The 57,262-nt window shown below is 40.9% G+C and overlaps 1 protein-coding gene across 3 annotated transcripts; it reads left to right on the top strand.

Annotated features, from left to right (window-relative positions):
- Positions 1-17,500: 17,500 nt before the first annotated feature.
- Positions 17,501-56,616, top strand: LOC114661828 (L-amino-acid oxidase-like). Of its 3 annotated transcripts, none has more exons than XM_051934555.1 (8): positions 17,501-17,625; positions 25,884-25,951; positions 38,444-38,658; positions 41,153-41,265; positions 44,855-45,056; positions 49,166-49,240; positions 54,444-54,580; positions 55,675-56,616. In XM_051934555.1, the coding sequence occupies exons 2-8, from the start codon at positions 25,927-25,929 to the stop codon at positions 56,432-56,434; spliced, it is 1,527 nt and encodes a 508-aa protein (XP_051790515.1). In that variant the 5' UTR covers positions 17,501-17,625; positions 25,884-25,926; the 3' UTR covers positions 56,435-56,616. The 3 variants fall into 3 exon arrangements, with proteins under 3 accessions (XP_051790515.1, XP_051790514.1, XP_028670867.2); XM_051934554.1 differs by lacking the exon at positions 17,501-17,625 and adding an exon at positions 19,307-19,499; XM_028815034.2 differs by lacking the exon at positions 17,501-17,625 and adding an exon at positions 22,954-23,096.
- The last annotated feature ends 646 nt before the right edge of the window (positions 56,617-57,262 follow it).

Here is a 57,262-nt window from a genome sequence, read left to right as displayed (position 1 = left end):
TCTCCCTCTTCTTTCAAAAAAAATAACAGACACCATTGTATGAAATGTTCAGTTTTTTTGGCTTATCTGTCACAAGGAATACTGGCATTCTTTAAGAAAAGAAAAACAATAGAGTGTGTGAACCACCCAGGCTGGCACTGCCAGCTTAGCCCGACACAGAGGGCGTGGGACACAAGTACAAGGCACACACTGATGTTTTATTTTCTTTTTTTACCTTGTGGGCAACGCCTTCCACGTTCCCAGAAGCTCAACACAGTCCAGCACAAGCACAACACACAAACAGTTCTCTTCCTTCTCTTTATCTCCTTTCTCCTCCTTTCCTCTGGTCAAGCTTTGACTACCTCCTCCCGACTCTGGCTCCCCGAGTAGTGGCTGCTGGCTGCTATAAGGCACCCAGAAGTGCTCCAGGTGCTTGATGACTTCCGGGTGTGGCGGAAAAACTGCCCATATGAGCTCAGCAGCTCCTGCTGCAGCACCCTCTGGCAGCTCCTGCGGATTCCAACAGGGCTGCACCAAACTCCAACTCCCATGAAGCCCTGTGGGAGTCCGAGGCACCACTGCAACCAAGGGGGGTTGCCATCTAGTGTCCTGGGGGAGGTAACATTCTGGCCACACTTGCTCCCCCAGTCCTCCCCTTTGTGGAGGTGTCTAGGCCGCACGCTAAAAGTGACATGTTTTTTTGAGAATGCTGTTTAATTTTGGCCATTTTTGAACCTCGGCCTGAACTTTAGGAATGCCAGTACATTCCAACCCAAGTCAACAGAACAGGTTTCAGCTATTGCTAATGCAATTGCAAAGGTTTCTCTAATAACCGATTAGCATTTAAACATGACTATATGATGTTGATTATTAGGAAGGAGTGACTACTGAAAATGGGGCTTTGCAGACACATCTTCTGACAGAGGAAGATGTGGAGGACATGAAGATATGGAAAAAGATGTTCCGCTGTGGTGACCCCTAACAGGAGCAGCCAAGAAGATTAAGAAGGTTTGACTACTGAAAATGGAGCTTTGCAGACAATTGTGAATTAAAAAGTAAAAATCAGTCATTTCAAGCAGTAATAGACATAAGTAACACTAGAAATGTCTCAACTATATTTTTAACCAATTTAATGGTATGTTGATAAAAAAGGTCTTAAATTCTATGAAAAATACGATCATTTCTGGGTGTGTCCAGACGTTTCACTGGTACTGTAATCCAGCTCAGTGTTGATGTTGATGGTATCCCGAGCTTATCCTGACCACACTAAGCACAAGCGAGGAACGTGCATTGGTCAGGGCACTAGTCCATCGCATGGCTCACTCTCATACAAACACTGGGACCGTCTAGAATTGCACCAATTACCTAACATATGTGTCATTGGAAAGTGAGAGAGGGCGGCATGGTGGCGCAGTGGGTAGCGCTGCTGCCTCGCAGTTGGGAGACCTGGGGACCTGGGTTCGCTTCCCGGGTCCTCCCTCCGTGGAGTTTGCATGTTCTCCCCGTGCCTGCGTGGGTTTCCTCCGGGCGCTCCGGTTTCCTCCCACACTCCAAAGACATGCTGGTTAGGTGGATTGGCGATTCTAAATTGGCCCTAGTGTGTGCTTGGTGTTTGTGTGTGTCCTGCGGTGGGTTGGCACCCTGCCCAGGATTGGTTCGTGCCCTGTGTTGGCTGGGATTGGCTCCAGCAGTCCCCCGTGACCCTGTGTTCGGATTCAGCGGGTTGGGAAATGGATGGATGAATGATGGAAGTGAGAGAACAACTCATACAGACAAGGGGAGTGAATGCAAAGTACACACAAAATCAAGCCCAGGACATTGAACCTGAGAGGCACTGCTCTGCACCTTTGTGCCATCCCATCATCAAAGATAATGTCTCATGTTATTAATACTTGTTTAATCTTTTTAAGTTTTTTTTTTTTTTTTTAAATGTTTGTTTTATCTTTATTTACAATTTTATCTCCATCTAGTGGACAACTTTGCTACTGCTCTTAATTCTCCAATCTTCATTTCTGAATAGTACTTTATTTCTTCACTTTCTGATTTTCCTGTAACTTAAAGCAACTTATTTCTTTTATTTCTTGAAGATGTAAAATTTCATCTGATTCTTGTAAACACTACTGATACTTAGTGTTACGCACCAACAAACAAGATCAGGAATGGCATACTTTGGTGTCATGGCTTTGAAACAAAAATTCTCTGTTGATCATGATTATCTGGACTTTTTATGATTCATCAGCAATACGCTGAGGGAGAAAATAGTCTTTGAATTGAACCGCAATGCTGAACAGTATTGGAAAAGTCACAGTAAACCGTTTACTTGTCGCAGACAGTCACTGGCTGTCACTACAGACGATAATGTGGGTGTTTTTTGGTCTCCTGATACTGTAAGACACGGGTGTCCAACTCCAGTCTTGGTGGGCTGCAGTGGCTGCAGGTTTTCATTCTAACCATCTTCTTCATTAGTGAACAGTTTTTGCTGCTAATTAACTTCTTTTGCCAAAAGTTTTAATTAACTTGACTCAGGCCCCTCAGTTGTTTCTTTTTCTTTAATTAACAGCCAAACAATAATGAGACACTAAACAAGCTGCCGCATAATCAGTTCATCTGGGCCCATCATACAATATCTGAAAATAAAAGTGAAGGTCTCAGTAAGGTTAATCTCTCAGGTCAGAAAAAACAAACAAAAAAAATCAACAGTTTTGGAAATGTCTGCTGTGGCAGAATGAGAGCAGCAACAAGCCGTGCAATTAAATAACGGGTTTAATTAACAGCAAGAATTGGGCTTCTCCTTAAAAGAGACTGGTTGGAGTGAAATTGGTTGGAGTTTGAAATTTCAGTTTAGCTGGTCATCTGTTGGCTCGTTTCACGTCTCATTTCTGTTTGGCTGTTATTTCATGAAGAAAGGAATACATTCAAAGGACTGAATCCTTAAAAACAGGGCTATTAAAGTGTCAGGAAAAGAAGTTAATTAGCAGTGAAAACTGATTAGGAGAAGGGTTAGAATGAAAACCTGCACCCACTGCGGCCCTCCAGGTCTGGAGTTCGACACCCCTGCTGTAAGGCATAGTGAGTATACCAATCCAGAGATAGTATGGATCAACAAACTGGTGTTTGCAGACATCCATTTTTGGCAAAGTTATGAGTGAATGTCATTTTTCACTCATTATGAAATACCTACATTTCCCTAATAATGAAGACTATGATGAAGCCAGTCACCCAGCACCACAACTGTACAGACTGAGGGATGTGTATCTGGCGATCATCAAAAATACACAGAAGATGTACATTCCTGATCATGACACAAGTATTGGCAAAATTCTCATGGGTTTCAAGGGAAGGCTTGATCCAAAATGGGACAATTCAGTATCAAGTTCTACATGCTGCGCGAAGCAAGCTCTGGGTACATCTACAATATTGCATCTTTTGATATCTGCTCAAACAGTGCCTAGACTCTTCAAAATGCTGGTTCTTTAATGCCATTTTATGGTTCTTTACTGGGTTGTGTGGTTACTCGTAGAACTACTGCTTGTGAAAGCACAATTCCATTCTGGGAATGTTCTCCACTTATGAAGCTGGCTCTTAGTGCTTTGAAAAACCTCCTAATATGTTGAAAAACAAACTGAAATCTTTACTGACTAAAGTAAACTTTAGTCTACTAAATGGTAGACTATCTAACCGATTAAGAAAACCTGAACTTGGCCTGCATGATTGTATGCAGGATAAACCCTTTTAAATTCATGACTAGTTGGTATTTCACAGGTCTGTTATCATCTATTCATAGTTGTTCACTGTATGGAGCCTGTTATGGATCTAAATAAATAAAGGTTCTTTCTGGAACCTTCATTTGGATGGGTCTTTTGGGAACCAAGAATGGCTCCTCTATGGTACTGCTGTAAATAACCAGTCTGGCACCTTGATTTTTAAGAGTGTATATGCGTTGCCGATTGTTTCAGAACATATCACATGATGGATGTGCACTAAATGTGCATCAGTACAACACTGGAAACTAGACAAACCTTTCTACTGTGACTACAACGATGTTTCGGTATTTACATGTTTTTGTTACGCTTAATTGCATTTTTTATTGTAGAAAAAAATTCAGCACTTTCGGCTGGTTTTCCGGGGGGGTAAACATAAGGCAATTGAGGCTACGGTTACAAGACAGTACACATTAGGAAAATGTGTAATCCCTGTTATATTCCTTCCGGTATTTATAAAGAAATGCAAAATTTGGAGTTTTAATTTGCAAATTTAGTTTGTCAGTCCCTAGCAGATATTGCCCCACAATCCCAGTGAAAGAGGTTAGTTTTAAAATCTTACACAAACATTTCCCTGGAAGATGACAATTTCCAGATAGAAACACACAAAGGGCAATTGATATGTGTAAACTTGGTTCCATTTGATAATGTTTGGGACAAAGACACATTTTCCCTTGATTTGCCTTGAGCACCACAATTTTAAATTTGTAATCAAACAACTCATATGTGCTTATAAAGTGCATATTCTCAGATTTTTAAATGACAGAAAATCAAAAACACAGTACCACACATTCGCAATACGCAGCACTCTGCCATCAAATGTGAATTGCGAATTTCCCATTGGGATTAAAAAAGTATCTATCTATCTATCTATCTATCTATCTATCTATCTATCTATCTATCTATCTATCTATCTATCTATCTATCTATCAGTCAAGTTAAAGCCAAGGTTAAATGAACATGGACGCTCTGCTGCGGGGCTGCACCATCGTTGAATAATGCACCATAGTGAGATTTCTTTGGGCAGAAGGAGTGAAACCTTCTGAAATTCTCTGAAGGGTGTTGGTTGTGCGGATCAGTAAGCTTTTTAGGTCCCCATATTGAACAGACTTTACAGTGCCACAAGTCATCATGCACTAAGCCATCTGCAGATCCATAGCTGATATCCAAATGAGCAGCAACAGCAGACAACATAATCTGCTGGAGTCCTCCCTGATGAAGGCATTCACCATGTCAATATGGGCTTGTGTGTGCTAAGTTGACAGTCGGCCAGCTCGAGCTTCGTCGGTTACACTTGCTGTTTTGCTTTACACCTCTCTACCCATTCATAAACGTTTTGAGGAGTCATGCTGTTTTCACTTCCATACTGAGCCAACATCCTTTAGGATTCATGGATTTTGATCATTTTTTTATTTTGGCTGACATTTTTTAGTGTTTTATTCTCGTTTTTCAGCCTCATAATGGCTTCTTTGATGTTCATTGTTACATATCTGGTCCTCATGTTGAAAACTGGCAGCAACAGACTCTAAAGGTCACATTCACGATGGCGTATAGGTACTTTGAAAGTGCAATATGCAGTACTCTGCCATCAGTCTAGCTGAAGCCAAGGTTAAATTAACATGGACGCTCTGCTGCGGGGCTGCACCATTGTTGAATAATTCACCATAGTGAGATTTCTTTGGGCAGAAGGAGTGATACCTGCTGAAATTCACTGAAGTGTGTTGGTTGTGCAGATCAGTAAGCTTTTTGGGTACCCATATTGAACAAACTTTACAGTACCACAAGTCATCGTGCATTATGCCATCTGTAGATCCATAGCTGATATCCAAATGAGCAGCAACAGCAGACAACATAATCTGTTGGGGTCCTCCCTGATGAAGACATTCACCATGTCAATATGGGCTTATGTGTGCTAAGCTGACGGTCGGCCAGCTCGAGCTTAGTTGGTTACACTTGCTGTTTCCGTTTTAAACCTCTCTACCCATTCATAAATGTTTCCATGAGTCATGCTGTTTTCACTTCCTGAGCCAACATCCTTTAGGATTTGGCTGACGTTTCTTAGTGTTTTATTCTCGTTTTTCAGCCTCATAATGGCTTCTTTTTGACGTTCATTGTTACAGCTCTGGTCCTCGTGTTGAAAATTGGTAACAACAGAGTCCAAAGGTGATCAAAATTTCAGAAGCAACAGTAAATGGCGAAAGATCTTTCACGCCTGCACTAATAAAGCAATTAAACAAACATATGAGTATTAAACAACATCTATTAAGTGAAATGTCCTAAAAATATTCATAGTCTCCTAAAAGGAAGGTAGGCCGTGTATAAAAAGTGCTGTTGTCACAAGCCCACTGCTAAAGCAGATGGCCTGCTTGTAGTTTGGGACTGACCAGGACTCAGGGGGTAATAAGAGAGCCAGATGTTCAAAAAAAAGTTAATTTTATTATTCCGCGATAGAGAAGAGAAAAAAAAACAGTTGCTGATGTAAAAGGATGCACAACAAAATCTTCGTATATAATACGCTACCGTGGCTGTCCGTTTGTCTGTCCAGGATTTTAAATCACATGTAGCTCGCAAACCGTTTCACCTATTGATCTGAAATTTGGTACACATATACTACGTGCCCTCTACTGTCCGCTTTCGGGGTGATGATTTTTATCACTCTTTTTATTTTTATTTTATTGTAGAATCAACTTTCGGCAGCAGGGCGGCCGTGCGGCGCATGCGTACGGCTAAATCATTGTTGAGGCAGATTGAAGACTTAAGTGCCAGCTTAAGAGAAAAATTAAGAAAAACGTACTAAGTAATTGTAACATAAAAACTGACGTAATCAGTTTTAACGCCAAAAGATGCCGACGGAAGAAGATAAGAAGTGGGCTGCTCACGAAGCAGCAAGCGCATCATCCTCTGAGCAAATGAATGCTAAACGTACAGAGAAAGAGGATGAAAACTAAGAATGCTCAAGTCAAGTGTATTCACTGCACGATCCGCCGTTACTGCCAGGGGCGGCTCCAGGCTCGTGGCGGCCCTGGGCAGAGAAAGAATCGGTGGCCCCTTCGCCCGCCAATGTCAATATGGCATCTTATGCATGGCGGATGGCCACGTCCGTTGCTGACACTGCATAGCCGCCTCGTGCTCATGACACAAGTGTTTAACTTTTGCCGAATTTTTTTCATTGGTCTGCTCATGGATATCATCACTTTTTTGTTCTTGATTATGGTCATCAACGCCTGTTTCACTTTGCGTATCAGCAGTACTCTGGCCGGAGGACTCTCCATCTTTAAGTTTCCCTAGGGTGATAAAGTTCAGGATTGCTCCTTCCTGTGACGCAATGAAAGCCTCCTGAGCCGCCTTTCTCTTTCTTTTCGAATCACCAGATTCGTGTACTCGAAATCTCTTCATTTTCCTTAGAATGGGTATGCGAATGTCTTGTGTCCCATATCCGACCAGATATTCACTATGACTATTGCGCTAACACTAATACTTTATTAAAACTAGGTGAAACGTTAACTTGTAAGACGACTCGCCCACTTGCACTAGCTTCGCTGCTATGTGCGCGTGTCCGTAACTTGAAAACCAAGTGGCGGCCCATGATATTCTCATTACGGCAGAACGTTATAATACTACATATAGCTTACTGCTCCGACTCTAGCGACATTAGTAAATACAGCGTACTAATTAACAAGAAACACAATGTTTTTCGGCCACATTGCCGTCAGCTGTGTCGTTATTTTTTCTGTTTTATATTCAACATATATTGGCGCTGCGACCCCTGGGATTTGGCGGCCCTGTGCAGGTGCACAGTTTGCACATGCCTAATGTTACTTCCATAACACAGTTCATTTACCTGCATGAGATTAACAACGTCACTTATACACAGAAAAAATATCGACAAATATTTTAATCATTTCATGTACAAGAAACGCAACTCCACGTGTTGTCAAGTTGAGATGGAAACGTTGCTTTTCTGATAGAGTGTACTACATTTCACTGCTATATGAAAAATAAACTCCGCATAAATCAACATCCATAACCACAAAAAACATTCGGCATACACGGAAAATCTATTTTGCTAGCCATCATTAAATTTTAGTTTCTCGCCGTGTGTAAATATGGGAGTTATAAGGAAGAATGTGCAGCGTGCGTTGCTATAAGGGGGCGTTCCCGTATGCAAACTTACTAATTTTATGCAAATATAGAATTTGGTGCCATTATGAGTTTAGAGCAATGCAACAGTCACGTCAGTCATTTTCTAACCTGCTTACTCCCGAACAGGGTCGAGGGGGGCGCCTATCCCTGCTAGTGTATAAATAATCCTGTGACAAAACAAATCTAATTATGAAAAAAGGCAAGACGAAAAATAGAAATTGTAAACTACCCTAATACAGTAATATATATACATACAGTTACTTCTACTCCATGTAAGGGCAGCAGCAGCCTTAAAATAAAACAAAACTGTACTCGGTTTCAGTCCAGGTCAAAAAATACAACTCCTAAAAAAACAGGACCTCAGGAGCCTAACCCACTCCTGTACATCAACCAGCAGCTCAGCCACCAGGCACCTCTTAGTCTGGCGTGCCTCGCACTACGTAACCCTTCTTCTCAAATCTCTCCGAACGATCGTTCTCCCTCTTGCGGCCACAACTGTACTTATAAAGACTTCTCCATTCTCAGAGTCGGCTTGCCTAAACATAGGGAGATACCATTTCGGGCCTGCCGGGGAAATCATACACCAAGTGAAAATCTAAATATCCGACAATAAAATACACATAATAAAACACTAAACAACAAAACATTTCTACCTAACCTCGAGGTTACTAAGATACAAACGGAAACATTACGGTACACGTACACTACTAATCCAACCTGGACTCCTCCTGTAGCTTATCTTTCGACCTTCCCAGGCACCTGTTACCGTTTAGCTTCGGCGCTACCTTTAAAACACCGGTCGGTAAAAATGAAATGTTACCAGCGAGGCTTGCACCCGAAACAAACGGCGAAGCATCCGAAAAGAAAAAAATTAACGAAACCAACAACCTGATGGTAATCCAAAAACATTGTTAAAGTAAATTTTTATTAATTTTTTTTCCCATTGTAAACTCGCTGGCATATTGCTCATTGCGGTTCATACCTAACGTGACCGCCGCTGCCACCCCTGCCACATGAAGACAGCCTGACTGCCAGCCTGCTGCCACCCGTGAGCAGCTCAAGCCAAAACAGACAGCGAACTGGCGGCCACAGCACAAAGCAACAGATGTTTTGATGTCGATTTTCTGTGTGAAACCATTGCGTTGTGTGCTTTTCAAAAAACTGCATGTTTGGGGAAAAATATTCCACCCTCAAAGAGTTAATTAGCAGCCAAACAATAATGAGACACAAAACGAGCTACCACATGACCAGCTAACCCGTGCCCATCACACGATATTTGGAAATAAATAAGGGTGGAGGTCTCAGTAAGGTTGATCTCCGAGGTCACCAAAACATTTTGATGGTGTTCTTAGAAAAAACAGAAAAGCAACAGTTTTGGAAATGTCTGCTGTAGCAGAATGATAGCAGCAACAAGCCGTGGAATTAAATAACAGGTTTAATTAACAGCGAGAATCAGCTTCTTATTAAGAACATGGTTGGAGTCTGAAGCCCCAATTTAGCTGGTCATCTGTCAGCTAATTTCATGTCTCATTTCTGTTTGGCTACCATTTAATGGAGAAAAGAATCGATTCAGACAACTGAATCCTTAAAAACAGGGTTATTAATCTAAAGGGAATTAGCAGTGAAACCTGGTCACGGAGCAGGAAAAGGGTTAGAATGAAAACCTGCTGTCACTGTGGCCCTTCAAGTCTGGAATTTGACATCTGTGCCCTAGGTTGTTCATTTTAAGCAGGTCCCTCACTTATGTTCCTGGAGGTTGGCAGTGGCTGCAGGTTTTTCTTCCAACCAATTTAGTAATTAGAAGCCAGGCCTAGAAAATAGTAAAACCTGGAATTTAGATAGATAGATAGATACTTTATTAATCCCAAGGGGAAATTCACATTCTCCATAATTGATAGGAGCCTGCTCAGCGCGCGTCACTCTGCCACAGATGTCAAACTGTCCAGCTCCATGCCTACAATAGAGCCTGCTTTCCTCACCAGTTTGTCAAGGCGTGAGGCATCTTTCTTCTTAATGCTGCCTCCCCAGCACACCACCGCGTAGAAGAGGGCGCTCGCCAAAACCGTCTGATAGAACATCTGCAGCATCTTATTGCAAATGTTGAAGGACGCCAGCCTTCTAAGGAAGTATAGTCGGCTCTGTCCTTTCTTACACAGAGCATCAGTATTGGCAGTCCAGTCTAATTTATCATCCAGCTGCACTCCCAGGTATTTATAGGTCTGTACCCTCTGCACACAGTCACCTTTGATGATCACTGGGTCTATGAGGGGTCTGGGCCTCCTAAAATCCACCACCAGCTCCTTGGTTTTGCTGGTGTTCAGTTGTAGGTGGTTTAAGTCGCACCATTTAACAAAGTCCTTGATTAGGTTCCTATACTCCTCCTCCTGCCCACTCCTGATGCATCCCACGATAGCAGTGTCATCAGCGAACTTTTGCACATGGCAGGACTCCGAGTTGTATTGGAAGTCTGATGTATATAGGCTGAACAGGACCGGATATAACATATTATATTATATTATAGCCATAATTATATGGCTTTTTAGTGCTTTCATTCATCCAAGAAACAAACATGCTTTTTTCTTTTCGGAGAACTTCATCCCTATGTATTGTAGTCCTTCCCTTCTCTCTCATTTATTTCAAAACATTTTACCAACACAGAAACGTCATGTTTCAAGTTGAATTCCAGCAGGTTTCAATCCCACTGCTGAAAGAAATCTCACTATGGCGTGTTGTTCAACAGTGGTGCAATGCCAGAGCGGGGCGTCCATATTCATTTGACCTCCGATTCAGCTAGAACAGGGGTCTCCAACACATCGCTCGCGAGCTACTGGTAGCTTGCAACCCCTTTCCAAGTAGCTCGCCAAAGGGTTAATGAATTGTACATAAATTTGAAAACTTCATTGGTCAAATTAGGGGTGGGTGATCTTTCCAAAAAATCATATCACGATCCTTTTAAGACAAAATCACGACCTACAATCTGAACTTCAATGTGGCATACACTTAAGAGAATATCTGGACTCAAACTCATCAGGTAACACTTTATTTTAAATATCAAACAAAATTGAATTCAATTGTTCTCTCGTTTGCTAGCTAAGCGGAGTTAAGGAACATGCCCTGAAGTTGGCGAGTGAGTGAGGAGGGCCCCGCCCGCTGCGTCTCACTTGGATTTGTGCAAATAAATCAGTACCGCAAGCGAACTCTGATACATAGCGAAATGAGAGAAGTCGCAAATTTAACCGGAATGTTCAAGCAAGTTATAGAAAAAAACCCGAACTAAATCCGTGAAGTAGTTCTCTCATGAAAAGCAGACAGACATACAGTCAGAGAAACATTGGATTTTATATATTACTAGGGTGCTCCGCCCCCTGCTCGCTTCGCTCGCCAACCCCCGTGTTTGGTTTACCGGATATACAATACAACACAATACAATTTATTTTTTGTATAACCCAAAATCACACAAGAAGTGCTGCAATGGGCTTTAACAGGCCCTACCTCTTGACAGCCCCCCAGCCTTGACCCTCTAAGAAGACCAGAAAAAACTCCCAAAAAAAACCTTTGTACGGAAAAAATGGAAGAAATCTTGGGAAAGGCAGTTCAAAGAGAGACCCCTTTCCAGGTAGGTTGGGCATGCAGTGGGTGTCAAAAAGAAGGGGGGTCAATACAATACAATACAATACATAGAACAGAATAAATCCTCAATACAGTATAAAAATAAAAATTCTAGAAGTACGGAGTAGAATTTCACATTAGATGATATCACATAATATGATTTGGATTTGTTTTAAGTCCTGGAGACCTCATTCATCAAGCTGCCTCCCCCATTTTGCCATTCCACATCTGAAATAGCACTAATCCGATGAAAGGACCCCTCATTCCCACGTCCCCATTCATCAGGGATGACTTTACCTTAGGCAGGCAATCTACAATTTAAAGAGATTGTTATTTTCTTGGGAATTGTTACATATGCATTATTTTCACTTTTACTTTAAAAACTTTTGTAAAAACAATACTTGTTTCTTTATTTCCTGCCCTGCGTGTGTTTACATCTCTTTCTTGCCAGACGTATAATGCTGCTCGTGTTGTGAAGGGTGTTGCGGCTGAACGTACGCTAAGGATATGCCTTTGGATCATTTGCTGTCTTTTTGGTGCTTGCTAGCTGCCTCTTCTGACTGTCGCATGTCGTTGTTTTAAGAGCTCGGAGCACATGATGCTTGCCTGCCAAAAGCAATCCAACACCTGCTAGCTTAGAGGTCTGTTGACTTGTTTTAAATGATGGCTCACTGCCTGGTCTCGCATGACGTTGTAAAAGCAATACCTGTCTTTTATTTCTGGCCCCGGGTGTGGTTGAATTCTTTCTTGCAGGATGTATAACGCTGCTCGCGTTCGGTTGGGGTAGCTGCTGTTGCGCTGCCCTTCGATCTTTTTAAACCCTGTACAGCCGCTGTCCTTTTTGCTACGGCCCTGGGACAATCTCTTGGCACCAAGTCTCATGTTTACGGTCCCCGCGAGACGCACCGTGGCAAGTCTCCTTGGTCTCATGGGTCTTTAAAATGTCTTCCGAGATGATCACGTATCGTAGCCTTGCATTTGCTTTCCAGGACAGGATTTCTTTTTATAATAGAGAGATTTATTACTAAACCTTCAAACAGCATTCTCAGCATTTCTGGAGCTTAGTAGAGCCTGATAATTATAAGACTCTTCACCAAGCAGCTCTGAAAATGTCTGCTTTGTTTGGGTCTCCATACCTCTGTGAGTCTGACATGAATGTCATGAAGTCAAAGTTCAGAACAAGACTGACAGACGAACATTTAAATGACTTCATCAGAGTGAACCTGAGTGGCTCCACTCCACCATACACCTCAGTGCCCGTCATCTGACTAACTAAACAACACATCACACATGCGACTGGACCTGTGAATAAAGTGACACAGTGACATGGGACAAAATGACAAATGAAGAAGTCAGATCTGTGGATTTGGAATTGCATTGCTTTACTTTGACAGCATTCATGTTTTAATTCAATAGCGTGAGATTACCTCGAAAATGCATACAGACACACAAAATGCACTTGCAGGTGAACTAAATATTTTTTTGTGATGTTTCAATTCAAAATGTGAGTTGTAGACACCAACATTTTGTAAATGTTCAGGCAAAATAAGCTTATTTAGTTTGTTTGGGTTGAAATAAGCTATGAGAATAAACATTAGAAAACATGAATAGCTCTTGGCCATTTTCATTTTGTAAAAGTAGCTCTCGGGGGGGAAAAATGGTTGGAGACCCCTGAACTAGACTAACAGCAGAGTGTTTGTTTAAACTACCCATAAGCCACTGCAAACGTGTGATATTGCATCATCTTTCCAGTTACTGTGTAATTTTTGAATTGCCTTTGCTTTTTGATTTTACCCTTGTAAAAACCACAGAAAAAAAATAAAATAAATAAATATGAAGAGCAAAGCAAAACTTTTTAAAATTTTTATTAAAGTTAAGAATCCAATCAAGGATACTGGGAGCTGTGCTGTGCCGGTATTTAACGTGTCACGCTAATGATGTCAGATATCACATGGTGTAAAACCACACCCTCTGTAAACAGGAAGTGTGTCCTAATGATGGACTTACAAAATGGCTGTGCAATAAATAAACGGCAATAATAACAATAATAAAAATAAACATTTCCCAGGAAACACACAAAAAACGTTAAAATTATACAAGGTTATTGTCTGTCTGTTATACCTGCATTGTTATCACTCTTTAATTTAATATTGTTCTTTATCAGTATGCTGCTGCTGGAGTATGTGTATTTCCCCTTGGGATTAATAAAGTATCTATCTATCTATCTATCTATCTATCTATCTATCTATCTATCTATCTATCTATCTATCTATCTATCTATCTATCTATCTATCTATCTATCTATCTATCTATCTAAAATAGAGAAAAAGTTAATATTGCAAAGTAAAGAAAAGTCCTTCTTTAAAGAAAATTCAGTTTGTGGCTTTTGTCTTGTTTAAGTTTGCTCATACAGTCGAACCATTTCTAAATGGTCAGAAACCTGTATGCCATTTAAAACTGAAAAATGGGTCTATCGGTTCATGCTAGCAATGAGACCAATTCCAAACTGACTTAATTAACACACTGTATTACAGATATAGCCAAGAAGGTTCTACTGAATTTCACGTTAACTACAGAGGGTAAAGGCTATACCATAATCTATAGCTGTGAAAGAAAATTACATTCTATTCAAATTAAGCAAACACTAATGTAGCCCTAGGCTCATATAAAATTCCCTGTAATAGTGTTTACTGGTTCGTTGGAAAAGAATTATTATTATTATTTATTTATGTCAGCTGCGGTGGTCTGGTGCTCTGCCTGGGGTTTGTTTCCTGCCTTGCGCCCTGTGTTAGCTGGAATTGGCTCCAGCAGACCCCCATGACCCTGTGGTTAGGATATAGCGGGTTGGAAAATGGATGGATAGTTATGTCAGTGTTTCTGTAATGTGATTAAGTGGGTGAGATGACAGGCGGGGCTCGTACTAAGATAAGAGAAGAGAAAGACTACATGGAGACTTTGAGGAAAAAAACAAAAAGTTTGAGTTTTACGTTTTTGCGGAGGCTTTTGAGCTCCGGGTGGTGTACAAGCGAGAACCTGTTGGAAGCGAGGAGAAGAAGAAGCAGTGGAGTTGAGGTTAGCATCACAGGTGAACTAGCTTAGTTAGCCTGTGAAGAAGCATGGTATATTTTGGATAGCACTCCAGGTGACCAAGGGAAAGCCTGGCAGCTCCTCTGGCAATGAGGAAAAAAATGGCAAGTTTCACCCCATCTGGACGGACTAGCTCCTTTCTGCTTGCAACGTTTTGCCGTGAGCCTGTATGCAGGACGATTCTAGCGTGGAAGTGCTGTGTTTGGACAATGGACACTGATGTTCACTCCGCTTATTTGTGACTACTGTGACCTACGATGTTGGCTCATTAGAGTTAACGGGCCTTAACATTTTTGGCCCGAGTGTCAACCAGGCCTGCAATGAGGGGAGTTTGTGTTTAATATTATTTTTATTTTGGTGGCAGCTGGCTTGTGTATGTGTGTGTGGGCCCCTAAAGTTGTTACGTTAAAGTGAGGTTTTAGTAATTAAGTTTGCTCATATATTATAGATTTGGTTGTTGTGATTTCTTTAACAGTGGGATGTTTTAAGTGCTGGTAAAAGCAAAGGCATTTGTAAGGTTTAAGTGCACTGCCTGAACCTTAAGGTATTTGTTGTGAAGGGAAAATATACCCTTTATACCCCACCTTTGATGACTCAGGCGCCGCCGAGAGTGGCAGCCTTTTCAGCAGCTCCATGTACGACTTTATTTTTCTACTTATTATTTTTTCTACTTTTATTTTTCTCTTTTTTTATTGATCACTTGATATTGTGAATTTCCCCTTGGGATTAATAAAGTATCTATCTATCTATCTATCTATCTATCTATCTATCTATCTATCTATCTATCTATCTATCTATCTATCTATCTACTGCATTTGTGTTCGTTTTCTAATTTCTGCAATCTATAATATGTGGGAATTTTGATTGGACTTAACTATATATATATATTTTAGATATTTTTCCAATTAAGTCAATACATTTTGCTATATTTTGGGAACATATTTGTATTGTGAATTGTGTTACTAATTGTGAAACAGCTGGCAGCTTATTACTGGGGAGTAGGTATTAGTTAAGGGATTCTAATTTATCCTCTAAAAACACGCATTTAAAATTAAAGGAGGTTTTCATAAATCAGCTCAGGGAAATAGAGTTTACGAACTTAGGGTGCTATCCTATGGCTAAAGGGTAAAGAAAGTGCTACACTAACAAGAGTTTAACTTAAAGCACTAACTTTCTAAGATGGGCTCTTACAAGATATCCAAGGCGACTTACAACATTTATAATACAATTGGTTGCATTTCTTGGTTTTCCAATTGGAGCCCAGACAGATCAAGTGACATGCTCAGGGTCACACAGTGTCAGTTTGCAGGAATTTGAACCCGCAACTTCAGGGTTTGAAATCTTTTTGTGGACCCTGAGTCAGCTGCCCCATTTGCAGTTTTGCATCACGTGGTCCATGGTAAATCCGACAATGGAAAATGTCTCTGGTGCCCCCCTTCCCTTGATGCCCTAAATGTGTGCTTATTATGCTTAATGGTTAATCCTGCCCCGTCCAGGTAGCTCCTCTACCAGGCGCTATACAGTATATCCCTCGTATTTAGGAGCAATACAATGAAACGCCTTACCTTCTGAATGTTGAACTTGGCATTGGTCACACATGTAATCTGAACCTGTGATTACAACTCGCACAATCTGCTTTTAGTAAAGACAGAACAATGCCAGCGCAGGTGCTGAAGAGAAAGAAAAAGTTTATTTTGACAATTTCCTTGAGTTTTGTCAAATATTTAAATTGGTGTCTATTGCACTTGTGTGTGTTGTAAAGCAATGTTAAAGGTGCTATATAGAAGTTACTTCTTTATTTTTATGAATTAAATGTCATCATGAGTGCAGCTCACTGTGAAGAATTCAGCTTAGTGAAATGATTCAGCTCTTTTGTACAAAACTTCTCAGAAGTTCTTTCATCATTAGGTCATGGTGCTAAACAAATGATATACAAACAATTTTCCATGCTTTGATTGAATTCTCTTTAGCGCTTTTGATGGCAGGGTGGCGCAGTGGTAGTGCTGCTGCCTCACAGTAAATGAGCCAACGTCTTCAGTTGCAGTTTATGCCCGGTCTTTGCCTGTGTGGAATTTTCACATTCTCTTGGTGTATTTGTAGGGTTTCTTCTAGTTACTTTTCCTTCCATATCCTTAACGATGTGCGTGTTAGCTCATTGGACAACCGAGAGTGGGCTCTGTAAGGGAGGGGTGCCCTGTTCAGATGCTGTTGGCCCCCTTCCACGACCATGAATTGATTAAACGGTTTTTGAGATGTTTTTCTATTACTTTTTTAATGTCCGAAAACTTTTCAAACCCGCTTGGCAGGGTTGTGGAGGGTGCGGGAGCCTATCCCAGCTAGCATAGGGCGCAAACCCTGGATAGGGCACCAGTCCATTGCAGGGCAAACACACACCCACCACAATTTAGCATTGCTAATCTACCTAACCTGCATGTCTATGGACTGCGGGAGGAGGCCTGATTTCCTATAGGAAACCCACATAAACACAGGGAGACTATGCAAACTCCATGCAGGGAGGCCCCAGTCTCCATTAAGTGGAAGTGCCAGGCACTACGGAATACCACCGCCACCACAAATAATGATAATAATAATAAGTCTGTCAAATTCATGTGACCAACGTCTCATATGGGAGCAAGATCCAGTGTAAGGACTCAAAACTTATTCTCCTTTTTCGAATGAACTCTGGCATCCTTGACCAATTTTGGTCCGTAAACTATTTGTACAGCATTTATAAGTCATATAACAAGTTGTTTTGTTCTTTATGCTTGGAAAAAAAAATTAGTTTTGGAAACGGATCACGGAAAAAGGACAAATACGCAGCGCCAGAAAACCATAGCGAGCCGGGTGCTCATTGGCTGACACGCCTGCTGCTGTTCTCCTCCATTGGAGGCGGGCTGTTTAGAGGAGGACTAGACGGGCGTTTTTATTACGTCCGATCGCGATGAAGAAGAGAGTGAATCGGCGACAACGACTGCGCGACCTCACCACTCAGTGTCACTTGATGAGCGCCAGCTTTCGTTACCTGGACAAGGGGAGCCGATATACGGTAAACGAACTAGCTTTTTTGTACGTATTCGTGTAACTAAAGAACTGAAAATAAAGGTCTTATTGCAGACGTTTATTATATTTTACGGCAAGTGAAGCTGCAGCTTTTGGGGTGCCAATCCCTAATACGCTCGATCGGTAACTTCGGTACTCCGCCAGAGCACAGTCTTATGCAATCGCCTGGAGCAGATGGATGTTATCCGTCTTGAAGGCGGTCTGTGTACTAGCCGTCCGTTGTTTTTTTTTAATTCTCTTAATAATTGCAATTGTTAGAAGCCCTCCCGGAAGTGTGGGCACAAAGAATAGTAAACCCATTGGTGTAAATCTATCACTGGGCAACAACAGGGCATCAAACCAACCAGAATGTGGGCAGTGGAGCTTGTAATTTACTTCAGTAGTTTGTCATCCGGTCGGGTTCTTTTGACGGTGATTTTAGGAATCCGTGGAGTCAGCTCTTTATATGCCAAGGAGATGAGACATTATTTCTGCGGTACATAAAGCTCATATCATAGATTCATTTTGAACTCGAGTTATTTTCTGAAAAGGCAGTCTAAATACCAGAGAGAAATCAAACATCTGTGTTTTTAACGTCTTTCTTCATATCCACCCCTTGGCATAGGTGACTTAGTCAATCGTAAAGAGACCGGCGCATCTCACAGGGTTCAAGTTTTTTTTTTTTTTATGTCGTGCGCCTCCATCCTGAGGTTCGGCAGCATTTCCAAGTTTGCAACACACAAATGGGTGGAACAATCAGTGTTTGCAGTGCCGTTCGAAGTCCATTTGGAACCCTACGTGAGTTGACGGACCGCACCCCCCCCCCCCTTTTTCCACACGTTTAGTCGGTATTATTAGACTTCGACGAATTAAAAATTAAGGTTCCAGTGTAGGTCATCAGAGCCATAGAAGAACCATTTTTAGTTCCCAAAATCCATCCATCCATTTTCCAACCCGCTGAATCCAAACACAGAGTCACGGGGGGTCTGCTGGAGCCAATCCCAGCCAACATCGGGCACAAGGCAGGAACCAATCCCGGGCAAGGTGTCAACCCACCGCAGGTCACACACAAACACACCCACACACCAAGCACACACTAATTTGGCCAATTTAGAATCGCCAATCCACCTAACCTGCATGTCTTTGGACTGTGGGAGGAAACCGGAGCGCCCGGAGGAAACCCACGCAGACACGGGGAGAACATGCAAATTCCAAGCAGGGAGGACCCGGGAAGCGAACCCAGGGTCTCCTAGCTGCTAGGCAGCAGCGCTACCACTGCGCCACCGTGCCGCCCAGTTCCCAAAATACCATCCACTAACAGCTGGATTAACCATTAAGCAGAACAAGCACGTGCTTAGGGCGGGAAGGGAAGGGGGGCACCCCAGCCATTTTCCATTTCCGCATTTACCATGGACCATATGGTGCAAAACTGCAAATGGTGTTGCTGAACCAGGTTCCTTAAAAAAAGGCGCCCCCACATTAAATGAAAAAAAGGACACACTGTATCATACTATATCACATATCTATGATCTGCTTCTCACACGTGAGAGGACTTGACGGATGTTTGCCGACTGGCCGATGTTACCTGTGGGTGGTCACCTAGTAATAAGATTGCGACACAAACTAAAAAAAAAACAACATGTAATACTCCGATCTTCAACCTGCCAAATAATGAACCAGCAGCCGTGGCGTAGGTTCGATCGCCGTAAGGGGATGCAAAAGGCCGTACACCTGACGACCTCCAATAAGGGCGAAACACGTGTCGTGTAGTCTTTGTATTATCTGGCAGATACTCAACCACATATCTGTGATCCACATCTCGCAACTGAGAGGACGTGGCGAATGTCTGCCGACTGGCCGACCACCCACAGGTGTTACCTGGTAGGTGATAATCAGATAGCGATTCAGACTTAAAAAAGGTATATAAATAAAATAATAGCATATAAATTAAATACAAATAATAATATATAAATGAAATAATAGAGGTTAATGATGTATGTTAATCTTGGGAATACATCATCAGAATCTGTGGGGCACCAATCATTTAAGTGCTTACGACTTGTAAAGGTCTTAACCCCGCCCTGCCTCCACGTGAAGGTTCCAGAAAGAATCTTTATTTATTTAGATCTGCAACAGGCTCCATACAGTAAATAATCATGAAAAGATTTGTGAAATATTTTTGTCTCACGACTTTGAAAGGACTCTGTCTGCGTATAATGACACTCCGCGCGTCAGGATTGTGGGGTCTGCAGTTGGCGTATTCCGTTATTTTGTTATATTATCCGCATGAGGGATTTCTCTACCCATCAGAATTGCCCACGCGAAACGCACGAGACAGAACCGATCTGCAAATTATTTAGCTAAATAGTCAATCGGAAATCTCCATGAGGGAAGACTAGTCAAGCACTTTGAGCTATATGAAAATGTGCTATATAAATAAATGTTGTTGTTGTTGTGTGAGAACCAAACAGGGCTGGGACTGCTTGTTCTTATTTCTATGAAGTCTTTTGCATTTTCCCAAGCAGCTGGCTGTTGAAGGCGAGGGAATTTTTAAGATGCTTCAATTTCTTTGCCACACCCCCTTTTTTACAATTAGGCATCTTCACTTTCTATATTTTAAATAGTTCATTAGTGCAATGATGAGATCTTTTTCATTGGTGGTCTTGTGTGTATACGTTTAAGTGTTTTATGTAATTTTTTTAAATGTGTATCTTTGCTGTCCTTTTTTTGTGAAATAAACAGCACACAGCATGTACAATTCCATATTTATTGAATCCTGTTGGCGGTTTATTTTTAAATCTTGATAAAAATTATGCTCAGTTAAGAGTCTGAGAGTGTTCAATGTTTTATAAGATTGGGTGGTTGGGTTAGGGGTATTTGAAATGTGTTATTCACCGCCCCACAATGATGAGGTCCAGCGGTGTCTGTATTAATGGTCTTCGATCTTAGAATTTCCATTTTACCCAAATGAGTGCCACATATTTCATAACAGCATGAAGGCATCCATGCATCCATTTCAATAATATCCACTTGCAGCGCCACAGCACCATACGTCACCTGCTACTCATGCATTTTCGGAACCCTCTTTTCCCATGGTACATTGCAAAAAAAAAATAATAATAATGCACCGCTTACAAACAACATTAACTATACACCTGAGGAGCGGAGTTAACAATTAGGCAAGTGCCTATAGGCCCCAAAGTAGCAAAGGGCTCCATGATTAAAATGTATTTATTAACCTTTTTTCCATCCATACATCCATTATCCAACCCGCTGTATCCTAAGGGGTCACGGGGGTCTGCTGGAGCCAATCCCAGCCAGCACAGGGCGCAAGGCAGGAAACAAACTCCAGTCCACCGCAGATTAACCCTTTTTTATTTTTAATTTAAAACATATTAAATTTGCGGTTATAACTCTTATTTTCAATGAACTTCTGACAACGCGGGGCTCCCCCGTTCAGTCCAGACTACAATGGACTGTTCCATGTCTAACTGCCACACTACTGCGCAGTCTGAAGTGAAGCCTAAAAGAGTTAACATACATGGCTAAGAAAAGAAGCTTGTAGTGTAGCAGGGTCAGTGCGTACTGATATGTACAATAAAAACACAAGTTATTGACTAGTAAATGAAACAAAGTTACTTAAAAAGTGGTGGAGAAAAACGAAAACGAGGACGATAACAACAAAAAAAAGTTGCAAAGCTCCCGAAAGTAATTTCTTTTTTCTTGATATAACCCGCAACCTGTTACTAGATATTTTTAAGAGCCTTTTTTAAATGTTGCAACAAATCCTGTTGCCAAAGAGGAAAGAAAGCAACTGGATAATGCACTGCCACTGTCCGCTGACGGTAAAATGAAAGCACCGCCTCGTACAATCGGTGGTGGGCAAGCAAGACCCGTGGCACAAGTGCAAAACGCCCGCGGGTTGCTGCTAGAAGTTTAATATTCTGTAACCAGGGAAGCTTATTCTGGCCGGGAATCCCAAGTCTAACACAGGCCACACAATTTTTCTTGTACAGGCACAAACACCTTTTTGTCTTGGAATATTTTTTATAAAAAATTTTATTTTTATTATTATTACTTATTATTTAGACCGTAGATTAATATTTAAGAGTGAAATGTACGTGTAAAAACTTAGTATCAATACAACCTCTGGTAACATTTATGAAGTGTTCCACACTTTAACACCATGTAGTTCTGTAATATTTATATCAAAACAAATGTTCAAAAATAAACTGAACCACAAAAAGTAGTTTTGGAGTCAGTGGAATCCCAGTGCAGAGATTATGTTTGCAGTTTCAACGGTGAGTCTGCAATCTCCACAGCCGAGCCGCTGTCAGTGTCTGGATGGTGATGCTGAAGACTCTTGCACAAATTTTGAAGTGTTGGTCAAAAAAGACCACTTTGAATTTATTCAATGGACAAAAGACTCAAAAAAAAATGAGTCGGTGCCATAGAATTCTATCAAACATTTTTTAAAGAATGCACTTAGTAAACAAAAAACTAAAACATTACATGTCCCTCTCTCATCAGCGCTAAGGTTTAACTGTCAGAGCGCGACAGACGCACTTAAAAATATTAAAATAAAAATCAAGACACGTTCATTAACAAATTCATCATGAAATAAAGAACAGGTACATTTAAAAACTCAAATCATTCAACTCACATACGTGTTTCATTAATAAAAAAAAATAAAACATTTCGTGTAGCCTATTCAGTCACTTTGAGTGAAAAGGGAAGAAAAAAAAAACGTTAAAAATGTGACCATACGCTACACTTCATTAAAATTTGAAACAAAAATAAAGCAAAATAAACACACAGTAATAAATACCAAAATCCATACAACATCCAAATATATTTTAAAAGTATAGTATAAACTTTTAAACAATCTTCATATATAACTTTAATCACAAAAACTCCAGACGTACGCACTTCTCATCATTGCGCACCTGTTTAACTGTGAGAGCGAGAGACGCACGCGAAGTCAAAACTTGACTTGAACAAAAACAAGAAACCAGAAAAGAAATCCTTAAACCGAAAGGATGTGTGCCCACTACAGACCAATAACGCCAGCTCGTTTTCCAATATAATAACATTACATAATTTCACCGTTAGTTTATTTCACTGGTTGCTCTGAATGTCAGGCCATGCAGGCCAGGCAGCAGGTCACCGGATTGTAAACGTTAGTCCGGCTCTGTCGGTACCTCATGAGGTGCTCGTAACAAATAAGCGTAGTAAATTGCCAAGCGATGCTATCCAAAGAACAGGGTCAGCCTGCAGAAATATAAAGTCGATGTGTTTTACTGGTTAATGGAGAAGGAAGCGGGTGCAGTAGAGCGACAGCGCGAACGAGAGCAGGCTCGAGAGTTTAATGCAGCTGATTGGAGAACCCCGAGTCAGGTGCTTGGCCAGCACCCGAAAGCCGACGGTAGTGGTCGCTCCGGCTGAGCGCTTGTTTGGAGCAGGAGTGACCTGGAGAAGGTTGGTTCGCCGCCGCCGCAGTGAAGGAAGCGGAGTCGAGGAGGCTTTGGGCGTGTTGAGCCCCGGGGAAAGCTCCCGCTGATTGTAAACGTCAGTCCGGCTCTGTCGGTACCTCATTAGGTGCTCGTAACAAATAAGCGTAGTAAATAGCCAAGCGGTGCCATCCAAAGAACAGGGTCAGTCTGCAGAAATGTAAAGTCGATGTGTTTTACTGCTTGCTCATCGTTGTCTTGCATGTTCAGTTTTTGAAGAATATGAGTTTGCGGAGGGCGATTTTTATCAACGATCGATTCCGTCGGTAGAAGGGGAATGTCGGGTGTCACTAGGGCTCTGTGCGTAAAGCAGCAAAAAGAGCGCCGTTTTATAAGTATAAAAGTGTGCAGGTTAAAAGAAGATCAATAGGGGAGGATTATTCCTGTACTTGCCAGACATGCAGCTCAGACATAGTCGTGAATTTGAATTTTGATTTCAGTACTTTGAGACACATTTTTCAGTTTTTTCGAGCTCCTTTTGTTGTTAATATGGACAACTGCGACTCGTGATAACAGGGTAGATTCACAATAAGCTTACTAAAGTTTCTTTTAACGATTTATACAGACTGCACATTGCTAATCCCCCACCCGGCTTTGCAAACATATTCGCAAGGGATCATTACAAGGCATCCGTTTCAATTGTGCTCAGGCGTTTAATAAAAAAAAAAAAAAAATTAGTATAAAACTATGCTAACACATACCCATACATTTTTGCTGCATCCAGCATTTCATTTAATAGTAACCACTTGTGCAGAAGCAAGCAGATTCGTGGTCATGACCAGAACAGTGGCATAAAATTACTGTTAATGATTAGTGTTTGAGCATTGCCTTTAATAGCTTTTAATAAAAAGTTTTATAATTCAAACCGTTTTTTAGATCATTTTTGAGATTAACAACATACTGGGTTCATTACACACACACACAGATTTTATTGAGACTGCTGCATGAGTCATTATTAATAATTTATCCCACTTCCAGAAAAGTCTGCGGTCAACCCTTCTTTAACAGTTATACGTACAGAAAAGTGTGATCAATGGAATGTATGAGAGCAGTCTTTCTTATTTTTGCCTTGGGCCCCCAAATAATTAAATCTGCCTCTGGTATACTTTCTGTGTATTACAATATGCAGTTCAAACAATGATTTTAAAAAGAAAAAATGCACATACGTTTACATGTAAGCAGTGTTTTAGCTGTCTGCCTTGCTGGTTTAGGCTTCAGTTCCCCTGTGACCCTGGACAGGGTTACGTAGGCTTAGAAAATGGTATGCTAGTATCATTTAATTATTTCAATGTGCAAGTCTGTTTTATGAATCATTGCTGTGTTGCAGTTAATTCACAATCACACAGAGTTCTAGACTTTCATAAAGTAAGTATTTTTGCTTAAGGAACATCTCCTTTGCAGCAACGCTGCCAATTGTTCCTGATGATCTCCACACCTTTGCTTTGTAGGAAATAACAAACGGATAGCAGACTAATTGTTCTGTGTGTGCTGGATTTTTTTTATTTTTTGTGGTTATGGAAGCTGATTTATGGTGGGTTGTTTCTGATAAACCTGCAAACCTGTAGCACACCCTACATCATGAAAGCAACATGTAGAGTTTCTGTTAAACGGCTAAGAAAAAGTGTAACAGCTATTGTCTGACAAGCAAAAGCAGTCATTTCCATCCATCCATCCATTTTCCAACCCGCTGAATCCAAACATAGGGTCACGGGGGTCTGCTGGAGCCAATCTCAGCCAACACAGGGCACAAGGCAGGAAACAATCCTGGGCAGGGTGCCAACCCACCGCAGGACACACACAAACACACCCACACACCAAGCACACACTAGGGCCAATTTAGAATCGCCAATCCACCTAACCTGCATGTCTTTGGACTGTGGGAGGAAACCGGAGCCCCCGGAGGAAACCCACGCAGACACGGGGAGAACATGCAAACTCCACGCAGGGAGGACCCGGGAATCGAACCCAGGTCCCGAGATCTCCCAACTGCGAGGCAGCAGCGCTACCCACTGCGCCACCGTGCCACCAAAAGCAGTCATTTCTTTGATTAATTTTGTTAATTTCATAAAGGTGTATGAATTGTGTTTTATAAACTAAAATATACATCACCAAATTTATTAGTATGAGTTGTAATGATCTAAGATAATTATAATATGCCCATTAAGTAGTAAAGCATGTAATGATTGAATGTTAATTGCATTAATTTTACTGATACAAACCGCTCACTGGTCTTCTATTCAGACAGTTTTTTGACCATTAAATGATTGGAAGCTCAGGTGTTGTTCCCGCTTTGCTCCCAGTGATTGCTGGGATAGACTCCAGCTTTCCTACGACTCTGCCCTGGATAAGGGGGCAAAGAAAATGGACGATTTGATCTTGGCATTTGTATAGTAATGTTCTTAGTTGAAGTGTATTATAGGATCATTTTATTATAATGCTATTTTTGTACAAGTAGTACCATTTCTCATTCTTGTATTTGGTGTAATCATCTTAATCTTAACATTAAAAACTCTGCTAGGCTTTTAAAGAGCCCTACAATAGTAAAAATATTCTAATTCTATCACTCACTCAGTATTATTCCCTACTTTCTTTGTTCATCCCCTTTACTATGTCCTACTTTTGAACAGGTTAATCTTTGTAACCCTCTGAGGTTATCTGCTAAGAGAAAGTATATAATAATGAAGTAGATTAAAACATAGAATATATATTAGAAAAAACAAGGAAAAATCTTAATTTTAAATGATGTTTGTGACAGGTCCTCTGATACAGTCTTCCTCAATTTCCTGCAATCGACTGATATGATTCAAATCAAGACGTGGCTTGGTGAGTATCTTTAACTTCCCTATCAGTGAATGGGCAGGCGCTAGTATTGATTCCCTTATGGACATTCATAATTTATCCACCCCTGAAGAACTGGTCTCACACTATAACTCTGGCTTAATGGTATTCTTAACTCTGTCGCTCCATTAACAACTAGATCTGTTTCTTTCTCCTTTTCTGCTCCCTGGTTCACTCATGAACTTTGGATTTTGAAAGCCAAAGGCCGGCAACTTGAACGCTTGTATAAAAAAACTGGACTCTTTGTTTGCAAAGAGATGTACAAAAACCATATACTGTACTTTATTACAAGGACTGTATTGCCCAAACTAAATCTAACTATTATACTCACATTATTTCTTCCAATGAAGGCAACACCAAGTCATTTTTTTCACTGCTTAATAATATCACACAACCCCTGGATTCTTTATCTTCTCACCTTTACTCAACTGATTTTTGCAATTCCCTTATGTTCTTTTTTTAATGGAAAAATCCAGAAGATTCACCAGTGTCTCTGTACGGATTCCTTCAATACTGCATTTGAATTTCACCCACCAACTTACTCATTTTCCTCTTTTCAGCTTCATACTTTCTGAGAAATCTCAGATCTTGTCTAAGTCTAAGCCATCCACCTGTTAACTGGACCCCCTCCCTACAGTTCTGGTCAAAGGCTGCCTCCTCTCTCTGGTCCTCCTTATCTCTGCTATAATCCACTCTTCTCTCACTACTGGTACTGTTCCTTCATCTTTTAAAACTGCTGCAATAACCCCAATAGATAGATACTGAAAAAACCTGGTGCAGATCTGACTAATTTCAGTAATTTCCATCCTATTTCTAATCTATCCTTCATTTCCAAAATTCTTGAAAAAATAGAGACTATTCAACTTCATTCTCATTTATCTCAAAATAATCTGTATGAACAGTTCCAGTCTGGTATTTGTTCCCTCCACAGTACAGAAACGGCACTTATAAAAATGACTAATAACCTCCTTATGGCAGCTGTTTCTGGTTTAATTCCTATTCTCATCCTCCTTGATCTGAGTGCAGCCTTTGACACTATTTGTCACATGACTCTTCTCAATAGATTATCCTCGATTGGCATTACCCACACTCCACTAGACTGGTTCAGATCCTACCTCTCAGGCCACACTCAGTTTGTTCAGCTTGAAACTTTCACATCCCAGCCCACCGCTGTTACTTCAGTTGGGCTCTGTCCTGGGGCCCCTCCTTTTCATTATTTACCTCCTTCCCCTTGGTAATATCTTTCATAAATATAACAATAGCTTCCACTGTTATGCTGATGACCCCCAGCTCTGTCTCACTAGCAAACCTACTGCTTCCTTTCCACCCTCCTCACTTATTGATTGCATAGCAGAAATCAAATCCTGGTTTTCTTCAAATTTCCTTAAATTAAATACAAGTGACAAAACTGAGGTTCTCCTCATTGGTACAAAATCAACATTATCCAAAACTGATCATTTTTCATTTGTTATTGATAATTCCTCTGTCTCCCCTTCCCCACAGGTGTCATCCTTGACAGTACTTTATCCTTTCAGTCTCACATCAGTAACATCTCCCAGTCTCCATATTTCCACTTGCGTAACATTAAATCGTATTCGCCCCCCGTCCCTCACTCCCCACACCACTGCTATCCTTGTTCATAGCCTTTTCACTTCTTGTCTGGATTATTGCAATTCCTTTTTCTTTGGTCTTTCTCGCAAATCTCTTTATAAGCTTCAACTGGTCCAGAATTCAGCTGCCCACATCATTACTAGAGCCCCTTCTATCCACCATATCACTCCCATTTTGCAGCAGCTACGCTGGCTTCCAGTTAAGTTCCACATTGAATTCAAAATTCTTCTGTTAACTTTTAAGGCTCTCCACAACCTCGCCCCTCCATATCTGTCTGACCTCCTCCATGTTGCCATTCCCTCCCGTACCCTTAGATCCTCTTCCTCCATCCACTTGATTGTCCCCTTATCCGTCTAACCACTATGGGGAGCAGAGCATTCAGTTGCTCTGCTCCCCAGCTCTGGAACTCACTACCATCTGAGCTTAGAAATATTAAATCATTTTCACTTTTCAAATCTAAACTCATTTCTTTAAGACGGCTTTTTCTCTTTGATTACAATTGCTGCTGTCTGATTTTAATTTTTGTATTTTAGTTTTGTTTATAATCTGTGGTTTATCTATTGTTCCGTGTCCTTGAGTGTTTAGAAAGGCACCTACAAATAAATAAAATGTATTATTATTATTATTATTGTGTGCCATACTTTAATGATTTAAGGAGTAGATACAATTTTGAGAATTTCTATACAAAACCACATGTGCTAATTGGTTGTCTAACACCTCTAAGAGACTGAAGATTCAAAAAAGGCTCATCTCTTACCCTGTTTGAAAAGCTTAGTAATATTTGCTTTTTATTTACTAATTTATCAAGGCCTACTCCCAGTTTAAAGAAGAGCACATCATCCTAGTGCTCTGTATCTAGGTTCTGCATCGAATAAGCACAAAATGAGCACAAAGAAAAATACAGATCTTCCCTCTTTTCTGGTCTGAAAGTAGTGAGTAGCCCTCACCAAGGGCAGCCTAGCCCCAAACACAGAATGCACAAAGAGTTCTAAATCTGAAAATATCAAAAAATGCGCAAAAAGATAGGAGAGGAGAAGAAAATAGTAACAAATCTTTGGTCCAAAAGGAAACACAACAAAGTTCCCTATTTTTAAAAAAAAATTTAAAAAAAAAAAAAAAAAAAAAAAAACCTAAGCAAGAAATGTAAGGCAAGAACGAAAGGAGCAAAACAGGTTTGACCAAAAGCACACAAATCCAATAAATCACAAGCCAGAAATAGTATTTTTAAACAAAAGCAGAGGTTAAGGTCAGGAAATCCTAAAATGAAGGAAAAATCACAAATCAAAAGCGGGAATCAAAAAACGGTATAACTGCAGTTTCTCCCTATATACTGGTGGGACTCAGTCCCTAGCTGCATAATTTGGTGGCTCAATCTCTTTAGGATCCACATTACAGAACACAATCCTTCACAAACAGTATAAATGGAACAGCCATCTATATGTCAGGAGTTAAACTAAACACATATGATTTGGACACCTCTAGCTCTGGAGAAGGCTTATCCACAAGCTCTTTTAAAGTAGTGGGCAAATAATCGCAATGCACACAGCTTAAAACGAATAACATTTTAACATGCAGGGGGTTATTTTAATCACTTCTCTGTGAGTGACCACTCAATTAAATTCTTGTTTATTATGGAAAGAATGACCCACCGGCTGCACACTGTGATGGATGGGCTGGCAGCTCGACCTGGTCGGGATGCCGCTGGAATAAAAGGATGGGGGAAGGCAGCGACTTGCCGACACTGCTTGTCCTCACAGGTGGCGCAGTGGTAGTGCTGCTGCTTTGCAGTAAGGAGACTGTGGAAGATTGTGGGTTCACTTCCCGGTTCCTCTCTGTGTGCATAGCGTTTCGAGTACTGAGAAAAGCGCTATGTAAATGTAATGAATTATTATTACTATTATTATTACTGCTTCCACCAAGACACTAGATGGCAGGGTCCCTGGATTGCAGCGGTGCCCGGATGCCTGCAGGGCACTATGGGACTTGGAGTTTGGCAGCACAGCTCTGCGGGGTACCATCGGTGCTGTCAGGGGACACTGTGGGAAGTTGGTGGGAAAATAAATTCTCACCTAGCCCGGAAGTACTAATGGACTGTGACAACGGAAACCACAAAGTACTTCCGGGCCGATTGAAAACTTGAATTCTCCAGCTGACCCGGAAGTGCTAGTAAGTCACGTGGGAGGAAGAAGAGAAGCACTTCCGGGTCAAGGACTATATTAAGGACTGGTAGAGACCCAGCAAGTGAGCCGGAGTTGGGAGGGAGTGTCACGGAGCTGCTGGGAGGAGAGGAGAATTATTACTGTATATTTAGTATTGTTTATTGATTGTGTTTATGGTGGTGGAGGTGCTTTGGGGCACTGTAAAGAAGAAAATTAAAATACTTCTGGGTGCTTTTAAACCTGTCTGTTGGGTTTCACCTGGCAACAGCGCCCTCAAGCGTCCACTTATTGACAACACATTTGTTGCTGCATGCATTCATTTCTGTATGTATTTGTTAACACGTGCTTTAGTCTCATGCTCTTTTGTCGGTTTGCCCATATAAATCTTCCTTCTTTTACTAATCTCAGTCCATGTACTCTTTGGAGCCTCTGCATTCATTAAAAGATTATGGACAATCACAGCTCACCAGAAAGTGAGGGGATATCACCTCTACTTCCTAACCTTACACCCATAATGCACAAATTATTGTATTGTTCTTGTGCATACATACTGAATGCATCATTCAAACATTCACTGTGTAATTTAAAAAAATAATTTGTGGACTTCAAAAAAAGGTAATTGGAGTCAGGAGTTCGCAAACCTGGAGTTCAACTATTGAACACAATTAGGGATGTGGTTTAGTGATAACTTTGACCAATATAAAGGACTCAAACATTTTTGAGTTTGCTCTTCACAAGAAGAATCTGGTGTAAACCTCACCTCTCCAGAAAGAGGTCTCAGAAGATCTACAATCAAGAATTGTTGATTTGGGTTACAAAGTAATTTAAAAGAGTTTTGAGTTTATCTATTTGCCATTATACTTTCGTACAATGAAATTCTGATGATAAGCAGCAAAGAAAAAAATCATAGCAATTAAAAAAAAAAAAAAGGGTATTCATAACTATCTGGACAAATTGTTTGTAAGTGGAGATGATTTAGTACTTTGGCTATTCTCCCTAGAAGTGGGTACCCAGCAAAGGTGACTCAAAAAGGCAAAATGCAGAACGGTCCATGAGGTAAAAAGGACCATAGAGTAACAGTTAAAAGCCTGAAGGAATCATCGGAACATGTTGACATCTCTGTACACGTGTCAACTATACAGATAACATTAAACAGGCATGGTGTCCATGGCAAGACTGTGGTGTAGCGGGTCCACAGCTCAAGTCAACAGGGCCACTTTTTAAATAAATAATCGCCACCTTCGCAAGTTAGATAGGGGGCATGGTAGTGTGGCGGATCGGTTCCCGGGGAATTCATGAAGCGGGCCATCCTCGCTTAAGTGCACAGGCGAGGAGTCGTCCGCATCCGTAATTGATGCCAGGAGCTGCTATTTGCCACATCTGATCCACGTCCCCGTAATTTAATAGAAGCGTGAGGCGGCTACAGGGAGAGAACAGGAGGTTAATGGAGAAGGAAAGCCGGTGCAGTAGAGCGACAGCGAGAACGAGAGCAGGCTCGAGAGTTTAATGCAGCTGATAGGAGAGTCCCGAGGGAGGTGTTTGGCCAGCACCTGAGGGCCGACGGTAGTGACCTGGAAAAGGTTGTTTCATCGCTGCAGTGAAGGAAGCGGAGTCGAGGAGGCTTTGGGCGTGTTGAGCCCTAGTGTGAGCGCCCTGGCCGCTGGGGAAAGAAATCCAAGTCTCGGTCCGGTTGGAGCCGACGTAGCCAGGGATCGGAGGGCTACTGGACCAGTAAATAGGGAGCTGCATTTTACTGGTAAGAAGACTCCCCTGTTGCGGGGCCTGTAGGGGAGAAGCAGGGGAGCCGCCAGTAGACGAACATACCTGGCTTTGTTTTTAAAGAGACTGCTTCCAGCCATTGTTTTTACCTCGTTTTTTTTTTTTTTTAAAGCAGCGTTTCTCAACCTTTAAGTATTTGCGACCCGAGTTTTCATAATAGTTTTAATCGCGCCCCCCTAACGTTTTTTTGAAACCCTAATAAAATGTATTCCTATATTTTTTGCTGCCGATACACCACTACAAGTTTAAGATTTCCCTACGAATAGCGAAATTATGCCAAATATGGCAACATTCGCGCCCCCCCCAGGTTGGGAACCGCTGTTTTGAAGGATTTTTTTTTTCTAATGGATTTTAACCTCCACTTTTTAACTATTTTAATGGATTATTTATTTACAGAGATGGGTAGTAACGAGTTACATTTCCTCCGTTTCATTTACTTGAGTAACTTTTTAAAAAAATTGTATTTCTAAGAGTAGTTTTACTGCACCATACTTTTTACTTTTACTTGAGTACATTTGTGAAGAAGGAACGCTACTCTTACTCCGCTGCATTGGGCAACACTCGACTCGTTACTTTTTTCCATTTACACATTAGATACGCTATATTTTTGCCAGAGAGAAGCCGCCAGTGGATCTACTGCATGACTGTTTCACCAATCAGACGGAGCAACAATAATCACATGACTCCGTTACACCAGACATAGCAACAAATAATCACATGACTTCGTGTCACCAATTAGACGTAGCCGTGCAGTCACATGACCACACACAAACTTCCTGCGTCTGCGGCCTGTGAGAGACTTTTTAGTCATGCGGGGCTCCTGTTCACTGCTAAACGGTCACAGCTTCACTGCAAGAACCTTGAGAGACAACTCCTGCTAAGCTTAACCAGCACTTCATTGAGTGAAGAACAAGCAGGTTTTAACCCAACATGCACAGACACAGACAGTCAAGGTAAAGTGAGACTTGTTGGACGTGCACAAGCTGCCTTGTTCTAATGTTTATTTTCTATCAGCTGTGCTATTTGGAGGGCAAGTGAATATGCAGTATGATACTGTCAGTGTATAGTATACTGCGGTGGGCTGGCGCCCTGCCCGGGGTTTGTTTCCTGCCTTGCGCCCTGTGTTGGCTGGGATTGGCTCCGGCAGACCCCCGTGACCCTGTGGTTCGGATATAGCGGGTTCGATGGTGGATGGATGTATATCTTGTCACTGTAAGTAATTTGCACATAAATGTTACCTACTGTAGGTATTGGCTTCAAAAGCTTTGTTGTGAAAACTGAGATTTGGAACTTTCTGTTATTTGTGCATCTTTATTTTGTAAAGATGATATTTATTTTTACTCATTTTTTATTTCATTATTTGGAAATAGCAGAATTTGCCCATTATATTTTTGTCTGTCTTATTACTACATTTCTAAAAAAATAAATCATGTATTATGATCAAACAGTTACTCAGTACTTGAGTAGTCTTTTCACCAAATACTTTTTTTTACTCTTACTTGAGTCATTTTTTGGATGACTACTTTTTACTTCTACTTGAGTAATATTATTTTGAAGTAACGCTACTCTTACTTGAGTACAATTTTTGGCTACTCTACCCACCTCTGTTTATTTAATGACTTATTTTGATGCATTGCACTTTATTTAATTGGGACACTTTGTTTGCTGTTTTAATAAAAGGACTTTACACTTTTGCACCATCCCCTTGCTTTGTTGTGCCTCACTGCCTAGCTCATCGGTGACATTACTGGTGGTGTTGGGTTCAAGAGCTCCCAGAAGCAAGGTGGGAGCATGGAGCGAACCTGCATTGTCAAAAAAAAAAAAACAAAAAGAAAGCTGCTGCTGCTTTTCAAAAAAATAATTACTGCTCCCCTGAAGTTTGCAAACGCCACCTTGACACCCAACAATGCTATTGGGAAAATGTCTTTTGTGTATTAATGAAACTTAGGTTGAATTATTCAGGATGTATGGCCTAAAAAGAGCTCTTCATACCATTATGAAAACCTCATCCCAGTGGTGGAGGGAGCGTCATGATTTGGAGCTGCTTCGCTGGCTTAGGCCCTGCACAGCTTGCCGTCATCAAGAAGAAAATGAATTCCCAAGTTTAACGAGGGATCCTACAGTATAATGTGAGGGTGGCTGTCTTCCAGTTGAGGCTAAGAAGAAGTTGGTTAAAGCAGCAGGACAATGAACATCAAAGGAAATCTAGTACAGAACGGCTTCAAAAAAAGAAAAAGCAAATGATTTTTTTGGAGTGGCCCAGTCACAGCACAGCTCTGAACTCAGCGGAGATGTTGTGGAATGACCTCAAGAGAACGGTTTACTCCAGGCATCCAAAGAATACTGCCGAGCTGAAGCAGATCCTGTAGGGAAAAACAGTCTGATTTGAAACTTCCTGAAGCACTTAATAGTGGTTATGTGGCTGTGATAGGAAGACAACCAGTCATTAAATTCAAGGGTTCACATTGTAAATGTATGATGGGTGTATTCATTAAAGGCAGGAAAGATTAAAATTGTTTTGTGTGTTATTAGCATAAACATATTGTTTTTTACCATGCTTATTTTAACTTCACCTGTTTGTTGTCTGGTACAAATCTTGTAATCGATATTTAACCCACTTCCTATTGTCCAAATGACTTGAAATTTTGCACACTTACTCACTTCCGATGACAATACATGCATCAGTTTCAGTAATTGATCAATTAATCCATGTTAATTAAGAAATAAAATTTTCATATGAAGAATAGTTCAAGATTTCACCAATAGATGGCGCTAGTAACAGATAGAAATATTAAAGGAAGTGTTAAAATATTGATTGCAAAATTATACTAAAACAAACCCAAGACTAAACAGTTATATAAAAATAAAATTATATATATATATATCCATCCATTATCCAACCCGCTATATCCTAACTACAGGGTCACAAGGGTCTGCTGGAGCCAATCCCAGCCAACACAAGGCGCAAGACAGGACACAAACCCCGGGCAGGGCGCCAGCCCACCGCAGGGCACACACACACACACACACACACACTAGGGACAATTTAAATTCGCCAGTTCACCTAACTTGCATGTCTTTGGACTGTGGGAGGAAACCGGAGTACCCGGAGGAAACCCACGCAGACACGGGGAGAACATGCAAACTCCACGCAGGGAGGACCTGGGAAGCGAACCCAGGTCTCCTAACTGCGAGGCAGCAGCACTACCACTGCGAACCGTGCTGCCCTATATATATATATATATATATATATATATATATATATATATATATATATATATAATATTTTTTACTTTTTAGTACACTTTTTAGCTTAATATAAGCATGGTTTTTAAAAAGTAAGTCTCTCATACATCACTCGTAAAATAAAAGCGTGGGTGCTTTTCATCAATCAACATTCAAAAAACACTTCTTAAAATTTTAGCAAAAGCACCCACCTTTTTTAAGCCTTTTTACATTTTTGTACATTTTTTAACTTACTTTTTAAAAACCACGCTTATATTATTTTTTTATATATACAGTATATTATTGTCTATACTCTCAACTTAGATTAAGATCAAATAAAATTTTTGACTAGTGTGAAAGATGCCCAGACAAAGACAGACACCGAGACAGTTTGATGTCCAACACACACACATCATTTTCTTTTCTTTTCGGCGCACACAACACCAATACACAAATCACCAGTTAACTCAGTCCTTATCTCTTTCTTCTGCCACCTCCACTCGCAAGCTCTGTCCTCTTCCACCCGACTCCGGCTCCCCGAGTGGCGTGAGGCGGCCTCCTTCATACTGCACCCGGAAGTGCTCTAGGTGCTTCCTGATTAACATCTGCCAGCACTTCCGGGTGTGGTGAAGTACTGCTTGTGAATTCAGCTCCTCTTCTGGCAGCACTTCCAGGTGTGGCAGAAGTGCTGCATGCCAAGGCTCCGGAGCTGTCCAGGCACCCCCTGGCAGTGGCTACGGACTCCAACAGGGCTGAGCCTCCAAGCTCCCAATCCGTGGCCCTGATGTAATCCAGGGGGGCTGCCCTCTTGCGCCCCAGGAAAGATATTGCACCTCTCCCGGTCCTTCCCTTCTCCAGATGTCCCGGTGGGGCAATGTCCCCAGTCGTCTGCTACACTAGTTAATGCGGAAAAGCAGGTCAATCCAAAGGGTTCACCTACTTCTTTCCATGTTATCTTTTGAACTCCAAATGGGCCATGGCTGGACTGGGATATAAACCTGCGACTCTGGAACACTTTGCCACCCAGAATCAAATTACACCCTTTGATTTCTCATGGCTCGGGATGTAAATGATTTATACAAAAACAAAGAATCCTGACTTGATCATGTTGACTTTTGTTCTTCACCTTACAAGCCCTTCACATTCCACTGCCTGCAAGTCGCTTTGTGAAAGCAAACTTTGTATTGTCCTGTTAAAATTTAATGTTTGACCCTCATTCCGAAATGTCATAATGAGCATCTGGTTAAGATAACAACTAGGGGGAGCAGTGGCGTCACTAGGGTTGAGGTCAGTGAGGACCGTAATGAAGGTTAGATTAAGATAGGCCCCTGGTTGACTTTATGAACCAAACTGCTTAACAGAGCCTTAGACCATACTTTAAACAATGCAGAGGGCAGACACCTGGCAGTTTAATGACATTGAGATAATTTCAGTTGTTAATGGCGTGTGGACACTCGATCATTTCATTGAGTTTCTCATTGCAGATTTCAGCCCATGGAATAATCAAGAGATGATTTTGGCTGAAACTGCACAAAAATGTGTACACTTTTGATGGTGTTGCATAATACGGTCCGCACCCCTCTAGTGACACCACTGAGGGGGTGCTTAACAGACTAAGGGAATAAGTTAATATCTTTACTTATAAATTAGGGCGATGACTAATTTGGCTTGACTGGCAGCATTTCAAAAGACTCTTATTAATATTTTCTTCATTTTTTTTTGTATTTTGCGCTCTCTCTCTCTCTTTATTTCTTGCTCATGGAATCAACACAAAATCCTTCCTTTCCTTATTTGTTGCTGTAGTTAGGTAGGACTAATCCATAAAGAGAAATTAAAAAGATTGGAAAAGCCATTAGGATGTGAGATTAAATTGAAATATCTTCAAGAAAATTTAAACAACTGCCTGCTTGATCGATTCCTGAACATGTGGGATATATATATTTTTTTAAAGTGAAATATGTTGACCCGTGGTCCTAAAGTGAAAGGCAAATTAAAGCCAAGTTAAAGGATAAGAGCTGTTCACACTTCTTATGTTTTGTTAAAAGTACAAACTCTAATTTGGCAATCTTCTCATTTATCGGCATATATTTTTGTCTCTGGGGCGATCATCCATTCTTTTTTCTGGACTTTGTATTGCATGCCAGGAGCCATTATGTTTGTCAGCTGCTTAGTTGCTCTTTATTCAGGATGACTTCTTTCTTGTTGGTTTGGTTCATCATCTTGTCTGCTTATTCCTTCTTGTTCCACATCACTTGAACACCTTCTGTGATGTGCTTGATGCTCAGCAGATATTGCTGTTCTTTATCTTTCAGTCATGTCACTTGGCTGTGCATTCATTCCCTTTGCCATAATAAACCCACATGCACAGATAATTTTGCTGGGGTTGCCAATCTCTTAAGGTTTTTGAATTTCAGAACATATCCGGTCATAAGCTTTTGGTTAGATAGAAAAATAGATACTTTATTACTTCCAAGGGGAAATTCACATACTCCAGCAGCAGCATACTGATAAAGAAAATATTAATTAAAGAGTGATAACAGTGCAGGTATAACAGACAATAACTTTGTATAATGTTAACGTTTACCCCCCTTGGTGGAATTGAACAGTTGCATAGTGTGATGGAGGAACGATCTCCTCAGTCTGTCAGTGGAGCAGCACGGTGACAGCAGTCTGTCGCTGAAGCTGCTCCTCTGTCTGGAGATGATCCTGTTCAGTGGATGCAGTGGATTCTCCATGATTGACAGGAGTCTGCTCAGCGCCCTTTGCTCTGCCACGGATGTCAAACTGTCCAGCTCCGTGCCTACAATAGAGCCTGCCTTCCTCACCAGTTTGTCCAGGCGTGAGGCGTCCCTCTTCTTTATGCTGCCTCCCCAACACACCACTGCATAGAAGAGGGCGCTCGCCACAACCGTCTGATAGAAGATCTGCAGCATCTTATTGCAGATGTTGAAGGACTCCAGCCTTCTAAGGAAGTATAGTTGGCTCTGTCCTCTCTTGCACAGAGCATCAGTATTGGCAGTCCAGTCCAATTTACCATCCAGCTGCACTCCCTGGTATTTATAGGTCTGCACCCTCTGCACACAGTCACCTCTGATGATCACGGGATCCATGAGGGGCCTTGATCTCCTAAAATCCACCACCAGCTGTTTGGTTTTGTTGGTGTTCAGTTGTAGGTGGTTTGAGTCACACCATTTAACAAAGTTCTTGATGAGGTTCCTATACTCCTCCTCCTGCCCACTCCTGATGCACCCCACGATAGCAGTGTCGTCAGCAAACTTTTGCATGTGGCAGGACTCCAAGTTATATTGGAAGTCCAGTGTATAGCTGAAAAGGACTGGAGAAAGTACAGTCCCCTGTGGCGCTCCTGCGCTGCTGACCACAATGTCAGACCTGCAGTTCCCAAGAAGGACATACTGAGGTCTGTCTGTAAGAGAGTCCACGATCCATGCCACCAGGTATGAATCTACTCCCATCTCTGTCAGATTGTCAAGGCTGTGTCCAAGATCAAGATTCTAGCCTCAGTAGTTTGTGAATAATCATGTAACAGATGGACAGACCTTAACATTTTGTTATACTGGCTGTACTATACCCATCTGAAATGCATTGAAATTTAATTAATCAACATGGACCTTATATTTAATTAATCAGCATGGACCAACTGGCTGTCATTTCAATGGTTTTCATTTGATTCTCTTTGTTCTAGTGATATGGGGCCTGCTATTATTTTGCTCACTCAGACTGCAAGTCCAAGCAGAAGGAGAACTGGAGAAATGCTTCATCGATCCTGACTATGAGCAACTACTAGAAATTGCCAAGACTGGTCTGAAAAAGACAACTTCTCCTAAGCGCATCATTGTGGTTGGGGCTGGAATTTCTGGACTGACTGCAGCAAAACTCCTGGAGGATGCTGGACATGTGGTAGGAGCATTTTATTTTTCATTTGAGGGGTAGGAGTCCAATTGAAACCCCAAAATATACACAAGTAGCCTTGCTTTCCGCTAGTCAATCAATCATTTCAAGAATTAGAAAAATGAAGTTGATTAGGCAGTTCTGCGTTTATTGGGTCAACTGTCTCTATTTGGGACCAGACTCTGAAAGTGGGTGGCAGTAGTTTAAGTTGAAGGGGCTAGCAACAGTTTCCTGCTTTTTCCTCTTTCTTCAACAGTGCAGGTCATCTTTGAGGAGCAAACTGCGAGTTATGTCCCTCTCCATGGCCCACATTACTCTTGGTACAGGCAGACCTGTTGCCACCTTTGTGTAATGGAGAATATGAAGATATCTTTGTTGATGGAGTTGGACTAATTTGAGATAAATGATGTTCCTTTTTTTAGCTGATTATTAACTCTTTTAGGGCTAATTTTTTCTTCCTTTTGTCCTAGGGCTGAATATTTTTACAAAAACTCAGTTTTCTAAAATAACACACAAAGTAATGGTTTCACACATTAATCAACATAAAATAGTTATGTTGTCAATACAGTAGGCATATTCACATACTTATTACATACAGTATATGTTTGTCACATCACTCATGAGCTGAAAGGCACTTTTGGGTAAAAAAATGGCTTGAAGTAATGGAGTGGCTGCTAATCCATAGTGTCCACCAGCAGGCCACGTCATTTGGTGAAGTCCAGTTGCTAGCTTGTCTCGATGTCTGTGTAATCCTCAGAGGGCGAACGTTTTTGTTGGCATGTCTGCTGTACAAGGGTGTCCAGCAGTACAATCAGCTGATGCAGGCACCTGACTTTCATTTTCGATCTCCAGATCACTTATATGAAACTCAGTGTTTGATAAGTCATAGTCTGATTCAGCAATAATTTCAAAAATTAAATAATACGCACAGAGTATCTTCCCTAATGTCGATTCCATTCTAGAAGTTGCTTACGCTACGCTACTCACACAGATGCAGGGTTTCATTGTCAAGTCAAAGAGTCTAACAGTCCTCCAAGCAAAGAGGGACTATCTATAACATAACGGTGAGTTTTATCAACATTTACAGCTTTCTTTCGCCCTCTGCCCCTGATATCCATTCTCAACCCCTTGTGTCAAGCAAAGGCCAACATCCACCCTAAAAGAGTTAATAGAACTTCCTCTAATGATCTCTTTGATGACTTAGGTTACATTGTCAAAAGGTAAATAGGAGTTGAAGCTTCCTAGATACCCTTGTGACTACACCATTGATTACTAGAAATAAGATTTTGGGGTGCTGAAGAGTTGGAATATCCCAAGTTAAAAAACATTTATTGTTTTATCATCATCACAATCTTCGTCATTTTCATTATTAATATTATTATGCATCATTAAGCTGCATTAGTTAGCTCTGCTGCCTCATTACTTCAGGAGAACAAATCCCATGTTTCTTGAGGTTGTATGTTGTTCTTATGTCTGTTTGGCCCTGTCAATGTGTCCTATGGCTTCTTCAAATAGCCTAAAGCCTAGTTTATACTTGAAACGTCCATGATGATTGTGAGGGCCATGTGGAGAAAATGACATCAGATTTGGAAAGATTTGGTGATTTCACTACGTGGTGTGCACAGAAATTTTTCTGAGTACGCTCTGTGGTAGACATGGCGTGAATCCAAAATGATGAAGCGGTTTACGTGGGTGCATTAATGATGAACGAACAGCTGAATATGATGCAACAGGTCATGAAAACATAAGGGACAGATACAAAATCCTTTCAAATACACCTGCTCATCATGTCAGTCCCCCTCTCACAAGAATATTACATTCGCCCTTCATTCACCACTTTCGGTCAATAGTTCTGACACTCCACCATCTCCTTTTTCCTCCTCTTAAAGTCAGTAATAGCAGGCACAACAACTCCTTCTTCCATCAGCAGAGTCTCAAATGCTCTGCTGTCACATTTTTAGTTAATCAACAATAATAAGAGGGTGCTGCAGAGAGTGCTAAGCCCTATTTCATCGGGCTCCCACCTCACCTGGAAGTGCTTCCTGACCATGCTTATAGTACACCAGACATATTCCCAGGTGTTACATGAAAGAAGCCAGCTGCCTGAACTCCTGGAGGCAGAGCCGGGAGGAGCGGAGGAGGCAGAAAGAAAGAAGAGAAATACAAAGAATACTGCTTGTGCTTTGTACTAGTGTTTCTGGTATGGGAAACACTTGCCAGGGAAGAGTTTCCCATGGGAATAAAAAAACTTTGTGGCAACTTGTGTTCAGAAGCCTGTTTGTGTCGGGTGTTTGGAGAGTGGGAGTGTTCCCTGCTGGAACTGTGAATTGTGACTTCAGAATCATCCTGTGATCATCCCTTCCTTATTGTGCGCTATTCAGGATCATACATCTAAATAAATGAAATGTTTTGACATTCCCATGTCATGTTTACCTGACTCTAGAGTGCCTTGTCTGTGGCAATATGTTTCATTTCTTTTTGTCGTCTTGGGTCTTTTTGATAGGTTACAGTGATTGAAGCAGATGACCGTGTTGGGGGCCGTGTGCGCACCTACCGGAATAAGACTGCTGGATGGTATGCCAATCAGGGGGCAATGAGAATACCTGCCAGCCACAAGTAAGACCCTTCTACACTTTTTTATGGGATGAGAGGGGATGGGCAAGGGGTAGTAGGAGCTTTTCATAAAATTGCCAGTACAGTGGAACCTCGGGTCATGACCATAATTCGTTCCAAAACTCTGGTCATAAACTGATTTGGTTGTGACACGAAGTAATTTCCCCCAATTGTATGTAAATACAATTAATCCGTTCCAGACCGTACGAACTGTATGTAAATATATTTTTTTTAAAAAGATTTTTAAGCACAAATATAGTTAATAATACCATAGAATGCACATCGTGATAGTAAACTAAATGTAAAAACATTGAAGAACACCAAGAAAACCTTGAACAACAGAGAAAACTAACATTGCAACAGTTCACGCTATAGCTTTACGACCCGCTCGATGTAAACACTTTTTTTTTTTTTTAATGAGTTTTAAGCACAGGGAAAAAAAGGAACATTTCAAAAATCTGTAATTTATACAAAAACTAACCTTGCATGAGTCGAGTCCTGGCATGAAGGAAGTGAGGAGGAACTGGGTGAAGAGGAGATTACAGTTTTGAGGTAAAGTCCCTCTGCGTGATGCATGTCTGACCGAGAACAATGTACTGTACAGGGAGAGACTGAACATGTGCGTAAATCACCGGCGCGTACGAACTGTAAGGGAAACGAAATAGAGCACAAAGAGTTCACAGCGAATGCACAGGGTTAGACTGAACAGTTGCGGAAATCATTGGCGAGTACGAACCGGAAGGGAAACTGGCTTGTTCGTGTACCGAGTGTGTGGTCGTGAACAGATGCAAAAGTTTGGCAAACTTTTTGGTCGTAACCCAATTTGTACGTGTTCAGAGATGTTCGTGAACTGAGGTTCCACTGTACAAAAATAAATAGCCAAACAGTAGCCAAGCAATCAAACAGGCAAAAACCAGCCGACCTACAAGGTTAGCAGTCAACCAAAGCAAATAAACACCACACAAATCAACATGAAAGCCAATCAAAAAGGAGTGAGAAAGAGTCTATTTACGGCCAAATCCAGAAAGCACTCATTCATGCACAGAGTTGTGGGACTCTTTAAATCAACTACCAAGTCACGTAGTTGAAGTGGAAACTTTTAAAATGTATCAGGATGAGGTATTGGGATAGTTTAGTTTTTATCTAACCAGACAACCTTGATGTACTGAATAGTATCATTTGGTTTGTCAGAATTCTTCTGTTCTTACATGTTCAAGAAACTAAACCACCAAAAAAAAAAACAGTGAAGTTCCAAAGAGCTAAGAAAACATCCAAACAAATCACCAAGCATCAAGAAAGCCAAGCATCTGACTGAGCAAACAATCAAGTGAGCCACATCATAGACAACCATTCACAGGAGCAAACAAACATCCATCTATCTGGGGAAAGCAAATAAGTGACGAAGCAACAACCACACATCTAGGAAGGTGAACGATGATGCACAGCCCAAAAACCAAGCAAAGCAGGAGAAAGAGACAAGCAACCAACCCAGAACACAAGCAAAAAAAAGAAAAAATAAATATTATTCACTGTAATTCAATCTCTTTATATATTAAATCCAATGTCTCTCTGTCTGCCTGTATGTCCACTTTTCACAAGAGAACTACTTAACGGATTTAGATCGTTTTTTTTCTATAATTTGCTTGAACAGTCTGGTTGATTTTGCGATTTCTTTCATTGTGCTAAGTATTATAGTTCGAATGTGGCACCAATTTATTTGTGCAAATCTGACAGACAGGTTGGGGGAGGCGGGACCTCAGGAGTGGATAGCTGGGTGGGTGGGGCCCTCCTCACTCACGCGCCAGCCTCCGTTCGAGTCGCTCTACCTCTTGCCACGTGTTGGAACGTACCTTGCCTATGCTTAGCTAGTGATACCTGTTGGTTCAGCCGACATTATCGTCTACAGATTGTTAAGGAGTAACGTTTGACGTTTTTGAGAGAGAGAGATCACAGCTATGTATGTTTTAGGATAGGGGTGGGCAGATTCAGTCCTGGAGGGCCGCAGTGGCTGCAGGTTTTTGTTCCAACCCAGTTGCTTAATAAGAATCACTTATTGCTTAAGTAACACTTCTGCTTCACTTTAGTTGTCTCGCTCATTAAGATTTTGAACCCTTATTGCTTATTTTAGTCTTAAACAGCTGCAGTCTTGGTTTTTAATTGCTCCTAATTAGCAATAAGATGCAAATGACAAAAGAAACCAGCATTTCTCCATTTAGCTTGTTTCCATTGACACCTGTGTGTATTTATCATGCACTATTGGGTTTAATTAAATACTTGGAAGGAAAGTGAAGAGAAAAAAGTGAAGCACTGAGAATAACTTGTCTGTTTTAGCCTTCAAATCATTTGGATGATATCCTTAGAAAGGAAAAAAAAAAATCTAGGATATGAGAATGAGCTGACATGGCAGAGTTAAAGCACTAACAAGCCATGAAATTAAATAATTGACAAGATTTGTTTTTTAATTAAGCATCTGGGTTGGAACAAAAACTTGCAACCACTGCAGCCCTCCAGGACTGAAACTGCCCACCTGTGTTTTAGAGGGTACCTGCACATTGGCAGAGATATCACAGCCTCGTGCTCTTCTCTCCACAGAGGGGATGCTCTCCCATCAGAGCTAAACATGATCAGATACAATGCCAAAATTTGATGTTGGAGCGTATCTATCTTCCACTTGGCCAGAGATACCTTCCCAATTTTTTACATTTTTGGCAGTTAGGAGACCCGGGTTCACTTCCCGGGTCCTCCCTGCGTGGAGTTTGCATGTTCTCCCCGTGTCTGCGTGGGTTTCCTCCGGGCGCTCCGGTTTCCTCCCACAGTCCAAAGACATGCTGGTTAGGTGGATGGGCGATTCTAAATTGGCCCTAGTGTGTGCTTGGTGTGTGGGTGTGTTTGTGTGTGTCCTGCGGTGGGTTGGCACCCTGCCCGGGATTGGTTCCTGCCTTGTGCCCTGTGTTGGCTGGGATTGGCTCCAGCAGACCCCCGTGACCCTGTGTTCGGATTCAGCGGGTTGGAAAATGGATGGATGGATGGATGGCAAAGAGATCACAGCTACATTCTCGCCCCTGATAGCAAAACCAAAAATATTGTATATCAAGAGGCCCTCAGACATGAAAGCTATCAATATAAATTCTTCTCAATACAAATTATTACATTTTTAAAAGATGTTTTTTATTGATTTTTAAAGTTTGGAGCCATGGGGGACAGCTAGTATTGTATAATAATTCAAAAAGCTTCCAAGAGGTGAATGCCTTTTATAGGTTCTCCATTACAGTGCAACATATAAAGAATCGTAGATGTCACAACATTCGGGCAATGAGATGGCAGCCTGGTTTTTTCAAATTCACACTCTTTTCTACAGTCATTACCCATTAGTCAATCGTTATATTATAAAGCACCATCAATATCATGTGCTGTAACAAGGTGCTTAATATGGACAAATACACACAACTGGTCCTCCATTTCCATGGCTCCACCTTGCCTTTGGTTGTCCACGGCTTTTAGGCAGGCAAAACAGGTCAAGGTAACAAATGTCTTCATAACATAAATCCCTGAATCTGCTTCTCCCCTGTTATTTTTTAATTGTTACATTCAGGATTGTGTTAACATTTGTAATGAAGTTTGGGTTGAAATACATCCCATTCATTCAGAACAATCCCAATACGTGGTTTTATGTGAATGGGGTAAAGAAGCGGAACAAAGAAGTACTGGAAAATCCCGACATCCTGGGCTATGGAGTGAGTGACTGGGAGCGTGGGAAACTGCCATCGGTGCTTCTGGAAGAGTCCTTTGCCAAGGTAAGTGGTGGTCTTTCTAATAGCTTTAAACTAAAGTCTGTTTAATTGTTTTTGTGATTTTTTTTATTGTACTTGCCTTTCAAAGCACCTTGTGTTAATGTATGTTGTAAATAATGCTGATTGTTTGATTGATTGGCCATCATTCTAAGCAGTAAATCACTCATAATGGAGATCACAATCAATTATGAGAAGAGGGACAGCATCATCTGCAAACAGTGGCAATAAGTGAATAATTGATAAGGTTTGGGTGACATTGTTAAACCATCCTGGACACTTGAATGATATAAACTGCTAGGCCAGAGCACGATATAAAAACTACAGCTCTGAATCGAACACTATTGTTCTGTCAAAGTTGATTACCACACTCCTCAATTTAGGGTTTAGCACCTTTGCAATTGAATTTTGAACTTCCTATTGGAAGATTGGTAGCATCATCTCCTCTCCACTTTTCCACGACACTTCACCACTTGCTGTGTGGCCAAACTTGGGTCCACCTGCATCATTAAATTTGCTAATGGCACCACCATCACAGGTGTTATCAACAGTAATGATAAGATGGTTCACAGACAGTAGAAATGTCTTCTGAAATAGTAGTGCCAGGGCAATAATGTCTTCGTTGCTGCATCTGGCAGACAGCTCGTCATAGGCAGCATGGGAAGGCAGCTGTCTGTAATTGCTTCACAAACTGATGATTGAGAGGCAGCACCCTGCCAGCAGAGGAAGAGAGTGTGTCTATCATATCCCCTCTGGAGGACTCATGAAACAGAATGGAGACTTTCAGAGAGAAATGGTAATTAAAGTTCCACTCAGACATTCGTCCACTGGTCTCAATGATGCTGGAGAATTTTCATAGCAGAGGCTGCTGATCCTGTGATACAAGAGGTATCCACATTACAGAAAAGAACCACTTAACCCTTGATATGACATCTTTTTGAGGTGCATGCCCTTGTAACTGTTGAGAGAAGGAGTCACAAATATGATGAAAGAGGTTGAGGCACCCAAAAAGACCCTTGAAGGCAAGCCAGCCCAAATGAAGCACACCCAGTCCAGTTGACCATAGACAACTATCTGATGGCTTTGACTTGGCTAAGAACAAAATGTTGAGAAAATGGGTTTTGCATTTCAAAATATAAAGAAATGTATAAACATATGTCAAAAATTACCTTACAAGAGAAAGGATTTCCACAAATCCCTGGCTTGTAAACAGAAGGGCAACAAGGAATCAATACAGAAGAAGAAATTATTGAACAAAATAGGAGAAACAGAGCAAAAAGAAGTGCATTTAGGACTGAAGCCAGGAAGGACTTCTTTATACAAGGAGTTGTGGAAATCTGAAACAAACTACTAAGACATGTAGTTGAAGCAGAAAACTTGACAACTTTTAAGATGTATTTGGACAGCTTAGTTATTATTTAAAAAAAATCGGGAGTGATCTCCTCTCGACTTTCTCGTATACTCAGATCTTCTTCTTTCGGTTGCTCCTGTTAGGGGTGGCCACAGCAGATCATCTTCTTCCATATCTTTCTGTCCTCTGCATCTTGCTCTGTCACACCCATCACCTGCATGTCCTCTGTCACCACATCCATAAACCTTATCTTAGGCCTTCCTCTTTTCCTCTTGCCTGGCAGCTCTATCGTTAACATCCTTTTCCCAATATACTCAGCATCTCTCCTCTGCACATGTCCAAACCAATGCAATCTCGCCTCTCTGACTTTGTCTCCCAACCGTCCAACTTGAGCTGATCCTCTATTGTCCTCATTTCTAATCCTCTCCATCCTCATCACACCCAATGCAAATCTTAGCATCTTTAACCATGCCACTTCCAGCTCTGTTTCCTGCTTTCTGGTCAGTGCCACCATCTCCAATCAATATAACATAGCTGGTCTCACTACCGACCTGTAGACCTTCCCTTTCACTCTTGCTGATATCCGTCTGTCACAAATCACTCCTGACACTCTTCTCCACCTGTTCCACCCTGCCTGCACTCTTCTTCACCTCTCTTCCACAATTCCCATTACTCTATACTGTTGATCCCAAGTATTTAAACTCATTCACCTTCACCAGCTCTACTCCCTGCATCCTCACCATTCCACTGACTTCCCTCTCATTTACACTCATGTATTCTGTCTTGTCCCTACTGACCTTCATTCCTCTCCTCTCATATCTCCATCTCTCAAGGGTGTCCTCAACCTACTCGCTAATCTCGCTACAGATCACAATGTCATCAGCAAACATCATAGTTCACGGGGACTCCTGTCTAATCTCGTCTGTCAACCTGTCTATCACCATTGCAAATAAGAAAGGGCTCAGAGCCGATCCCTGATGTAATCCCACCTCTGTCACTCCTACCACAGACCTCACCACTGTCACACTTCCCTCGTACATATCCTGTACAACTCTTACATACTTCTCTGCCACTCCCGACTTCCTCATACAATACCACAGCTCTTCTTGAGGCACCCTGTCATATGCTTTATCCAGGTCCACAAAGATGCAATGCAACTCCTTCTGGCCTTCTTTAAACTTCTCCATCAACACCCTCAGAGCAAACATTGTATCTGTTGTGCTCCTTCTTGGCATGAAACCACACTGCTGCTCACTAATCATCACCTCACTTCTTAACCTAGCTTCCACTACTCTTTCCCATAACTTCATGCTGTGGCTCATCAATTTTATTCCCCCTGTAGTTAGTACAGTCCTGCACATCCCCCTTATTCTTAAATATCGGCACCAGTACACTTCCAAGATTCCATTAAACAATCTGGTTAAAAACTCCACTGCCATCTCTCCTAAACAGCTCCATGTTTCAATAGGTATGTCATCTGGACCAACGGCCTTTCCATTTTTCATCCTCTTCATAGCTGTCCTTACTTCCTCCTTGCTAATCTGTTGCACTTCCTGATTCACTATCTCCACATCATCCAACCTCTTCTCTCTCTCGTTCTCTTCATTCATCAGCCTCTCAAAGTACTCTTTCCATCTGCTCAACACACTCTCCTCACTTGTGAGTATGTTTCCATCTTTATCCTTTATTACCCTAACCTGCTGCACATCCTTCCCAGTTTGGTCTCTCTGTGTAGCCAATTGGTACAGGTCCTTTTCTCCCTCTTTAGTGTCCAACCTCTCATACAACTCATCATATGGGGATGGATATTTGAGGAGTAAACCGCAAGACAATGATTATACTTTTATATAATGTACATTAAAGAACCATCAACAACAAATCAAATCCAATGAATAATATATTGAACAATTACTATAAAAGTAAAGTTGAATTAATCTGACTCTGCAGATGTATGAATAAAACGTAAAGTACCACTTCCAGTTAATGGAAATAGCTCAAAAGTTGATCTACGTTTTGTTCCTAATACTTGTATACAAAAGTTGATTGACCTAAATGAAAGCATACTCAAGTTATCGTGTTTACATACACACACACACACACACACAGACATAATTCCAAAAATGGTATTTTTGGACTCAGGGAGGTCTAAAATGTTGAGATTCATCAAAATCTCAAAATGGAATTTTTGGACAATTACAATACTTTCCCTATACTTTGTATACGAGTAAGTAAAAATGAGCCTGATGGCTGAATGGTCTCCTCTCATTGCCAAATTTATTATGTCTATTATGTCTTTCTTAGGCAAAAGAGCAAAAAAGGATTAGCCTAATTAAACAATGTAATGCAACCAATGTCCCGTACACAAATACCCAAAGGTAAATCCAAATTAACAGGCAAGAAAGTCCAGTAACCAGTAAACCAACATATAATAATAATAATAATACTTACAAAAGACTCTAAATAAAAAACAAATTAACCACTTGCTGGATCTCTCACTCTGGCCTCCAAATTGAGACTCACATTCAGACCCGCATAGTCAATCTGGAGTTGCCATTTCTGTCTTGGGCATGTGGAACGAAAAGCAAGGGCAGACATAGAGAATTTCTGCAAACTCCAGAAACACAAGGATCGGGAGCTTAATTCAATCTCATAATGCTTCTTCTTCTGGGTTTGTATGGCGGTTGGCATCTCATAATGTTCTATGATGTAGTAGAGCCTCAAACAGAAAAGAATGAAAATATAAACAGATTGCTATTTTTTTCAGATTAGAGAAGATCTAAAGAAAAGTGGTTATAACTGCAGCAAAGTAATGGAAGAATATGATTCCTATTCAGTACAGGTAAGGGACGAGACCTACTTGAGAGAACTATTTTTGTGTACAAAATGTTTTTTTACACATTTTTCATGGAAAATAAATGATAAAAATATGAGTGCTTGATAGTGAAGAGTGGAGGAAAATGCCGTTTTTGGCCACCAAGTGTTGCTAGACCTGAGCTTTGTGATTTCTCTTTTTATACTTTAGAAGATTCTGCTGGCAATTAGTTTCCAAAAGAATTGACAGCAGTGTTATTTTAATGAACCTTCATATTATGTGTTGACCTTGCAGATGACTTCATTAGTATTATGTTTCAGTTCGTAGTAAGACAAGTGAGATACGGATTTAATATGACAGTGGCACAGATAAGAAAACAATTTCTTTCAGTGGTTTGTCATGTCTGTTAGGTATTTCATAATAGCTATTACCAAAACCATGGTAGCCTCCCTAGCGTTATGTTTATACCTGGAAAAACAGTCAAAAAAGTTTTTAAACAAGAAAAAAATTATATTATGTATAACAGAAAATGTAAATACCAAAATGTGTACATACATACAGTAGGAAAGTTATGTCTGGGGTCCTCTGCTGTACTGATGCAGATTTAGCACACGTCCTTTGTGTGATATGTTTTGAGACAGTCAGCAATGCACAGGTCGGTGTCTCAATCATGACAGTAGAAGTGTGTTTTTTGTGCACTTTTCTTATAATAATTCTTCTGTTGCTTGAGTAAAATGTTAATGCCTGATCCACACCATTAATGCATCCATTGTGTTATTGTAGGCTGCGACAGCACAAGGCTTAGTGACATCCACATTTCCCCGACATGAACATTAACAGTTTCCACACTGTGAAGAGTGAAGTCTTTCTTGTCCTTACACCTGATCGCCATCATTTTGCCTTTTTGCCATGTAGATACTGCACAGTGCACAGGTGGACCTTCAGGAGACTGAATTTACGGTGCATATCGTGCTGGTTCAGTTGTTCAGTGCAGTATGCATTAGTTTTGCTATCCTTGTCAATGCTTGTTGACCAATTCACATTGCCATCAGTATTACTTGATTCAGCTAATGTAGGGGTGTCAAACTCAGAACCTGCAACAGGTTTTTGTTCCTGCCACTTTCTCCATTAATAACCAGTGACAACTGCTAATCAGACTTCTCATGGTTAGTTTTAATTGACTTCTTAACACTTGGACCTCTTAATTGTTTTTTTATTTATTAACTAGTAGCTCGTATTCTGCAACACCAGACATTTTCAAAACTAATGATTTTTTTTTTCTTGAGAGCGCCATCAGAGTGTGTTGTGGATCAAAACAGATCAATATTTCTTACACTTTCACGGGATGGATACACAGGTGCAATCAAATCAGATCAGCTTGTAATGTTGGCTCACTTTGTATATCATTATTGTTTGACTGCTGAATTAAGGATCTCTTAAAATGCAAGCAAAATAAAATTGAGGTGAAAATGTCTGTTTCATTATCAGTAGTAATTGTCTAGTAAATAACAAAGTGGCTAGAACAAAAACCTGCAGCTACTGCAGCCCTCCAGGATATGAGTTTGACACCGCTGAGCTAATGGTTCCAATTCAATTTGCTTTAAAACTGGCTTTACAACTTCTCATTCACACACCATTTTGTTTTAGTTGAAGACTTCGCCCCACTCATGAACATTGGTAAGTTGCCATTAGGGTGGCACCATTCATAGAAATATTTCTGATTTATGTGCAGCATAATTTTATTTTACCCACAAGATGGCAGCAGAATAATATCCCAAGTGTTTTTTGGGCTTAATGCTCTACATTACAACAACTATATACCTGGAGACACTCAGGCTTAACCATATTTACATAGAATTCTGAGACTCTTGGAGTTAATACTAAGGAGGTTAAAGAAAAATAAAAAAAAATTAACAAAAGTAAACCAAAATTATTTACCTAATAGTTTTTTAAAGGTTTCTCAAGCACAAATCTCTCACTAGTCTTATGCTTAAGTGGTCTTAAGATTCAGAGTCCTTGTTCTGTGCTCAGCCATCTTTTATACTGGAAACAAGATGTGCAATCATTATGTCATCATGGGCACAAAATTATACCACTGTAATATCACCATGATAATGATAAACTTTTAAAACATTTTAATTAGTACCTTAGGAAACCTGTGAAACTATGGAAAATCAAATCGAATTGATAATTAACTCTCTTCTAATGATTTGTTGGTCTTCATTTTATATACATACTAGGGGACTATGCCCCCTGCTTGCTTCACTCACCACCCCGGCATGCCCTACGTGCCAGCCATTTTGCGCCTCTGTCACTCGCGTAAATAGATTTCACTTTTGCCAAACAACAAATCTTTTAATTCTCGCGGATACGCCTCTTCATTTGGAAGAAACACTACTGTTCCCTGATGGCAATACGAATTAGGCGATCTACAAGTCTCTGACTTAAAGTTTTAATCTGAACAATATATTCAATCTTTTTTCGGTAATAATTTCCATTTGTTTGTGCTAATGCGATTTTTACTATCATTTTTTTTGAGACTTTCGAATTTTAGTACTTCCATTATCTCTAACCTGGTCTGCATGTGTGTTGTGCCATCGTTTTTGAATTCTTTACGACGCTCTACTTTGTCATCTACTCTTTGTCTTTTATTTCCAGCCTCAGGCGTGGTTAAATCTCTTGGCACAAAGTCTTGTCTCGAGGGACGTGAAAGTGTCTCTCTGAAAAAGTCACGTCTCGTCCCAGGCTAAATGGTCTTGTCTCATCCCAGGATTTATTTAATATAATAGAGAGATATGATGATTAAAAATGGAAGACAGTGAAGGGTTGTGTTGGACTACCACAATAACCCCATTTAATAGCTGAGATGACAAGAAAATGAAAACGTAATAAAAAGTATGTGGACATCACTTGTCCTGTCTGCACTCTCTTCTCTTAAGACACTACTGTGGAAGGAGCTCTGTCCTCTACAATCACAGGTTTGGCAATAAATGGTGACTTCCACTTTGACATTTTGTTAAATAGTCGGTGAGGAGGATGGCTGTCAGTGGCAGTGATTTCAGAGTTCCTCTCATAATTCTTCCCCAATCTATGTCCAAAATATATGAAAAAGTCAAAAAACTGAGTCACCCTACTCCAAGGTTCTGCTATGCTTAATTTATCAGATCTCTGAAAATTCTCCTTAAATGCATATGTCTGATGTGATATGTAGTACATATACATATATGTATGTATAAAGTCATGGAAATTATTGACTTTTTCAACATATCTAAACAGGCGATTGATAGATCTTCATGGAAACAGTAGATACAGATAAAGGTGATATACTTGAACAAATGACACATATACAACTGCATCTGAGTTGTTTCATTTAAAATTCATTGTGGTAATGTACAGAACCAAAATTAGAAGAAAGTTGTCTCTGTCCAAATATTTATGGACCTAACTGTGTATATATATATATATATATATATATATATATATATATACAGGCAGTCCCTGTGTTACGTACAAGATAGGGACTGTAGGTTTGTACTTAAGTTGAATTTGTATGTAAGTCGGAACAGGTACATTATTTTAATAAATGCTATTTTTGACCGACTGTAACCAAGTGCTCTGCCAATGAATGATGAAGTTTCACCTCTCTCTGACCTTTTTATTATTTCTACTTTATTTTCAATGGTGATGGTTTTTCTCTTCTTTACTGTATCACCAGCACTTGTATCAGATTTGTGTTTCAGAGACATTCTTGAAGGGTGAAGTCAAAAGGTTAAGATGAGCTCTTCTGCACAACACTGTACACGTTATAACATCAGGCAGGCACCAGTCATCAACACGTCTGATGTACTGACGAGAGACAAGTTCCTGCTATGTGCGTAACAGTACAAGCAGGCTTGCTATTGAGAATGAATGGGGGTGGTGAGGGGCGATTCATCATCAGCCCACCTTACAGTCACCTCCACTACAGTATGCTGTAGAACGAACACGGTTCTGCCAAAGGCGAGTAGTGAATCGCCAAACCCCAATTCAACAGGCAGGCATACTACAATGCTACCCCCGCCACCCCATTCAGCCACAACTGGGTCACCGCTTGCAGCATTACCAGCCGTGTGTGCTGGGCGGGCAGTGAAACACCCCCCCTCCGCTCCATCCAGCCTGCATCCAGTTAGGAGCAGTAGCTGCAGCAGCGTAATGGGCAGGCAGCGAACCATCGTCCTGCACATGACCGATAGCTGTGGCCCCGGTGACTATGGACCACGGGTCACTGCTTGCCACCGGGAGCTGCCTGAGGGACAGTGCACTGCGCGAGCAGCGAAATCGCCCCCCTCCAGCCACCGCTTGCAGCATCCCCAGGCCGAAGATGACAGAGCGGCAGTTACTGAAGCGCATTCGTCGCAGCTGCGTCCTCATTCGTAAGTCGTAGGTCGGAAGTCCATAACCTGGGGACTACCTGTGTGTGTGTGTGTGTATATATATATATATATATATATATATATATATATATATATATATATATATATATATACTGTTTAATGTATTTATGGTGAATGCCTTAAAAGATGATGAAAAGATTGACAGGTGAATCACATTTGCTATTTTTTTTGTATTCAAATTTACCTCAACACTTCCATACCAAGGTTTGACCACATACACTACATAAAGGGGCCCACCTAACTACAAGTATAGTGGTCTGCTAAATTCTTCTGACTGTATCCCTCCACTACTTAAAGCAGCATTTCTCAACCTTTAAGTATTTGTGACCCGAGTTTTCATAACTCTTTTAATTGCGCCCCCCTAACGTTTTTTTGAAACCCTAATAAAATTTATTCCTATATTTTTTGCTGTCAATACACTGCTACAAGTTTAAAATTTCCCTACGAATAGTGAAATTATGCCACATACTGTATGGCAACATTCGTGCCCCGTTTTTTTGTTACTTCATGCCCCACAGTTTGAGAACCGCTGACTTAAAGCATCCTTGACTTTTCATATTGACTCCTTGTTTTATCCACACACAAGTAGTGGCACAGTTTTTCCCAGTTTACCTTGTTCATTTGGAACTTCTCGTTTGACCACGTATAAAGGCAGGACTCTGAATTTACTTTTTTTTCATCAGATAATAGAAACATTTGCCAGCTTTAAAGACAATTCTGGAACAGGGAAAGGTCAGGGTAGATACAGTAGCTACTTGTAGGAACATGTACTTACCATGCTGTTTGTGTCTCCTCAGGAATATTTCCTTAGTAAAGGAAATTTGAGTCAAGAGGCTGTGCGCATGATTGGGGACATGGCTTATGACACCAGCTTCTTCTTCGTATCCATGATTGAGAATTTACAGGATATCCTTGGGGTGAACTCCACAAATGAGTAAAAATAATCTTCTGCAGATTCCCTCTTCTATCCTCCTATTATTGGCCTTCTCTGTCTTGCTGCTTTCAGGATGGTGATACACCCCCCGTGCATGTTACCTTAAAGCAGGCTGATAAATAAACTGAGCACCAAGGTGAGACACCACCCATTCATCTATTTTCTGCCACTTACCCGGATCCAGGTCATGGGGGCAGCAGTCTAATCAAAGATGCCCAGGTGTTCCTTTTCCCCAGCTCCTTCTGTTCCTCCAACTCCTCCGGGTTGATACTGAGGCATTCCCACCATAGACACTTAGAATGTTTGACCAAGGAGTGCGGTAGATAATAAGACTTTAGGGACCTTCAAAACTCGACTTGATGTTATTTTTGAAGAATTACTGTAGGTGGATGAATTGGCGAGCTTCACTGGGGTGAATGACCTGTTCTCATCCAGACTGATCTGATGTTCTAATGTATTTTATTACTTGTGGTGCTCATCACTTTGGTGAATCTTCAAAGAAATATTGATCTAAGGATCTAGAATCAATGCTTGCATATGGTTGGAAGTTTCTAGTATTTGACAATCTTCTAGTTTGTTCACATGCTATTTCTTCTTATTCTCGTTCTTGCATTCTCATGCTAGTCTGTGTCTTGTATACCTATAAGCCCTCTTGTTTCCCTGCAGGTCAACTGATCCATATTCAAGACTACTTCTTGCTTGTCAATTTGCTAAGTGTCTTGAATTCTTTTTGTTTCTCTTTCTTCATCACTTAAGCGCCTTCTGCGATTTGCTTCATGCTTAGGGAACCGTTTTCACAGAAATGAGTTTCTATTAGAAGATTCTGCACCTTTAATAACCCCTGGTGAAGTGGGTTTTGGGATAAAACGTCCTAACAACAATTTTAAATAAATATTAAATATATTGTTCTGTTTAACAGAAATGACCCAACAGCCCAGTTAAATTTTACTCAGGAGCCACCTATTGAGTATCACTGTCCTAGAAGTTCACAGCAGGGGTCTTCCTTTTTGTTGTTTTTCCTTTTACCTACTATTTATCTAAGCCAGGAATCATTTTTGCTTTCTTCTAAATCCTCTTCTTTTTCTCTCTTTCAGATGCTTTGAATTAGAGGGAGGGATGGATAATTTACCCAAAGCCTTCCAAAAAGGTCTCCGTAAAATCTTGTTGAACTCAAGGGTCTCTAAAATAAAACAAACACCAGAAGAAGTGACGGTGTTCTATGCTGATCCCAAACGGCAATCTGGCCTGCAGAGTGTCACAGCTGACTACGTGATCCTTACACCTTCTGCAAAAGCATTGCTGCTCACAAAGTTTGAACCACCATTGTCAGTAAAAAAAGTGTCGGCTTTCCACACCATTCACTACACAGGTGCAACAAAGATTCACCTTAACTTTAGGGAGAGGTTTTGGGAGGAGGAAGGTATCTTTGGTGGAAAATCAATCACTGATCTTCCTTCTAGATTCATATACTACCCTAGTCAGAATGCATCACACACCAAAGGTGGGGTTCTTCTGGTATCATACACAGAATCTGATGACTCTGATATGTTTTTGGCCCTGAGTGATGAGGAGTGCATGATGATGGCTTTAGATGACCTTGTTCAGATCCACGGAGAGCATATTCGACTTCTCTGGGAAGGTGGGGTGGTGATGAAATGGAGTTTATACCCGTACACCCTTGGGGCTTATGCTGTTTTTACTCCCTATCAGTACACAAAATACTCAGCTGTACTTGTCAGCAATGAAGGCCGGATCTACTTTGCTGGAGAGCATGTTCAGCCTATCCACGCCTGGATGGAAACAGCAATGAAGTCTGCAATACGTGTGGCTAACAACATCAATAGCCTGAGCTGATAAAACACATACGCATTGAACTAGAAATGATACTTTTTGAAAAAACAAATCCATTGAATATAATCATTCCTTTTTTGTACATTTTTGATTAAGAAAATGATATTCTTAAATGTTTATAAAAAGTAAATTGAATGAAAATCTGTTATGTTGAATGGTATTAATAAAAATATAATTTTACCATATCTGAAGTTTATCATTTGAGCATCTAATATTTCCATGATGGTGGCACTACTGCCGCGCAGTTAGGAGACCCGGGTTCACTTCCCGGGTCCACCCTGCGTGGAGTTTGCATGTTCTCCCCGTGTCTGCTCCGGTTTCCTCCCACAGTCCAAAGACATGCAGGTTAGGTGCATTGGTCATTCTAAATTGTCCTTGGTGTGTGTGTGTACGCGTGCGTGCCCTGTGGTGGGCTGGTGCCCTGCTCGGGGTTTGTTTCCTGCCTTGCGCCCTTTGTTGGCTGGGATTGGCTCCAGCAGATCCCCGTGACCCTGTAATTAGGATATAGCGAGTTGGATAATGGATGGATGGATGGATATTTCCATGATAAAAGAGCAAGACTATTCGTAACAGGTGATAGATGTTTGAACATGACACTGAAAATGTGTCTGTAAGATGGGTAGAGGTCATCTGTGAGGTTGGAGTTGGTTATTTTCAGCAAAACCAGAAATCATAGACTGTTATAGATGTATGAGAGTAACTAAAAATTATTATGAGTTTAAAACAGACAGGGAGATGATAAAGGCAGGACTGCAAGAAGACGTAGTCAGACGGGTCAGAGTCAAAACCAGATTAGTTAAGAGAAGAAACCAAGTTTTAATGATGATGGAA

The sequence above is a fragment of the Erpetoichthys calabaricus genome, chromosome 12, assembly GCF_900747795.2.
Source record: "Erpetoichthys calabaricus chromosome 12, fErpCal1.3, whole genome shotgun sequence".
Taxonomy (NCBI): domain Eukaryota; kingdom Metazoa; phylum Chordata; class Cladistia; order Polypteriformes; family Polypteridae; genus Erpetoichthys; species Erpetoichthys calabaricus.
Note: the sequence above shows the minus strand (reverse complement) of the source record. Positions and strands in the feature narration are given on the sequence as shown.

Bases quoted from the DNA above. Each gene is read 5' to 3' on its own strand.
- LOC114661828 (XM_028815034.2), top strand. From the start codon at position 22,987: ATGCAGCTGATTGGAGAACCCCGAGTCAGGTGCTTGGCCAGCACCCGA. The intron at 38,659-41,152 runs GTAGGAGCATTT...TCTTTTTGATAG, and splicing joins TGGAGGATGCTGGACATGTG to GTTACAGTGATTGAAGCAGA. The intron at 54,581-55,674 runs GTAAAAATAATC...TCTCTCTTTCAG, and splicing joins GGGGTGAACTCCACAAATGA to ATGCTTTGAATTAGAGGGAG.